Genomic DNA, 72,089 nt, shown 5'->3' with positions numbered 1-72,089 from the left:
CTCAATGTTGATCCATCCTTTAGACCCAGAAAGCAGAGGCTTAGGAAGATGTCTGATGACAAGGCCGAAGGTGCTCGGAATGAAGTGAAAAGACTCCTCAGTGCTGGAGTTATTAGAGAGGTAAAATACCCAGAATGGTTGGCTAACACTGTTATGGTGAAGAAGGCCAATGGTAAATGGAGAATGTGTATCGATTTTACTGATCTCAATAAGGCTTTTCCGAAAGACGAGTTTCCATTGCCAAGGATAGATTCCTTAGTCGATGCAACAGCTTCATCAGAGCTTATGAGTCTGTTGGATTGCTATTCAGGCTATCATCAAATCTGGATGAAGAAGGAGGATGAACCGAAAACCAGCTTCATAACCCCTAGTGGGACATATTGTTACCTTCGGATGCCTGAGGGGCTTAAGAATGCCGAAGGAAGTTTCAGCAGAATGACAGCGAAGGTCCTCCATTCTCAGATAGGCAGGAATGTGCTAACTTATGTTGATGATATCATTGTAAAAAGCACGAAGCAAGATAACCACATTGCTGATTTACAGGAGACCTTCGCTAATTTTAGAAAGGCTGGTTTAAAGCTGAATCCAGAAAAATGTGTCTTCGGAGTAAAGAAGGGGAAATTTCTTGGTTGCCTAGTTTCAACAAAGGGAATTGAGGCTAATCCAAGCAAAATCGAAGCTATACTTCGAATGGAACCACCAAGTACAAAAAAGGGGGCTCAAAGATTGACAGGAAGGCTGGCATCTCTCAACAGATTCATATCCAGATCAGCAGAGAGAAACTTACCATTCTTCGAAGTGCTGAAGTCAGCCGAAGTCTTTCAATGGGGACCAATCCAGCAGAAAGCCTTCGAAGAGCTGAAGCAATATTTGATAAATCTAACAACATTAAGTCCACCAACGCCAGGGGCTCCTTTGTTATTATATGTGGCAGCTTCGCACTCAGCGGTAAGTGCAGCACTTGTCCAGAAGAAGCTTGAAGGCCAAGTCAAGAAACATGCTCCAATATATTTCGTATCCGAAGTTCTTAGTTTATCAAAGAAAAATTATACAGAATTGGAGAAAGTACTGTATGCTATTTTGATGGCCTCCAGGAAGCTTCGGCACTATTTTCAAGCTTATAACATAATTGTTCCTTCTTCACAACCTTTGAAGGATATTATGAGAAATCGAGAAGCTACTGGAAGGATTGGAAAATGGGCTGCAGAGCTCAATGAATTTTGTATTGATTATGTTCATAGATCTTCGATCCAGTCTCAAGCGTTGGCAGACTTCATTGCTGACTGGACGCCAGGGGCTCAGGAGGAAGAAACGAATAAAGATCTTGAAACATGGACAGTGTTTTGCGATGGGTCTTGGGGAACCTTCGGAGCAGGAGCAGATGCTGTGTTGGTTTCACCTTCTAAAGTTAAAACCTGTTATGCGGCAAAACTCAATTTCAGTTGCACAAATAATATTGCTGAGTACGAAGCTCTCCTCTTGGGTCTTCAGAAGTTAAAAGCAATGGGAATCAGAAGGGCTATTCTTAAAACTGATTCCCAAGTTATTTCTGGTCATGATGACAAGAGCTATAAAGCAAGAGACCCGAAGCTTGAAAAATATCTAGATACAGTCCGAAGGATTGAGGCTTCCTTCGAAGGTTTCTCTGTCAAAAATATTCCTCGTGGAGAAAATGAATATGCTGATCTATTGGCCAAGTCAGCAGCCCAGAGGCTGCCTATACCTTCGGAAGTATTTTTCGAAACAATAAAAGCACCTTCGGTCGAGCTTCTTGAAAGAGCAATCCTTAACATATCCCCTGTTTATAGCGAAGATTGGAGAACTGAGATCATCTCTTTTCTTCAGGGTAATTTTCTTTCAGACAACGGAGCTTATAACAGGAGAATGGAAGCAAGAGCTCGACCATATGTCATAATAGAAGGGGAGTTTTACAAGCGTGGGGTCTGTTCCCCATTGCTCAAGTGTTTATCCAGATCCGAAGGTATAGAATTAATGAAGGAAATACATGCAGGCCTGTGTGGATCTCACATTGGATCTAGGCCCTTGCTTGGGAAAGTTTTTCGCCAAGGTTTTTATTGGCCAAAGGCAGCTTCGGATGCAGCGGATCTGGTCCAAAAGTGCGAAGGTTGTCAGAAATGTGCAAAAGATCAAAAACAACCTTCGTCTTTAACCCAATTAATACAACCCACTTGGTCGTTGCAAAGGTGGGGCCTCGATTTACTAGGCCCATTACCACCAGCACAGGGGAACCTAAGATATGTAGTAGTGGCAGTGGAATATTTTTCCAAGTGGATTGAGGCAAAGCCCTTAGCCACAATAACTTCATTTACTATTCAAAAGTTTTTCTGGCAAAACATTGTTTGTCGCTTCGGAGTGCCAAAGGCTATTACTGTGGACAATGGGACACAGTTTGATTCTGAAGCCTTCAGAGAATTTTGTGATCAAATTGGCACGAAGATCCATTTTGCATCAGTCCGACACCCAGAGTCAAATGGACTTGTCGAAAGAGCTAATGGGATCATAATGACAGGAATAATGAAGTCAATCTTCAATCAGCCCAGGGGAAAGTGGCCAGACGAGTTAATCAAAGTGGTGTGGAGCCATAACACAACCATGTCAAGGTCAACAAGCTTTACGCCCTTTAAACTATTGTTCGGTGACGAAGCAATAACCCCGGAGGAGGCCAAAGCAGGATCAATAAGAACAGTAGCTTCGGTAGAAGGCGAAGACGAAGCTGATTCCTCTATAGAGAAAGATGCTATAGAAGGGATCAGACTTCAAGCTGTGGAAAACATCAATAAATATCAAGCTGAAACAATAAAATGGCATGACAGAAAGGTCAAGCTGAAGAACATTGAACCAGGACACTTGGTACTTCGAAGAGTAGCTAACCCTGAGACAGTAGGCAAATTACAGCTAAAGTGGGAAGGCCCCTTTTTGGTAGTATCTTCGTCAAGACCCGGTTCCTACAGATTGAAGGATATGGACGGCAACGACATTCCTAGATCATGGAATGCGGATGAGCTTCGGCGATATTATGTTTAGCTTGATGTAATTTTTTCTATTCTTTTTTGTGGCACCCTTTTCCTTTCCAAAGGGGGAGAAAGGTTTTTAATGGGGCCACAACATGTAATTTTCCTTATTTCAATTCTATGAGAGTGATATCCCACAAAAAATGTAAATGTAAATGCAAAGGAAAAAAGAAAAGGAAACAGGGAGAAGCTCAAAAGTCGTTCCTAAGGGAATGCAGAGCTTACAGCGAAAAATAAGCGTTGATTCCGCCGAAAGTAAAAGGCGAAGAAGCTCCTAAGGGAGGCTTACAGCGAAAAATAAGCGCTGATTCCGCTGAAAGTAAAAGGCGAAGAAGCTCCTAAGGGAGGCTTACAGCGAAAAATAAGCGCTGATTCCGCTGAAAGTAAAAGGCGAAGAAGCTCCTAAGGGAGGCTTACAGCGAAAAGTCAACGCTGAAGGGCTATGATTATGGTTTTTTGAATATGTGTTTTGATATTCATTTGCACAATACATCTCATCATGTCATTTGCATTCATAAACATGCATTTAGACATACATAGAATCATCATTATACCGCACAAAAAACACAGATGCTTCGGCAATGAGGAAAAACTTCGAAGGAAAAAAATTTTATGCTTCGTTGTGTACGAAAAGAAGGGAAGGTGTTTTTTGCCTTCGGCTCAAAAGAGAAGTTTCGTCCACAGCAAAGGAGATTGTACACAGATAGCAGAAACAAAATATATTACAAGGTATGTACAAATTTACATGAGTTGTTCCATAACTATATTACAAGAGTTTCTCCAGAATTTTTGCAGGAAAGTATATTGTAAGCAACTATCAAGCTTCAGGCTAGGCTTCGTCAAACTTCAGCTTCGTCATTCTTCAGCTTCGTCATCCTGCGCATATCAAACAGCAGAATAAGAAAAGTGCAAATTTCAAGGAGAAGGTAAAAGTAACAAACATAAGTTTCTTACCGGCTTAAGATGACTTCGAGCTTCGTCACCTGCCATTTTTCGCCCGCCACTTACCCAGATCTGGGTCATGAATCTATTTCCAATGCTTCGGGCTAGGCTTGGGATATCTATCAGATCTGATGCTGACAAGCTGAAGTTTGGTCTGTTCACAATATTTCCATGCGTGCAGCCAGCCTTCAGAAAAGCAGTAGCTGTGCCCCGAGAAGCTACCAGGGCGCAGAAGTCGGCGTGCCCACCAATAACTTCGTCAAGGGCATCAACCTCGCCTTCAATATATTCTAATGTGCTAGGCAGATTTTCAGCTGAAGGTGTAAATTTTGCAGAGCTGGCTCCGACAGAATGAAACACATCCTTCAGCCGCTGCACGCATCGGCTGCTGAAGCTTAGGCATTTCTCTTGAAGTTCTTTAAAGGATTTCTGCAAATTTGAATTTTTATCCACCTCAGTTTTCAGGCTTGCTTCAAGATGTTTCTTTTCTTGCTCAAATTTTTCTGATTGTTGGAGCAATTCATTCTTTAAGCTGTTGTTCTCAGTTTGGACTTCAGCCAAAGAACCCTCCATAGTCTGAATAACAAAATCTTTCTTTTCTAATGCACCCTCGTGCTCTTTAACCATGATTTCAAGGTCCTGGATGGTGAAGTCTTTCTTTTTCAGATTAGCTTCATAATTTTCAACTTTTTCAGCCAAATCTTGAATGACGGCTTTGTTCTTCTCTTCTTCGAGATCTTGTTGCATTTTTAGAACCTTACTTAATAATATGCTCTGTCGAAACAATCTTCGTTAGAAAACAACCTAAAAGATAATAATAATAATAATAAAATAACAAAAATATTTGTTACCTTGAAGTTAGCATAAAGCAAGCTTCCGGCGAAATGGTGTCGTTGATAACAGCAGAGGTCCGCTTCTAGCTTCGGCAAGCCAATGTTTTTGCAGAGAGTTCTAACAATTTTAGCTTCGCTGCGGCTTCGAAGGCACCTCAGCTTTCCTTCGTTAACCCCACCGAACAGTGTAGCCCCTGGCTTATATCCGCAGGCTATGGCACATCTTTTAAGCTCTGCTTTCTCAGCGTCTGTCAGTTCTTGCCCAAGTAAATCTTGAAATTCAAAATCTTCTTCCTCCAAAATGTCTTCAGCTTGCTTTTTCCCCTTTTCAGTAGCTGTGCTCGCCGCGGCCACAACAGATTCTTCTTCAGTCATTTTTAGAAGTATGTTATCAATAACTTCAAGTGTGTCTTCCAGGTTCGGATCTTCTGTGGCCCAGGTTTCAGCCCCGGCAACTTCGGCTGCGCCAGTTTCAGCTTCGAAGGTTTCCGCTCTGGTGGCTTTGGCTGCGGCACCTTTAGCTTCGGCAGTTTCGGCAGTCTGGTCAATAGCAATTCTTGATGCCGGTGTAGGTGACGGTGTCCCATGAATTACATCTGCTATTTGAATAATCCTTCGTTTTTTCGACAGTGCAGGACCTTCTTCTGCCGAAGCTGCCTTGTCCTTCTGAAAAAACTTCGTCAGTTCCATCGCCAGCGGACTTAGCTTGACAGGCAAGGGTTCAGTCATTACCTTCATAATCTCTTCTACTTCAACAGCAGAAGGCGTTGCAGGAGTACCTTCTTCTCGAACCAACGTTTTTGGTTCTGGAGATGCAGTTTTCCTCTTTCTTGCAGTGGCCACCTTCGGCTCAGGGTTCAACTCTTTAGGGCTAAGTTTTTCAGAATCTTCTCTTTTCTTTTTGGCTACCTTGGCGACCTCTTCGTCAGCAGCGCTGGCAATTCTTTTTCGCTTCGGGCCTCCAGCATCTCCGCCCAGTCGACCATAATCAGCATATTCAAATCCTATAGCATCAAGCACCCTGTTCAGCCTTCGCTTCGGCCGAGTGCCGAAGGCTGCTGTCATCAGCTGGTCCTCTTTTTTGGAGTAATTTCCAAGAATTTCATTACTCATTACTTCGATTGTATCGAGCCATTCTTGGCAGGGTGCTTTAAAATATTTCTTAAACTTATAATAATAGGGTAGTCGGACAAGCTCCCCCTCTTTCTTTTCTCCTTTAAGCTTCGGCATAGTCCACTCCTTCATAGTCGAAAATACTCTGAAGGCCAGAAATTCCTGCACTAAATCTCTAGTGCCAATGTGTTCTGCGAGAATTTTGAATTCAGCCAGTGCGGTCCAAGTTGGACCTTCTGCTGCCATATTGCATCGGGGTCTGGTTTCTCCGAAGATCAGTTCAAGAGGGCTCTGTACCAGCTTCTCTTTGTCATCATCAACTTTGACATAAAACCATTCTGACTTCCAGCCTGCCAGCCATTTGCTTCGGTAGCTAATCACAGGAAATTTTGTGGTTTTTCGATAGGCAAAATTATAACAACCAAAATTTTCATGCAACCCATCCTTTCTGGCCTTAGTCTGGTAATGCAGCTCATGTACTCGATAGAAGCTGTCGGCAAACGGCTCCACCGCCTGGCTTCGGAGAGCCCAAATATAAAGCTAAGCCTGACAATGGCGTTAGGAGTCAGTTGGTGAAAATAGATCCCAAACTTTTGCAGCACATCAGAAATCATTCTATTTAAAGGAAATCTCAACCCAGCTTTTAGAAAACTCTTGAAAATAACTATTTCATCCTTTTCTGGCTTCGGGGTAGTTTCCTCTCCCCCGAAGCGAATCAGCTTCTTCTCATCTTCACTGAAATAGCCCGACTTCACCATCTTGGAAAAATCAGCCTTGGAGATAGTTGACTTTCCGAAGTCCAAATGGCTAGGCTTGCTCGGTACTGCGATATGGTAATCACCGTCAGAATCAGCTTCCTCAATATCTCCTTGTTCCGCTTCGGCAGCAGCTTGTTCTGTTTCGGCAGTGGGGATTCTTTCCGAGGTCACCAATCCGGATCGCTGCATTGCTTCGGAGATAGGAACAGTCTCCGCACCTTCAGCTTCGTCTCCCTCACGCTCAACTCTAGCAGTAGAGCGCACTCTGGCCATTTAATTTTGAATTTCTTGAAAGATTTCTTGGGAATTAAATAATCGTTTCTCCCGAAGCTTTTCTTCTGACGAAGTAGGCACCAAACTGAAGCTTCGTCTGAATGCGAGAGTCAAGCTTCGGCTATGGTTAAAATTTTTGGCAGCAAAACAGTGCAATAGCAATGAATGCTGTGGTAACTTCACACCTACCTGTCTGTTTATATAGTGCTGCAGGTAAGAAGGTGAATCGTCATGATTTTTACACCAGGCAAACAGCTGCTCGCACCCGCTGCGCGGTGGGCCGCAAAGACCAAAATAGTGAACCTGCATGGTGGGACCGCTACGCGCTCGGAAACTGTATCGTTTCTCGACAACGAGCTCAGGGAAGGTGTTTTTCGGACCTTCGGCTTCCTGAAGCCTAAGAGACTTTTTTCACGGATCAAGCTCGTTACGAAAAACGATCTAGCACCGCGAAGGGGCTACTGTTGGGACCATGCTTCGTCGCCGAAGGTCCTGCAGGAAGAAACAACTTCGGCTGAAGCTGTCTGTACGTGATGCCGAAGGGTGCCGTTCATGAAGCTTCGGAATTACAAACCGACTTAAAGATAGAATGACTTTTTAGTCCATAAGAGTCTGAGTCGTTGTTGTAAACTTTTATGAGGGGTATGGTTGTAATTGCTCGCAGGCTGTGTCCTGTCACTACAGGAATTCACTTAATTCCCGTCGGCCTGAAACCGACGGGAATAAGCCCTAAACCGACGGGAATAAGTAATTCCCGTCGGTTTAAGGCTTATTCCCGTCGGTTTCAGGCCGACGGGTGTCCCTTGTCGGGGATAAGGTTATCCCCGTCGGCGGCTGACGGGAATAATTAATTCCCGTCGGCTAGATAGTGGCCGACGGGAATTACGGCTAATGCCCGTCGGTTCTGCAGGCCGACGGGAGTTATTAATTAATTCCCGTCGGTTCTGCTGGCCGACGGGAATTATTAATTAATTCCCGTCGGCCCTGCGTGGCCGACGGGAATTAACTGGGCCGACGGGAGTTATTTATTAATTCCCGTCGGTTCGACCATAGCCGACGGGAATTAACTGGGCCGACGGGAATTACTCTATACTGCTACAAAACAGCACTAAATTATGTCACTATTTCTGCACACATAACATATATCAAACATAATCACATATAACAGCCACATTACAAACACATATTGAGATACGACATCCACAAACACATGCATTTAGACATAAACACTTGCATTTATAATTAAAACATCCACCAACGTGTACGACATAGTATTCAAACATAGCATCGACCAACATCAAACAACGAGTACGACATAGTATTGAAACATAACATCCACCAACGAGTACGACATTTCAAACATAAGTTTAAGTGTTTAGAGATAACCACCACTTGGGTGGTTAGAGCTTTGACCGCTGCCGCCTTCACCACCAGGAGGAGGGAACGCGAAGAGCGAGTCAACAAATCCAGTCCCTACTGCTGGATCAGATCCACTGCCACCCGCTTCAGGCGTAACCTATGCAAGTTAGCAAATATCAACACGTTAAATGCAAATATCAAAAAGTATACAAGTGTATAAATTAATGGAGAGTTATCAAACGTACCCTATCTCCAGGTGCAGGTATATGTGTCGGAGGGGTGGTGAACTGTGGTGGTGGAACTGATGTGTTTGCAAATTGGCTCCATTGTGGTGGCGGTGGAAAATTTGATGTCATGCCATGTTGCTGCATTAACTGTTAAACACATATGTGTTACTACTAAAGATGTTGTATTGAAATATAATAATTTAGAGTTCGGATTATGTGTACTCACTTGATACATCGCTTGATTATGAGCATTGCAAGCCTCCATAAATTCGCGTTATTGTCTCATCTCTTCACGCATCCTCATAATCTCCAACTCCTGCTCGTTCGGTCGACGAGAGCATGAGCTACGGGAAGATGAACCCGTCCTCTGAGATCTCACCGACGATGAGTCAATGAATCCGTCGAAGAGTGCGTATCTATAAGTGATTCAAAAAATGTTATTACTGCATAATCAATTTAGTGTCAACAATATAATTTCATAAGTTAGAGCTTACCGTCCATGCGCTTTGCCACCACCACTTGCGTACACCACCGAGGGATCCACCGGTTCATGGCGCCAGTCATAGTCAGGGCCATGGCGACGAACCATCTCCTCCCCATATGCCGCCTATACATCATTCACAACCTTACAAATGCAGGAATTTATATACTTTGAATGTTTGAACTTTTGAGCCAAAACTCACCAAGCGATCCGTGGCTGTCTGGCTGCAGAGCTGGTCAGGGTTGTTCGGGTCTGGTCCTTTGTGGCCCTCCTGGTACACCTCAATGTCACTAGGCTTTTGGCCACTCGTAGCTTCCTGTATAAACAAAAAACATTCATAAGCAATCGTATTATTTGTTGATCGACATAGAAAGATCAAACTTACCATTCTTTTAGCTTTTCGTATCATGTCGTCACCGCCAAACTTGTGGTTAGGATTGGTTCCTCGACATTGTCTGTGATGCGCTGATGCTTTCTGGAAGCCTTCGGAAGCCCAATATCGACACCAAGCATAGTACGCATCAGGCACGGGCGCCATCCATGGAACCATCACCTGCACACACACAATGTTACATATTATATCAATCACAACAATAAATATAAAGGGTAAAACAAATTTAATACTAACCTCACGATATTGATCCTCAGTCAAATATATCTTTGAGGACCCTTCCTTTTTATTCAAGGGGCCTGCTTCTTCCGGATGCTTTTGAAAATACAGGTTTGTAGCCTGAATTCTCGCATAGTATATGGCATCCTTCACCAGCTTCTTTGCATTGTTTTGCAAGACACGTTCAGCGTGCCCCATGTAATCCTCTCCGTCAGGCAACCGATATCGAAGCTACAACATAAAGAATACAAATACAATGGTATAAGTCATAGATTTACAATATTAAGAAACATAACAAAAATAATAAAGAATTCATACCCAAAAGTCATTACGCACAAGTCCCTGTCTGTCGGTGTGGTTTCGTTCCTTTTTAAACTTGTACTCATCCCAGGTACTGACGAGCACCTCATCCTCGGTATCACCGTTTGACACCTTCACTATACCAGGGTAGTGAAGGCGGCAAAGAGAACCCAACGTAAGGTTAACCTGAGTGTGGTGTCCCTTGCCGTCAAAGGACAGGTCCTCCCAATTCCTGCATTACACAAAAACATTAACAATACACATAATAGTTATATTAGATAAGTTAATATATTACACTCACCGATCTCCATGTGGCATGATTAAAGTCCTATCAGCCTCTCGCTCTATCGCGTGACGAGGCTTTACTGAGTGGCTTTTTCTTGAGCGACGTGTGCGTGTCGCTGAAGAGCCTCCCGAGCCATCATCCATCGGGTTGTCAGCCGGTTTGCCCTGTTGGCCCCACTGGTCCCACGCCTGTTGCTGCTCTCTCTGGTGGTCCCACTGGTCCCATGGCTGGTGATGCTGTGCGGCCTGGTCCCATGTCACGTGGTCCACCTCCTCATTGTGCTCCACCTCCTCATTGTGCTGCTCAGCCTCATTGTGCTCCTCCTCCTCAATGTGCTGCTCCTCAGTGTGCTGCTCATCCTGGTACATACAACTCAAGATTTATTTGTAAATATGTAAACAAATTTATTTGTACAAGATATGTTACCTCATCTCCATGTACCGCGCTCAACAGCTCTCGACGTCTGCTGCTGCTCGAAGAACTGCCCTGAAAAAGGCCCAGGCCCTTGAACAACCCCTTCACTGACTTCTTTGATTTTGGCGGCATCCTGCATAAAAAATAAGAAATTATTCATTAGTGCATCAAAAATGACATAATACTTAAAATATAAACAAATGAAATAACAAAACAACTTTACTTGTTAAATATCATCAAAATCAGGATCTATTTGTTCTCTTCTATGCAGAGGTCGCCATGTAACTTTTCTCCTAACAGGTTGTCTTCTCCTTTTCTCGGGAAAAGTTAAGTCGTTAACGTCTGCAACTAGTGAATCTAATGCCGGTGCAGGATCAATATGAAAACTAGTTGGCAACTCTTCTTCTTGAAACACCTCATCAACCTGCTCAAGGTGACCAATTTGATATTCGTCCTCACCAGGAGTGTATAGGCGTTCGCGGGGATTTACATTGTACACAACCCTCCATTTAGACAACTTTTTGCATGGATATGTCGAGAAATAAACTTGGTCTGCTTGATGGGCAAGGATATACGTGTCGTGTCCTTGAAGCAATTTTTCAGGTTGGATCTGTGTCATCCCAAATTCGGTCCTATAATACTTCGGGTCATACCATTTACACTCAAAGAAAACTAGCGCTAAAGGCTTATTTCCAGCAAATGTAATCTCGATTATATTTTTGATTTTCCCGTAATAGCAGGCTTCGTGTCCTTCCATGTCGGTTGCCCTAGTAACGACTCCACTATTTTGAGTGGCGGCCATAGGATGACTTGATTCGAAAATGCTTGAACGAAAGCGATATCCATTGACGTCGTAACGTCCATAGCTTTTGGCAGTTACACTTCCAATAGATAACTGACGTAAGTCATCATTCAAATTCATTTCCTCCCCAAACTGTCAATCATGCCACAAAGCATTAGCAAATTCTGTAATATTAGTTAAATTAAATTAGCTCTCGGAGCCACATAATTAAGACTTACACGGTCCCGAAGCCACATAATGAAATTAGGTCGCCCATGCATACCATCGCGTCGCAATTTGTCTATGTCTCTCGCTGTTGGCCTACCGAGACACCTCATGTTTTGTTCATCAAACTCGCTGTCAAATATTATTGTATGACATGAGATATTTGATAACATAAACTAATTCACATATGAACAGTTTAAGAAAACAAGTCTTACACAAAGTATTTCTCCACCTCAGGCATATTCGTGAACATGTACAGTAAAGCAGACTTCCGTTCTTCCATACTTAGGTGATATGCCTTGGGTGGACCAACGGCTTTGCCGTTTGTCTGAAAAATCGAAAGATCACTACACGGAGGCATCTCTCGTTCATCATCATGGTACCTTTTCTTTCGAGCAAATACATTATGTTCTTCTGCAAAGTAACAACTTGTGAAGTGTGCTACCTCCTTTAGTTTAAATTGTTCCGCAATACATCCTTCAACTCTTGCCTTATTGCCCACCATTGCTCTAAGCTTCTTTAATGCTCTTTCTATATGAAACATCCACCTATACTGAACAGGACCACCGACCTTAGCCTCATATGGAAGATGTATAAAGAGATGCTGCATAGGATTGAAGAAACCCGGTGGAAATATTTTTTCCAATTTGCACAAAAGCACCGGTGCCTCTTTCTCCAGCTGTTCCATCACATCTCTTCTGATTTCTTTAGCACACAACTGTCTGTAGAAATAGCTAACTTTAGCTAACGTTTTCCACACAGCTTCGGAAATGTACCCACGAAACATTACAGGCATGAGCCTCTCCATAATTATGTGGAAGTCATGGCTCTTCAGTCCATTCATCTTCATTGTCTTCAAGTTCACAGATCTTCTAAAACCAGCGGCATAACCATCGGGGAATTTAATATCCTTCATCCACTTCATCACTTCTCTCCGTTGCTTAGATTTCAGACAATAGTCAGCTTTTGGTTTGCCTCCGTTTTCTCTAAGCACTTGGGTTGGACGATCACATATCACTGCTAAGTCCATGCGTGCCTTGTCATTGTCTTTCGTTTTATCAGGGAAATCCATGCATGTATTTATGAGGGCTTGGCAAAAGTTACTCTCTTGATGCATGACGTCGATGTTGTGCATCAAAATCAATGACTTAGCATAAGGAAGCTCCCACAAGCCACATATGTGAGTCCAGTTATGCTCCTCACCAAAACCTTGATACCTTTTACCACTCTCGTCTAGGACAAGTTTCATATGCTCTTCTGTAATTTCTATCCCACTACGTCGCTTGGGCGGTCCCTTCGTGACAATGGTGCCCTTCCTAAATTCCTTTCTCTGCCTTCTGAAGGGGTGATTGAAGGGTAGAAAACATCTTTGGCAATCAAAGTAACATATCTTGCCACCAGCACTAAGACGAAAACAATCTGTATCTTTAGCACAATAAGGACACGTCAATCTACCATGCACGCTCCATCCAGAGAAAATACCATACGCCATAAAATCATGAACCGAGAACAGATATGCAACACGAAGATTGAATTTCTGCTTCTTGAAGCAGTCATAGGCTTCCACACCATGCCATAGCTTCTTCAACTCTTCAATCAGTGGTTGAAGCATCACATTGAGGCGTACGCCAGGATGCTCAGGCCCAGGTATAACAAGACATAGGAACATAAACTCATATTTCATGCAAAGAGCAGGTGGAAGGTTGTACGGTATGGCAATGACAGGCCAACATGAATACGACGCAGCGGTCATATTGAACGGCGTGAAACCATCAGTTGCCAAGCCGATACGAACGTTTCTTGCATCGCTGGCAAAATCTGGATCAAATTTGTCAAGAGCCTTCCATGCATCACCATCTGACGGGTGCACCATTAACCCATCTTGTCTGTCCATACAATCTTTATGCCACCTCATGTGCATAGCGGTCTTCCTCGAGAGAAACAAACGTTTCACTCTAGGAGTGAGAGGCATGTACCGAAGCTGTTTATGTGCAACCTTTGTCACCACCTTCTCCCCATCTTCATTTACAAGCTCCACGTACCTTGACTTCCCACATTTTAAGCATTTTTGTTCTCTGCCATGTTCCTTCCAAAAAAGCATACAGTTGTCTTGGCAAACATCAATCTTCTCATACTCCATACCAAGACCTTCAAGCAATTTTTTGGACTGGTACATGTCTTTGGGCATCTTGTGACCCGTAGGAAGAACCTCGCTAATCAAATCCACAAGCTCCTTGTAACAATTAATTGAAAATGCAAATTTTGACTTGATTGACATCAGTCGGGTCACGAATTCGAGGACGGTCACGTCAGTGTGCCCGTGAAGAGGCTCTTCTGATGCTTTGAGTAGGTCGAAGAACTTCTGAACCTCCGGTGTAGGTGAATCATGATGATCTGGTGCCAGTTCAGGCTGCAGATCCTCAAGCATCTGGTCCATCCTATCAACATCATCTTCACCGTCATCAACTTCTACTTCTGCTGCTCGTTCAGCATCTTCACCGTGGAGATACCAGACCTTATAGCCTGGCACGAAACCATGCGAGCACAGGTGTAGTGTGACCTGCCTCTTGGTGTGGCTCGTCATATTTCTACATTTATTGCATGGACACCTAATATTATCTATTTGTGACAAAGCAGCTGCATGGTCCAGAAATTTTTGCGTCTTGGCAAACCATTCACTAGTGTGACACCCACCCTTCTTGAAACCTTCATACATCCAATCACGTCTATCACCCATTATTGCGGCTGTGTACGAGTAAAGAGTGTGTGTGAGACAATCACGTTTCTACATGTCACACACATATATACATACATATATACATCTATAGGTAAGTAGTAAAACTATATATATACATAAATAATTATATATACACATAAATAACATCAAATTAATCAATATCGAAACATTCATACATCCTAATATTATAAGTTAAATCTAATCAATAAATAACATCAAATTTAACAATTCAATAGTATAAGTTAAATCTACTATAAGAATACAATAAATAATTACCTAACATGAAGCCACACATGTGATATTAAATTAACTATAGTCACACTCTAATCACAAGTGTTATTAAATTAATACTAATCACATGAAAGGTAACTCCCGTCGGCCATAAAAAACCGACGAAAATAAACATGTACACATATAATTAAAATTCACAATCCAATGCATTAACATGTACACACATAATTAACTCACGTGGCGGTCGGGGGCGGAGACGGCGCTTGGACACGGCGGCGGCGCTCGAGGAGGCAGCGACGACGCTCCGAGAGACCCGGCGGCGATGTGGGCGGTGTGGGGCACGGCGGAGACGAGCGAGGGCGGGCACGGCCGCGACGGACGGGCGCGCGCGCAGCGGGGACGGGCGGCCGGGCTCGCGGCGGCGCTGACGGGCGCGCGGCGGTGGGGCGGCTGGGCGCTCGGCGCCGCGAGAGGATGGGCGGTGGACGGGCGACACCGGGGCGCCCGGGTGCGCGGCGTCGGGCGAGGGGCGGCGACGGGCGGCGAGGACGGGCGGCGCTCCGAGAACGGCGCGCCGAGGACGGGCGGCGAGGACGGGTGCGCGGCGGTGGGGCGAGGGCGGCGCTCCGGCGGGGATGGGCGGCGGCACGGCGGCGGTTGGAGGCGGCGGCGAGGAGAGAAGGGCAGCAGCGGCGCTAAGACAGAGAGCGGAGAAATGAGCCCGCGCGGGCGAATCCCGCGCTCATAAAAGCCTAATCCCCGTCGGCCTGCGCTCTGGCCGACGGGAGTTAAGTTATCCCCGTCGGCCTATTTTCTGGCTGACGGGAGTTAAGTTAACTCCCGTCGGCCTACTCTCTGGCCGACGGGCGTTATGTTATTCTCGTCGGCTTCAGTGTAGCCGACGGGAGTTACGTTATCCACGTCGGCTTTTTCCCTGGCCGACGGGAATTATGCTGGCCGACGGGAATCATTAGGATTCCTGTAGTGTGTGCCTATAAATAGTGAACAATATTCCTTTACTGTTCACAGATTTCTGTAATTGCAATCACATCACTCGGAAATTATTCTTTGCCAAGGTAGAGGTATAAATGTACCAAAACATCATATTTGAATATCTTAAATTTATATGATATGTAAATCATGTTGTTTACTTCTAATTTACTTGTCTTTAATACTTTATGTCTCATGTTATTTTGTATTATCTTTGAGAATTCAATTACGAAGATATAACCTTCGTAATTGTGTCGTTATAACCTTCGTCCGAAGTTCATTAAATCCTTGGGGAAATAATGCTTCAGCGGACGAAGGACATTAATATTTAACATTTTATGTTGCCTTGTTCTTAATTCATAGCATTTGAGAACAAGTCCCCAACAGGCAGCTCGGTGCGCTGCTTAGAAAACCGTCGGATGTACTCTCGCAGGGATTCCCCTGGCTACTGGCGGCAGCTTCGGAGATCCCAGGAGTTCCCAGGGCGCACGTATGTGCCCTGGAAGTTTCCAGCGAAGGCCCTGACCAGGTCGTCCCAGTTGGAGATCTGCGCAGGAGGCAGATGCTCCAGCGAGGCTCGGGCGGCGTCGGAGAGGAACAGGGGGAGGTTGCGGATGATGAGGTTGTCATCGTCCGTTCCACCCAGCTGGCAGGCCAGCCGGTAGTCCGCAAGCCACAACTCCGGCCTTGTTTCCCCCGAGTACTTAGTGATGGTGGTCGGGGCTCGGAACCGGGTCGGGAACGACGCTCGTCGTATGGCCCGGCTGAAGGCTTGCGGACCTGGTGGTTCGGGCGAGGGGCTCCGATCCTCCTCACTGTCGTAGCGTCCCCCACGCCTGGGGTGGTAGCCTCGGTGCACCTTCTCGTCGAGGCGGGCTCGACGGTCGTGGGGATGGTGCTCGTTGCCGAGGCGACCCGGGGCTGCAGGCGTCGCGTCCCGCATGTGTCCGGTGTGGACCGAGGCCTCCCACATGAGTCGGGAAGTTGCTGCGCGATGCTCCGGGGGGTACCCTTGCCTTCGGGAGGCAGAGCTCTCGGCCCGTCGGACCGCGGCATCCTCCAGGAGATTCTTGATTTCTCCCTAGATACGCCGCCCCTCGGTGGTGGATGGCTCCGGCATTGCTCGGAGCAGCATTGCCGCTGCAGCCAGATTCTGGCCGACCCCGCTGGAGGTCGGGGGCAGTCTTGCCCTGGCATCGTCAACGATACGGCGCTGGTCGTCCCGGGCCTAATGACGCCCTTCTCCGGCGAGTGCTCGGCCTGCCCACTCCTGCTCGATGTTCTGCCAGAGCTGCACAAGTTGCCCTACTTCCTCGTCGAGCTTGGCCTGCATCTCGCGGATTTGCTCGAGCTGTGTGTCCTGACCCCCGCAGGGACTAGGACCACAGCTAGCTCCCGCAGGATGTCAATGCGAGGCGCAGGCCCAGGGGGATCGTCATCCTCCAACATACAGAGGTGGTTGCCTTCATCGTGACCCCCTAGATCGACGTGGAAACATTCGCGACTTGGGCCACAACCCTCATCGTCAAGGCTGTGGCCATCATTGGAGCAATCGGAGAGGCGTAGTCACATGCGGTCATGAAGTCTCGCATGGCACTGGGATTACCGAGCCTGGAGAAATCCCAACCAGAGTCGGGCTCGTCTTCTTCCTCGGAACCCGGGGGCCCGTAGGTTGAGACGGCCGTCAGTCGGTCCCAGGTTGACCACATATGGTACCCCGGAAGGTTAGGATACACCTTAACGAAAGCGCTCACCGAAACGGGGTCGCTTGGTGGATCAAAGCTGAATCTAAAAGGCACAGGGTGGAAAACGGCGGTACCTCTCGATCGATGGACGGTGACAAAGTCGCGTCAGGGACGGACTGCACCGTTATCTCAGGTACAAGGCTAACGCCCACCAAGTCCTCCGCGACAGTGCTGGCGTTATCTGTCCGCTTGGGGCTGGCATGTTGCGGGGAAACGACACTCGTCGTTGTCTCAGGCGCGAGGACAACGCCCGACATGTCCCCCGCTGGGGTGTCGACGGGGTGCCGCCTCCTGCCTGGCCATGATTGCCCCGTCTCCTCCTCCTGCGGCGAGGAAGGTGGCGGGACAAACCCGGATGCTGCTCTTCCGCCACGAGGGGAAGACGTCGTCGAGTTGGCCGCCACCGGGCGAGCTGTCGGCCGTCGTTGTCGCTATCGCGCTGCGGAGGATGGAGTACCATGTCGTAGCTGCCGTCGAGGGACATGAACTCGAGGCTCCCGAAGCGGAGCAGCGTCCTGGGCTTGAGAGGTTGCTGGAGGCTACCCATCTGGAACTCAACGGGAAGTTGTTCGTCAACACGCAGCAGGCCCCTACCTGGCGCGCCAACTGTCGGCGTTTCGACCCCGGGGGGTCCCTGGACCGACGAGTAAAATTGTCGCTGCGTGTCCCAGCCCAGATGGGTTGGCGCGAGATGGAACACAAGGGGGAACACGCGGCTCGTGTTATCCTACGCCAGGGGGATGCACTCGTAGTAGGGGTTACAAGCGTTCGCGAGGGAGAGAGAGCGAGCCTGTTCGTCAGCCCGTCCTCCTGCGCAACCCTCTCGCATGAAGGCCCTGTACCTTCTTTTATAGATGCAAGGAGAGCGTCCAGGTGTATAATGGGGGTGTAGCTATGTGCTAACATGTCCGGCAGAGAGGTGCATGAGTCCTGTGTACATGCCAACATGGCTGTCGGAGGGATGCTAGAGCCCTGTGTACGCGGTAACGTGGCCGTCGGAGGAGCGCCTGAGCCCTGTAGAAGCACAGCTGTCGGGGCTGCTGGGATCTTGCTGACGTCTCCTTGCTTCCGTAGGGGGATGAGAACCACCGTCGTCATGGACGCATGCGGGGAGCCATCATTACTTGTTACCGGGGCGAGCCTGGATGGGACGCCGGTCTTGTTCCCCCGTAGCCTGAGCTAGCTAGGGGTAGGGTAATGATGTATCCCCCGTGGCGCGGTCGGTCCGAGCCCAAGGTCGGGCGAGGCGGAGACTCCTCCTGAGGCCGAGGCCGAGGTCGGGCGAGGACGTGATTCCTCCCGAGGTCGAGGTTGAGGCCGAGCCCTGGGGTCGGGCGAGGCGGAGACCACCTTCCGAGGCCGAGGGTGAGGCCGAGCCCTGGGGTCGGGCGAGGCGGAGACCTCCTCCTGAGGCCGAGGCCCAAGGTCGGGCAAGGCGGAACTTCCTGTTGCGCGTGAGGCTGGACTTGGATGTTGTCAGCCTCACTCTGGTGGGTGGCACAGCAGTCGGAGCGGAGCGGGCGGCGCTGTTTTCCTGCCAGGCCGGTCAGTGGAAGGGCGAAGTGACCTTGCCGACTGAGGCACGTGTGTCAGGATAAGGCGTCAGGCGATCCTCGCATTGAATGCGCCTGCGATACGGTCGGTTGGTGAGGCGATTTGGCCAAGGTTGCTTCACAATGAAGCCTGCCCGAGCTGGGCTTCGGGCGAGTCGAGGTGCGCCCGTTGCTTGAGGAGGCCCTCGGGCGAGGCGTGAATTCACCTGGGACTACTATTCCCGCCTGAGGCTGGGTCAGGCGAGGCGAGATCGCGTCCCTTGAGTAGACGAAGCCTTGACCTGAATTGCGCCCATCAGTCTCTGCAGCTTGTGCTGATGGTGGTTACCAGCCGTGTTTAGGAGTGTTGGGGATACCCCTAATTACGCTACCCGACAGATGTGCAACCTCTATAGAGTGTAAAACTGATATATTAGTCGTGCTCACGATTACGAGCGGTTCGGATCCTCACATGATTAAATTATGGAATTAAATTAAATCGGATATACATTTTATTATTGGTATTACATTAGGTGATCATTTATTTAATTGGGATGATATATACTTATACTTAATAATTGCTAATAATACTTTGATCCACAAAATTAAAAGCCAAATGCCTAGCCTCAGCCATATTGTTGGTAAGCCTTACAGTACACTTTTTTCGTACACACTTGCTGAGTACCAGCCATAAGTGTACTCACGCTTACGAGTTTTGTTGCTCAGAGTCAGGTCTTCAAGAGGAAGACTACTATGAAGAGTTTGATGAGTTCTAGCCTATCGTCACTCTAGTTAACATGTGGCATGTGATCGAGATCGTTGCTGTCATCGTTATCATCGTTTAGTTTCTTTTATTCAGTTATTTTTGTAAAGACATTATACTTATGTAATATTTTTTTGTGATACTAGTTTCTATACACCGAGTCATCATATGTGTGAAATTTGATCCCAACACATATATGAGATGCATCTGGATTGTCCTCAAATCCGTGTGTGACATGTAAAGAAGGGTAATAGATGGGTAACTTGACCTAGGCATGTCTAGCATAGTATGGTGGTGTACACTTGTATAAAACTAGTGCTAGGTAACTTATGAGAGTGCACAAAAAGTTTAGAGAGAAAACCGAATAAAAATACACTTTGCTAAAACCTAGGGTTTCTGCGTGCATCGGATTGTCTATTGGCACCAGACCTGTCATCGGACTTGGCAGATAGAAACCTTGTTTATGTGCACAAATCGGCACAACATGCACCAGATCAGTCTAGTGTTCACTGGATCTAGCTTCGAACTCGGCACCTAGAGAAGGAGTTTTTGTGCATAATTGTCGTATTGGTCACTGAACTGGTCAGGTGTGCACCTATGGCACACCGAACCTTTATGAAGTAACGTCTAGTTGGTCAGAACTATCCGTTAGTGACATCACCAAGAGGTCGAGTGCACACATTTTCTAAGTGGAACAGTAACGACTATATTTGAGTTAGATATTTATACCCCCTCCCACTAGCCATATTCAATGTCTTGCCTTCTCCAATAGCCATAACATTCATTGAGAGAGTTTGGGGGACCCATTTCATGGTGAGGTGATTAGCGAAGCCATAATAGGAACCTCATTAGTGCAAAGAGAACCATCATGTGCATCCACCACCCATATTAGACTTGTCATGGTCAAGTGAGAGTCTATTGCCTATTACTCTTGGTGATCAACATCACCAAGATGGCTCGATGGCGATCAGAGCACAGTAATCACCCCTAGGAACGTGTTGGTGACCCAGCTTGGAGTTATACACGATTGTGAGCGGTTCACCATGTCAGAGTGGCAAAGAATCAACTCGTAATGAGCACTTAGTTCTTTCGAGGACTAAGGGAGGCTAACCCTTGTGCGGGTGCTCCAACGAGGACTAGTGAAGAGTGTTGAGGCTTCGATACCTCGAGAAAAAAAATAGATGATTCATTTTAACCATTGCTTTACATTCTGCATTTACTTTGAGCATTTATGTTTCAAACAATTGCCATGGTAGCTTGGGGTTTATTTTAGTGTTCTAGTGTGCTTAGTTTATCTGAATCATGCTAGAATGTGTATTTAGCTCAACCATGAATGTATCAAGGGAATAGAAGTTTTTCACAAGTAGAAAGAGAAAGCCCTTCTTTGAGATGGATTGCTACAATTGGTGTGAGCTTGACTATCTTAGTCATAAATGCACCAAGCCCAAGAAGAACAAGTTCAAGGGCAATAAAATGAAGGTAGTGGTGACAGAAGGTACATGATGATGATGTCTCTACCGATATTGATAGTGATGAAGAATATGTTTTAGCTTCATGTGATGAACTTACTGATTTGCTTAAAGAATATATTCAAGTCGTTAGAAAAACAAAAGCTAAAATGTGACAAGTTACAAAATGAGAACATGTCTTTGATTGATAAGTATGACATAGTTGTTAAAGCTAGTGATGAAATGAAAAAATAAAGTAAAACTATATCATTCACTAATAAAGAGTTCAAGATCTCTCTAAAAGAAATGAAAAAACATGATAAATTAAGTGAAAAAATATGGAGATCAATGATAGACTTGTCTCATTAAAAGGAGATTACACAAAAACTAAAATTGATCATGATAATCTTCTTGCTTCATGTGAGGTTTTATCTCTTGATACACATGAGGCTATTAACCATGTTGTTAATATTGATGTAGAATCTTCATGTGATGATTTGAGTATGATTCATGAACAATAAACTAGTCATATTTGCTATCAAGAGGATGAGAAGTTTGAGCTAATCACACTTGAGAATGAGAAGTTAAAGAAATATTTGAAAGACGGAACCACTAGGGAAAACATTCTCATATAGAGGGAATATATTGATAAAGAGATGGCTCATGACAATGAAAGTCCTAGGGAAGAAAATAGGAAACTCAAGTTAGAAAAGAATCAATTTGACACTGGCTTGCAAAAAATTAACAAATGCCAATACCTACAATATGATCTTCTAATGAACATGGTCATGAAAGTGGATAGAAGTGGAATTGGATATATGTATTTTGTTGCAAAGAAGGCACAAGTTCAAAATAAGCCAAAAACAAGTCCCTAAGCCTAAAAATGCTTTTAGTGTAGAAAAGAAGGACATTTTGCTCATAACTGCAAAGCCACACCACCAACCATTTGCCTAAGCACTCAAGACCTTTTGCATTCAATGCTCATTATTTGATTAGAAAAAATACAAGTGGAAAAGTCAAGGTCACGTTCTTAGGTCCACCTAACAAGAGTAGGCCTAGAAAGATTTAGGTTGCTAAGTCCTTCGTTGATAAATTGGTGGGCCCCCATCAAGTTTGGGTGGCAAAACATCAAGGTTGATCCTCCTTGCATGTAGGTGAACTACAGGATGATGGAAGTCATTCGGTAATAGATAGTGTTTGAACTCAAAATATGACTTGTGACTCATAGATGTTCACCTCACTAGATGAAGAAGTTGATAATCAAGACAAGGTAATATTTGGAGACAATTCCAAAGGCAACGTAAAAGGGTTGGTAAAAGTAACCATATCAAATGTCCTCTTAGTTGCATCTTTGAGCTTCAATTTCTTGTTAGTTGGTCAGTTGTGTGATCTTGGCTGTTAGTATTTGTTCACCGAGAAAGATGTTGTTGTGTCTAAAGTGTAGAGGTGTAATTAGATCGAATACAGACGGATATCAATGAAATCATATTTGTTTTTATATTTTTATTCGGATTCGAATTCGAATACGGATAGCTTCGAATATGAATACAAATACGGATGTTCTTGAATACAAATACTGATAGTCGTGGGTTGAATACGGAACTAGTCGGACATGGATATCGTCGATAACAAATATTTTTGTCGGATATCGTGTAAGACACCATTCCACACATATCATAGTTGTCATCATTTAGCCCCTCCTTTAGTCCAAACATTTTGAGGATTATATGTGGACATACGCTACGCCTCCATAGAATTCCATGAATTTCTAAGGCTATTTTGGGTAATGTTAATTTCTTTGTGTAGAAAATCGTTAAAATGCAATTAAATTCATAAAATATTCTAGCGTCGACCGAAAATTACAAATAAGTTATGAAGACTAATAAATATTCTACAAGAATATAACATCAAGTACCCACATGAAAATGATAAAAGTGAAGTATTGTTTATGTTGAAACTTAAATGTTTATGGTGGTTTCACATGTAATTCACACAAATAAGTGGAAATGAAATGAAATAATTGCTGACATATTGTGGAATTTATGGATCAAACATTTTTGAGGATGTTATATGGTCATATGTTGCCCCTACGCCAAATTTCATGATTTTCTGAGATTATTTGTGTGTTATTAATTTCTTTCTGCAAAAAATTATCAAAATGCATTTAAATCTATAAAATATTCTAGTAACAACCGAAAATTGCAAATAAGTTACCAAGACTAATAAACATTCCATAAGAAGATAACCTCAAGTCCCTACATGAAAACGATAAAGTGAACTAAAGATTATGTTGAAACTTAGATACATAAGCTCATTTCATATGTAACTCACGCAACAAGTGAAAGTGAAATGAAAAGAATCACCGACATCTTATGGACTTTATGGCCCAAACATTTTTTTAGAATTTTATGTGGACAAATGTTAACCCTCAGTCAAATTTTATGAATTTATGAGGCTATTTGTGTAGTATTAATTTCTTTCTACTGAAAATCATCAAAATGCAATTAAATTTATAAAATAATCTAGTGTCTAGTGAAAATTGCAAATAAGTTACCAGGACCAATAAACGTTCTATTAAAGATAATATTAAGTCTTAATGTGAAAATGATAGGTGAAGTATTGATTATATTGAAACTTGGATACTTATGGTGATTTCACTTTCACATGTAACTCACGTAATATGTGGAAGTGAAATAAAAGAATCCCCGGAACATTATGAAATTTATGGTCCAAACATTTTTTAGAATCATATGTGGACATATGTTACCCCTTCATCAAATTTCATGAATTTTTAGGCTATTTGTGTATTATTATTTTCTTTCTGTAGAAAATCATCAAAATGCAATTAAATCCATAAAATATTCTAATGTCAACCGAAAATGGCAAATAAGTTACCAAAACTAATAACACATCATGTGAGAAGATAACCTCAAGTCCCCATGTGAAATTGATAAAGTGAAGTATTGATTATGTTAAAATTTGGATACTTAAGGTGATTTTACCTGTAACTCACGCAACAAGTGAAAGTGAATTGAAAGAAACATTGGCAATCTTTAGATTTTATGGCCCAAACATTTTTGAGGATGCTATATGGGCATCTATTGCCCCTCCATAAAATTTCATGAATTTCCCAGACTATTTGTGTATTATTATTATTTTTTCTATAGAAAATTATCAAAATGCAATTAAATTCATAAAATATTCCACTGTCGATCGAAAATTGCAAATAGGTTAACAGGACCAATAAACATTATATAAGAACATAACCTCAAGTCCCCATATGAAAATGATAAATTGAAGTATTGATTGTGTTGAAACTTGGATATTTAAGGCGATTCCACATGTAACTATTCGAATATCCGAAATATGAAATCTGGTAAGATATCTAGGAAGATGTCCAGATATCCAAAATCTGAAATCTGGATAGGTATCCGAGAAGATATCTGGATATCCGAAATCCGATGGATATCACTCATCTCATATCCGTATTCGATATTCAAGTTGTACTATCCGAGTCCAAATCCGAAATTCAAAAATTATACGAATATCCGAAAAAACTATCCAGTCGAATAATTAGCCTCTTCGGATGGTCGAATGCTTGGATAATATACGTACCATTTACACCCCTACTAAAGTGGATGATCGACATGTCATATTCAAGGGTTTAGATACAATAATTATATTTAGTGGATTTCACTTCTAAGGATGCTAATCTAAGGACTTGCCTCTTCACAAAAACATTACTTGGATAGTTATGGCATAAGAGGTTAGCACATGTTGGAATGGGGACACTCAAAAAGCTTCTAAAGAAGGAAATGGTTAGAGGTTTGAAGGATGTTGTGTTTGAAAAGGATAAGCTTCGTAGTGCATGTCAAGCCGAAAAACAAGTTGTCAATACACATTCTACAGAAGCTTTTATGCCAACATGAAGACCCAGAGTTGCTTCATATGGAGTTATTTGGTCCTACATCTCATGCTAGTGTTGGTGGAAACCTCTATTGTTTGGTCATTGTGGACGATTTCTCTAGACACATTTGGGTGTTCTTTATTCAAGAAAGTTGCATTTATCTTCAAAAGATTTGCTAAGAAAGTTCAAAATAAATTTGACTGCAAGATCAAGAAACACTAGTAGAAAAGACCTCAAAGCATGCGGTGGAATTTAATTTTTACAAGCAGTTTTAGTTATCAACCGACAATGCTATTTCTAGTGGCAGTTTCTTAAGAAAACTGCCCGTAGAAATCATATTTCTACAGGCGGTTCCTTAAGAATACCGCCACTAGAAATCCATGATTTCTATAGGTGGTTTTCTTAAGGAACCACCAGTGCAAATGAGTTCATAACCGCCTGTATAAAGCTTCTCTATACTAGTGAATATAAGAAGTGATAACAACAAAGAATTTGACAACACACATATTCATGAGTATTGTGATGAAGTTGGGATCAAACATGAAGTTTAAGCAACTTACACACCTCATCAAAATGGAGTAGTTGAGAGGAAGAACAGAACCTTGATCGCTCTTGCAAGAACTATCATTGATGAGTATAACACATCGGAGAGGTTTTGGGACGAAGCTATCAACACAACCTGTTATGCATCAAATCGGTTATTTTCTCATCGGTTGCTTGAGAAGACTTCATGTGAATTGCTCAATAGGAAAAGCCAGATATCTCCGTCTTCCGAGTGTTTTGGTGCATATGCTACAATTACAATAGACGTCTACACCTAGAGAAGTTTCAAAGAAGATGCATGTGATATTGGTTTCTTACTTAGCTACTCATCAAAGTCCAAAGCATATCTAGTATTCAACCGTGCATGCCACGGTTTGGTAGAAGAAACATATCGAGTATTCAACTTGCACTTTGCAGTGATGGGATTATTAGCGGCAGCTTTTTTCAGGAAGTTTTGTTCTTCTTTTGACCGGTCCTACTACCAAACTGCTGTACATCGTCCATGATCATCGTTCTTAATTCTTATCTTCGTTGTTAATCCTTATCTCACTTGCATTGACCTAAATGCGTCTAGCTTGTTGCTGTGGGAGACATGTGCGATAATTACGCGTGCTGAAAGGTAAGAAGAACAAGCACCAATTCGCTGCGACGACTATATATACCGTCCCTAAACGGTAAGGAATAAGAGAGTTAAGTGAATGGTGTTCTTTGTCTCTCTTTCAGGCAATAGGTTTGCTCAATACAAGCCGTACACTCTAACGAGGTAGCCTAAGCTGCGAAGGAAAGTCGTGCAAATCTGTCTACACTTGTAAATACTAACCGCTTTACAGAAAAGGTCGATCGATAATATCACAAACAGTGAATAGTAGTGCGATCTCTCACCACAAGTAGTAGGTAGACCAAATCTTGATGAACGTATATTTACTAATTATTTTTACTCCGGTTTTTTATTTGTCACGTTTTAGTTTAAAATGAACTAGCGAGTGTGAGAAATATTCGAGAACGAAGGTAGTATAAAAAAATGCTGAAATGACCGCACGTATTAGTGACTCCGAGATGCCGGCTTATCGTCGCCACAAACTTTTATTTGCTATCTGAGCACTCGTCTAGCTATTCCTTATCTCAACTGCATGATGTCATAAAAGATTAACAAATGCTCTATGCAGTACCTTAAAACCAGTAGCTATAGCTAGCTAGCTAGCTTGGGTGATCGTGTGAATATATGGAAAGCCCATTTGCCTTCAATTATTACCATAATATATTCATGACAATTAAGCCATCTAGCACTCGGTTCAATGTTCGCAGAGCAAAACTACCTGTTGCAGCGGTTCATCCACGAAGATAGCTGCAGTGCAGGAGTCTGAAGAAAGAATCTGCAGTCAGCTCAGGTCACCGTGTGAAGACTGAAGAGTCTATTCGTCGTCTCGTCCCGACGTGCACAACGCGTGGCCCGCTCGATGAGCCGTCGGATGCCGCCGCAGAAATGATCTCCTGGCCCCGCTGCGCGCACCCTCCGCTATAAATTGGGGAGGACCCGGCGGCCCTCGGAACACAACTACTGAACTAGCTAGCAGCAGCAGCAGTTTCCTAGTGAGCTTAGTGCGTCCAGTGCCTGACAACTGTCGTCTGTGCTGTGCTCCGAGAGAAGCTTAGAGCGCCAGCAGGCAAGAAGAAGCTTCGGGGTCATCGGTCGCCGCCGGAATGGGAGCCAGCCTGTCTTGCTTCGGCGGGTCAGAAGGCGGGTACTACGCCGACGAGCCGGGGTACGAGCAGCCGCGGCGGTCGTCCAGGAAGGTGCGGCCGAGCGACGAGGACGGCCTGTGGTACGTAGGCGAGCGCGACGTCGACATGAAGGCGTCGGCGTTCATCGCCAGGTTCCATGCCACCGCCTCGAGCTAGGCCCTGCAGGAGTGTCCATGTGCACGGCGCCGATCATATACCACCATGTGAAATCTTTAGTCTATCTGTGTCTCTCGAGCCTGCTCATGCCTCTGCTCGAGATAATCTCTCTAGTCACTAGCGCTTCCTTCTTCCTTCTTCCCCGACTGATGGTTAGCTTAGTTCGCTTCATTTTCCGTTAATTACTACTGTACGTGCTTGACACTATACTTAAGCCCCATGCATGTCAATATATCCATCTACTTACTCTCTCAAATATCGTCTGTAACTATGTAAGGATGTGTACATCTGTTCCTCCGTCCTAAATAAAGGCAATGCTGGACGAGCTTTTAGGTGTATATATATATGCATGTGGACAAGAAGTTTGGTTTTCAAAACGAAATGCTTAGCTAGTTTTCTTTTTGGCGAATTCAGAAAGATTTGTTGAAAATTGAGGAACTATCGCAACGCTAAGAGGGTGTTTGATTTTTATGGACTAATTTTTAGTCACCTCATTTTATTCCATTTTTTGTCACTCCGCAAATCTAATCTGCTGTCTCCCAGCAGTTTTGCCGAAGCAAATGTTTACCCATTTTTGTGCTTTGTTTTTTTCCCCATTTTTTTCTCCTAAATGATGAGGGGATACTTATACAGTGATGGGCTGATCAAGAAACTGGCAATCTTATATGAAGAGATGGACTGTTGATTATACTCGTGTACCTACTTGTTTTGATCAACGAAAAACTACAGTCTCCTAGTCTTCAACAGTTTGACTTGTATATATGCTGGATAAATCAATCATATCCAGTTTAAATTTGCAGATAGTATCGTCTATAACTTGATCATTCAAGGCTTCATCGGTCACAACATGATGTTTGTTTTTAACTGAACTAATTTTTAATTTGCACTTCACCATTAAAACCTAGAATGATCACAACAGCATGATGTTTGTTTAACTGAAGTAATAAAAAAATCGATTACCACTAGTGTGAACAAAATAAAACGGTTTCTTGCTTGGCTATCCAATTACACTCAAGAATCCGAGAGATGGAAAATAAATAAGTTTGCAGGGAACTACAAATCAACTTGTGTGCAAACATATTTCTATATATGAGTTTGAATGCAGTGGTGTATCCATCTTCCAGCATTCCATAATATTTAGGATACAGTGGAAGAGGGCATAAATTGGAATTTAAACCGGAATCTTTTTATTTAACGTAAGTTGAGCAGTTTATTAACCTATTTAATAATTGCCATATGTATTCTTCCAAAGTGAGACTCACAAATAAAAATGTTCGGCTTCTCATCATTTCTTTAGATTTATTGTTTTTAATCATCAATTTCTTTTGCTACTATTAAATTTGGGGTTCAATTAACTTTGCAGAATATTTATGCAATTTTTCTGAAGAAAACGGGCTAGTGATCATTTCCCAAAGCTCAGATAATATATATATAGTTTATATATTAAGAGCCCTGTGCTTCCAATAACTAGAGGAACCCCAGGTCGGACGGTGCAATCCGGTCGAGCCAGATCAGATCCGGACGTCTATAAAACAGGACCCGGAGTGCTAGGTTTAGTTTTTTACGCTCCACCCCGATTCATTAGCGACGCCGCGTGCGACGACGGCGGTTGCCCCAGAGCGTGCGCGGCGGTGGACCCCCAGCCGGTGGCCGCAGCTCCATGACCTCGACGCGCGGTGGCGGAGGTTCCTCGATCCGGAGTAGTGGCGGCGGTCCCCAGGTCGGTGGCGGCGGGTTCCCGGTCGAGAGGGCGAGCGACAGCGGGGCCCTTGTGCGGGCAAGCGGCGGTGTCCCCGAGGCCTCGAGGAGGTGGCACTTCCAAGGCCGATGAGCAAGCGATGCCTGTCGACGTGCGAGTAGCGACGGCGATGCATGAGGCGCGATGTTCGAGCGAGCTGCGTCACGGAAGGCGCGAGATGCGCGCAGCGATGATCACGCGTGACATCCTTCGATCCGGCACAGTTTGGGCGGCCCGAGTGACGACCTACATTTATGCTTGTGTCATCGACGACGTCCTCCGGCCACTATCTCCTTTGATTCGTGTTTTCTTTTCGATTATTGTGTTTTATGCCTACCACATGTATTATTTATGCTAAAAACTATACGATTTTATGCTTTAACACGGAGTTCGTATATCAGTTTACTGCATGCACATTGGAAATGCAATTCCTTGATTTATGTTGTTCGTAATTTGCGCCAGTGCAATGAAAACTCCCACGATTTTACCATAATTTTTAGATCTGTATAAAAATAGAAACCGCATGCATGCGGCTGCCATATTTTTCGGATGTGTCATAAAAATAGGATCATAACAACAACCTACTAGAGCTATCAACCTCTCACATTGACTCGGTATTTACGCTTATAATTGAGGGATTTTATGCTCAAAACTTAAGGTTTTTACCCTCCACTCAGAGATGCGTCCACCAATGAACAATATGCCAGATTTTTTACACAGTGTAAGGAATTGCATAAATACCTACACCGTGTAGTATAATTTGTATAAGTATATATCATAAACTAGTTCTAATGCATTTAGCTGCATGACTGTTGGAGGGATCCTATATTTATGAAGGAAATAAAATATTAAATACGATTTTTTGTTTCTATACATGCAATTCATTTCCTTTCATTGCATATTATTTTCATCATAAATTCATGTGAATACAGCTGGTAACAGATTTTTACGCAGTATACCGAATTGCATAATTATCTACACAGTGTAGCATATTTTGCAGCGATCCTAAATTTATGGAGAAAATAAAGCATTTAAAAATAGAAACCGTCACACATATGTTTCCTAAATTTACGTGCATGCAAGGGAACGTGTTTAACTCATGCATGCATTCCTTTTTTGCGCGCATGGGGTAGGTGGCGCACCCAACAGCCTGATTGAGTCGACGCGTTGGGTTGAACCACGTTGCAGGGTGGTCGGCCTAGACTTTCTTTAACTATTGGAAACCCAGAATTCCCGTTATAACTGTCATATATATATATATATATATATATATATATATATATATATATATATATATATATATATATATATATATATATATTGACTTGAGATTGGCTTGCTGAGATTTCTGCAAAATTGAAAAAAAATGCATGTTCATTGACTGTTCTTTCCCTAGTAATCCCGAAACATCCGTGCTGCAAAACGGAAAGCAAATTTCACCCACAAATGGATCGGGTGGCATTCTGGTTGTCGACGGTATAGTGTTTTCGACCAAGTGAACATATTCTACAGCTACATACCCCCTCAGCTCTCGGCCGTTTAAAACTCTTAGCCGCACAATGGACCATTAATTGGAGAATTTATAAAAACTCGGAGAAGGCTATTATTTTCTCCGACAAAAGTTTGATCAGGAACACGTTTGTCCCGTGAACTTGTCCCCATTTCATGCATAGTGGTATCTCGTAGCCCAGAACCGTGTTCCAGCCTAGCAATGTAACCTAACCATGTCCCGATGTCCCTGGGCCTGGGTCTCCTCTCGACCGATCACGATGTCGCGTTAGATGACCAATCAATCTTGCATTAGTCACCTCTTGTGCACGCTGCAATGACATGTCCTCCATGCCTTCACAATGCAAGTTGGCAATCAGATTCTGGATTCTGATGGGCACGATTTTGTTTTGTTTTGTTTTTTGACGTGTAGTTTGATGTGTTGCCTGCAATTTATTTCATTCTGCGTGCATATGTTCGACTGCTATCTAAGTCCATCAAAATACAAATCAGACTTGACATATTTTAATTAATTTCGCTTAAACTGCAATTTAATTACACCTGAATCACCAGCTTCCAAGCTCTTAAGAACATGTGATGCAAGCTTTACCCGGCAAAAGGTTCGATCCAACTTAGATGGATCACAAGGATTTGTCTGTGAGCTCTCATCCTTTCTTTCCCTTAACGTTCGAATTCCCCCTCTAGCCATCATCACTTTAGGGGTATCAAGCTTCTCGACAGAAGAACTTTAGGGGTATCAAATCCTCTCAGGACAAATGTCCTCCAGTTAGATAAGAACGAGCCAATGATTTGTGACAATTCATTGGACCTCTTGTTGGAAAATGATCCCAAAAAGATCATCTCTTTAGACCAACGGTGCCGAATCAACTGTCCTCGGGGGCACTTTGTACCACTTACATTCTCCAGTGCGGTGCAATTACAAATTACCGTGTCTTTGACTGTCAATCCACTGATTTTTGTGAACAAGACAGGTGAACCTGAATATTCTCAAGAGATGGTGGAGATGTCGTTCTGAGAAAGTAAAAAAATTCCCAAGGCATATACTTCACTTTCAATTGTGCAAATTGTGGGAGATCTACAAGATTTCATGTATGCAACTGTACCAAGATACTAGAATTTATATATGCAGATACCATGTATAATTCATGATCAGATCAAGCCAATTTGTGGAGAACAGTTATGAATTATTGAATCCGTTTTTTAAGTAGTTCTGAAAAGCAAAAAAAATCATGCAGATGTGTATATCACACACACTTCAAGTGGAATATGGCAATATATGTCTCCATAGTCCATATTCAAATGGACACTTTGTGAAACTTCTAAGCTTCAAACGGCCTCTGCGACTTCTTTTGTGTTTTCTGTTGTTGGAGGATAAAAGGTGATAGAGAATTGAGTTGTCACTTTAGACAACATTGGATGGAGGAGAACCATCTTCAGACCGTGTGGTACAGCTAAGAGGAGTTGGCGCAAGGGACTTTTCTGTACTTGGGGTGTACCAGTTTTCTCTGAAAAAGCACACCAGGTTTCTCGAGGGTTAACCATTGTTAATGCTGTTTTACTGACCTAGTTGTTCTGGTAGTTATCAAGTACGATTTTTAACAAACCTTTTCACCTAATAAACGTTCCTGTTTTCTGCTTTTGAGTGATTATTTCAGCACCCTGAAGCTAATAATGTATCCTTCCAGATTTTGACATCATAGGAATTCTATTGTTCAGTGAACCTGACTTAAGAACCTAATTCTCACCTGGTTGAGGTAGCTCCTCGGTGGCACAATCTTTACTCCAATCTTCAATTTAATACTGCCATATGGCAAGTGACTGCAACTTGACTGTTGGTTCTAAACAACATTTATGCTGATCTCAACAAGGTGTAAACCAAAGAATCTGGAAAAAAAATAAAAGGAAAAGAAAAGGTGAGCTGTTCTGTGAGGTAACTATCAGAACTGGTAGGTTTTGTCAGACCTGAACAGTCGCGAGCTGTTCTGAAAAGAGTGTAATTCCATCACCTTAGTGAGAAATTTAGAGGACAAAGCTTGCATTGGGTCATGAAGAACCACTTCCGTATTGAAGCCATTTTGTTTTGAACCAGCAAAAAAACTGCGGGGAGCATCAATTCCCTGCTACAAAACAAGCACAAGTATCATGTGCTCTGATCCTCTGAACATCTGGGTTTTATTGTGCATTCTGCTTCTTAAACAGAATTGAGCATGTATGTACAACTGGTAAGTGACCAACTTAGAATTAGCAGGTGCGGAATGTGGACATGGCAAGAAATGAGATTAAAAATCTACCATTGTACACCAAGTAATCTGCCAACATTATAAATAAGTATATTGGTGCTTCAAACTTAGTAGCCCAGTATTCCTTAGACTAACAGATTTTCGAGTTATATATTCTTAGACTAACAGAGACTAACATCCACACGAAAATAACTAACCAAGAGCTGACCACCTGACCTGTCACAAACCACAAGTAGACTTGGCAAGAAAAATATTGTGACGGACTCCTAGCCTCACACTAGCTGGACACAACTGTGACAACCAAGACAATTGTTTTGATTACTCTGAAGGTGCAGCAGTCACCTTCTTTTACGTTGTTTTCCCTGCAAAACCTTTTCAAGCTTGGTCAACTTAAGTAGCCATAGTTGATGGCGTTTTTTAAGCATATGTTAGGGTATTCTCTGCAACAGAATGAGTCCAATACACAACAATAAAACGATATAGTTCCGACGGCTATGTTATGTCTGACGGCCTCAGGCAACCGTCGAACATAATATCCTACGTCCGACGGCTGTCAGACGGACCGCCGGACATAACGTTATGTGTGACGGTCCCCTAGGAGGTCGTCGAACATAAGGGATTTTAACCCCGTCAGACTCCGCCCGCGCCGTTTCATTCCATTCGTCTTCAACAAAACGCTTCAGTTGTATGATGTAAGTTACTTGTTTCATAGGATGCTGAAATCGAGCGACAGTGAAGAGAAGATGCTGCAATTGGGGCAGTGGTAGAGGACCATGCGAGAGATGATGATGAAGATGATGGTGGAGATGATGTGGGAGATGATGTTGGAGACGATGCTGGTGGATATTCTGCAGGCGTGGATTCTGGTGTTGGTGGAGATTCCACAGCTGGATCTGGAACTTCTCGAGTTACGAGAACGAGGAAGTTGCATTTTGTTGGACCACCTCCAAAGCTTCCACCCGAATCTCGAGTTTTAATAAAGCCAAGTGGAAAGTGAGTGACATATCTTTGCTTAATTGTTATCGAAAGTTATGTTTTTATTTCTACATTGTTTTCTGCTTGCAGGACTTAGATCAACGACTCGTTCACACGCACAGGACACTACATGCAGGTGAACATGGTCCTTGGTAATCTTGTTCGTCTCCACTGGCCTGGTCTTGTGACTTTGCCTAGTGGCAAGTCTGTCCCCTCCACCACTTGGGAGCATTATCGCTATGGTGTCTGTAGAATGTTTGGCAACACACATGCACTAGTTTGGGATGCATTATGGGTATGAATTATTTTTACTAATTCAGTTATCCCATATATGGTTGCTTGTATGATAACACTATTTTTTGCAGAAACGGTACAAGTTGCCGGAAGATGGGTCTTATGATATGAACGTTCATTACGTGTTTGAGTATAACGCGAACGATGTCGTTGCAGATGCAATGTACTATACACGAATTTAGGCTATAAAGGCATGGTACAGAGCAAGTGCTGATGATCGGCCGATGTCGAATGCCAAGACGGAGTGGTCATCAATTTACCTTACAGAGGAGCAATACCTTGAGGTAAATAATTTGTTGCATCTCATATTGTTTTTTGCTGATTCTTGTTTTGGGTACATGTTAATCCATCTATTTGCTTGATTGAAAAACATTTCATGTAGGTGTCTATGCCGTGGATGGCCACCCGATCAGAGGGTTATCGGGCCTTGTGCAGGTGGTGGGCTTCCCCTGAGTGTCGTGCCATTTCCGAAAGGAACTGAGGAAACCGTGGTACTGAGTCGTTCCACAACTACGGCGGCGATGGACATGTGCGCTTGGCTAAGAGAATGGTATGTCACAGTATGTTGTAACTTCGAATTACATAGAAATGTGTCACTCTAACTTGTATGTATAGGAAGTCAAATCTGGCCATACGCCCACAGATGTGGAGGTCTATATGCAAGGGCATAGGGGTTCTGATCCTCATAATCCTGATGTTTTATGCACTCAGACAACCACCGACCGTTTAGTGAATTTTTGGTACTCTATTATGTGTTTGTGCGTCAACTTGGTGATGCACTTATATTTGGTATGTTTGCCTCCAGGCTTCGTATGGGCAGGAGATGGTTCAGTGCCATGGACAGGACTACGATTGGAGGAGCCAGCCAATCGACCCTCAGGCGACATATGCTAGCGCAGGAGGACAAGCCGATGGACAGTGAGAGTATTTGATTTGGATTTCAAATTTATTATCATATGCTTGTGATTGAACTGAGTCCATGGTTTACTCTACTAAGTGCATGGTTCACTCTTATAGGTTGGGTATTTTTGATTCTACGATTGATTCTAGGGAGCTGAGACGCCGTGGACGACAGACCACATCCTCGTCTTCGCAGTCGTCCCGTTCTCGATCATCTGCCTAAGAGATAGAGATTGCAGTGTTGCGTCAGCAGACAGAGTATTATCAATCAGTTTTGAGGGAACAAATGGAGTACCAGAGGCAACAAGCTCAGTACCAGAAGAAGAAGAAGGGCGGATATTATTCAAACCTCCAGACCCATAATCAAGCTCTGCTCTCGGTAAGTTGAAGTAACATTTTGTTCGTAACAAATAAAAACACATGATGTGTACCTTATTTTCTCAACAATGGCTTGTATCTAATTTGTAGCAACTGGCACAACAAGCGGGCCTCCCGATGCCGACATATGGGATGCCGCCTCCGGACTTTGCACTGCCGATGCCAATGCTGTCGCCTCCACCTCCGCCTCAGCCACAATTTCCTGTGGTATGTACACATTTGCGTGTGTGACATGTTCATAGATGCCTTATATGTTAAAATGAAAAACTTAGTGGTTAATATTTCATGTGCGCGTGTTATAGGGATTTCAGACACCTCCCGCTTCAGCTGCCGCACTCGGAGATGTGTCTGGTCAAAACGACGTATCGCATTCTTAGGTGAACAACCTTTTCAACACCCAGAGTCCAGCCAGAGGAAGTGGCTATAACTCGAACCAACCAGGTGATGGATATGAGTGAGAGTTCATCAAACGTGTCTGATTTGGAACTATGTCACTGTTTATGTCAAAGACTATGTGTCGAACTATGTCATTTTTTAATTTGGAACTATATGTTGATGTAAAAGACTTGTTGCAACTATTTGGTACTATATGTTTGTGAATGTGAGGTGATGTTTGTGAATGTGAATACTTATGTGAATTGATGTTTGTGAATGTAATTGTGAATGTGAATATGTGGTTGTACATGAAATATGCGTATATGTATATGAAATCTGTGATTTTTTCTGTAAATGTCAGAAATTTACAAAAAACAGGATTTTTTTGCAATTGCTGAAATTCATTATGTCTGACGTCCTAAGTTAAGTCGTCGAACATAAGGATGTATTATGTCCGACGGCTTAACTTAGACCGCCGGACATAATACTTCCTTATGTCCGACAGACTAAGTTAAGCCATCGAACATAAGCGTTGTGGACCCCGCCGACGGCCGTTAAAACTGTTAACGAGGATAATCGATGACGGCCGCCGTCGGAAATAAGACTATTTCCGACGCTTTATGGCCGAGGGACGGGTACCGTTGGACATAAGCCTTCGGCCGTCGGATATAGCTTATTTCCGATGGCTTAGGGCTTATCTCCGACGACTTTAGCCGTCGGAAATGTCCTATTTTATTGTAGTAATAGGCACCAGTTTTCGCTAATGTGCACAGACTAACATGCCCTGGTCGGGGCCTCAATTCGTTCCATCCGTTGTAGCCCCAGTCACGGTGGGCACTATATAAACATGGACTAGATTAGCATGGACGCCAAGCCTTCCACGCCCGTAAACCCTAGCCATCACATTCCACTCAGGTGCTGATCACCTCGCTCGACTAGTGATCGGACTCGCCGCCGCCATGGCCTATGTCGTCCATGGATCTCCCATGGTCCGAGGAACGATGAGATCCCCATCAACGACACTAACCGTCACACCCAGGTTTAAAGGATAAAGTCGGGTGCGTCTCATATGTGCGCCAAGGAAGAATATCACATATAATGACAAAGTATATAGAGATAAATGTCATAAATATCATAAATGTCATTATTACATAGCGGAAGTCTTACAAAAATAAATGATAATAATAATGCGAACTAAATATTATTTCCCTGGCGCCACAGAGCTGACTGGGAGACGCCACCTAGATCAACTTGTATACTTCATTGTAGGGCGGCTCCTCTTGGACCACCTGCTCGTCACCTATGGGGGGTTATATATCGCAAGAGTAAGCTCACAAAAGATCATAGCTCAACAAGTTGTTGGAATAATGTGTATGAACTCACCAAAGGTGTGAGTTCATGTGAAGTGTAAGGCTGATCAACAAATAAGGGGTTAAAGCTGAGCATTGCTTTTAATAAGTTGGTCAAAATTTTATTAGCAGTTACTAAATGTAAGTAAATACCAAACCAGAGTAATAGTAGATCAAAATAATAATAAATCTCAATGCGATGCAAATGATAAATTAAATTTAATTCCATAAATTAATCATGTGAGTGTCCGAGCCGCTCATGACCGTGAGCACGGCTAGTATACCAGTTTTACATTCTGCAAAGGTTGCACATCTTTACCCACAAGTCATATTACACATCTTCCAAGGGATCGTGAATCTCATACACCTCTACCAAGGAAGCGAGGCAGGGTAACACTACGAGGCCTTTACAAAGTTCCACTAGCTTCAGAAAACCCGCTACAACTTCTAGGAAGCTCCAATGCTGGGATCCCTCGCCTGACCGCCATCGCGGCAAAATCAACCCAAGGACCTCCCTCACTAACCACTCCCCTAATGCCCTTGCCCTATCAGGTAAGGTAGTCCTCCACTAACTTTCCTAGTTAGTCATCCAAGAGCGTCCCATACCACCCTTGTGGTAGCACTGTTTTCCCGGGTGGTTCTCCATGTTCCAATTAACATAACGATCTTATCATGAACAGTAAATAACAAACTGATAATAAAAGTATGATCATGAATAATGTGTATCTCCATACCCAAAAACCACATAAAGCAATAGCAGGTACTACCCAAAAATTCAATGGTAAAACAAGGTATAAAGATAGCCAAACTAGGGTAACCTATTGGGTCCCATCAAAATTAACCTATGCAAATCATTATGATTAATAAGAACATGATTGGGTAAAAAGAAGTGACCAAGAGCACAACTTGCCTTCAACGAGCTCCTACTCAGCAGTCTCCACCTGCTGAACTCCCGGATCCTTAGTGGCTGGCTCGCCTACTCGCAACAATACAAAAAAATAGTACAACAGAAATTAACATCACACCAAACAATAGAACATATTGCATGATAATATTCTACGCGTCGTAACGAGATTGTAGGAACAAGAATCACTAAATTCGGAGATACAATTATTAAGTTATAAATTTCTGAAGTTATTTAGTAACTAGAATAGAATAATTCAAGTGAATAATTTTAATTCAAGTTTCATAGCTAAACAGAGGTATTAGGTGATGAACAATATTACAACAAAATTAATGCCACTGGAATGGATCAATTTGTAATTAAAATGAATTAAATATGAATTATACTAGTTTCTGGAATTATTTTTTGTACAAAAATCAATTTTATATAATTAATTATCTGTTTTCTTTGCCTCTGGACTACGCGCCAAATACTAAAGAAGTGCAGGGCTAACTCGCAAAATTCCAGCAGACTCATACTACAGCTAGATGTACTGCGGGCTGATTTGTTGTTTTTCCGCGGTCTCTTTTATAAAATGCCCCTAGTGAAGAGGTATCCAGGCACACAACACGTTGGATCTGAATTCTACGGTGCCGATTAGATTTCTACAACCCTGAACCGGTACTCTTTCATGACCCTTGGATCCAAAATCAACGGAGCGGCTGATAATCAACCGAAAACCTATCGGCACCACTTGATCCCGATCCAAGGGCTAAGGTTGATCGCAGTGAAGCGTTACATAGCCGATAGATCACATTCGTTTGATTACGCTCCTACGGACCAGATCACCCCTGCGAGTGGTTATTCACAGACCAATCTGGACCGTCCTTCTAACAGGTGACGGCGGCCACGGCGTCACCCACCTCCAGACCACGGCCGGCGGGGAAAACAGGCCACCGCGGCGGAGCGCCACCGGAGCTAAGCCCGTTGTGGAGATTCCTCGCAAACGGGAGAAAGTATAAGAAAGGAAAACACCGTGGTATTCAAGCTGATCATTGGATCACTTGAAAGGGGTTGAGTGCAACCCTCGTCCATTGGGACGCCACAACGTGGAGTAGGCAAGTGTTATACTTGGCTGAACCACGGGATAAATCACCGTGTCTTTTGTGTTGTTTTTCTTTGTGATCATTGCGGTTCACAAAAGCTCAGTCCTTAGCCACTTGGTCCTATTGCACTAACCATTAATCAAGTTTTGTGGCTACAAGTATTTGATTTTTACAGGATCACCAATTCACCCCCCCTCTAGGTGCTCTCAATTGGTATCGGAGTCGTTCTCTTCACGTAAGGGACTAATCGCCCAAAGAGATGGATCCTAAGGGAAAGGGGATGGTGGTCAACAATAAGGAGAAGGAGTCCATCTTCAACGAGCCAAGAGATGACAAGCCCGCTGACTCTAGCTCGAGTTACAAGAAGCAGGACGAGAAGAAGAAGAGGCGCATCAAGAAGATTGTCTACTGCGACAGTGACGAGTTTTCTTCTTCACCAAGAGATGATGACTACGACGAGAAAAAGAAACCGGTTAACTCAAACTTTTCATTTGATTATTCTCGTATTCCATATAATTCCAATGTCCATTTGCTTTCTATTCCTCTTGGTAAACCTCCACACTTTGATGGAGAGGACTATGCTTTTTGGAGTCACAAAATGCGTAGTCACCTTTTCTCTCTTCATCCTAGTATTTGGGAGGTAGTTGAGAACGGGATGCATTTTGATAGTACTTGTCGGTGTTTCGACCCCGGGGGGTCCCTGGACCGACGAGTAAATTGTCGCTGCGTGTCCCAGCCCAGATGGGTCGGCGCGAGACGGGACACAAAGGGGGGAGAACAGTAAGGGGAACCCGCGGCCTTCGTGTTGTCCTGCGCCCAGAGCAGATGGATGCGCTTGCAGTAGGGGGTTACAAGCCTTCGTGTGGGAGAGAGAGAGAGCGAGAGCCTTATGTGTCGGCCCGTTCTCCCGCGCGGCCAACCCTCTCATACGAGAGCCCTGGACCTTCCTTTTATAGGCGTAAGTAGAGGGTCCAGGTGTACAATGGGGGGTGTAGCAGTGTGCTAACGTGTCTAGCAGAGAGGAGCTAGAGCCCTAAGTACATGCCGTCGTGGCAGTTGGAGAGGTTTTGGCACCCTGTTCATGTGATGTCGTGGCCGTCGGAGGAGCGCTTGGGCCCTGTGGAAGGACAGCTGTCGGGGCTATCGAGTCCTTGCTGACGTCTCCTTGCTTCCGTAAGGGGCTCAGAGTCGCCGTCGTCATGGAGCACGCGGGGCGCCATCATTATTTGTTTACCGGGGCGAGCCAGATGGGACGCCGGTCTTGTTCCCCGTAGCCTGAGCTAGCTAGGGGTAGGGTAATGATGGCCCCACTGTGACATGGTCGGTCCGAGCCCTAGGTCGGACGAGGCGGAGGCTCCTCCGAGGTCGAGGTCAAGTCCGTCTTCCGAGGTCGAGGTTGAGTCCGAGCCCTGGGGTCGGGCGAGGCGGAGTCCGTCTTCCGAGGTCGAGGTTGAGTCCGAGCCCTGGGTCGGGCGAGGCGGAGACCGTCCTCCAAGGCCGAGGCTGTGTCCGAGCCCTGGGGTCGGGCGAGGCGGAGTCCGTCTTTCGAGGTCGAGGTTGAGTCCGAGCCCTGGGTCGGGCGAGGCGGAGTCCGTCGTCCGGTGTCGAGGTTGAGCCCGAGCCCTAGGGTCAGGCGAGGCGGAGCTTCCTATGGCGCCCGAGGCTGGACTTAGCTGCTGTCAGCCTCACTCTGTCGAGTGGCACAGCAGTCGAAGCGACGCAGACGACGCTGTTTTCTTGTCAGGTCGGTCAGTGGAGCGGCGAAGTGACTGCGGTCACTTCGGCTCTGTCGACTGAAGAGCGCACGTCAGGATAAGGTGTCAGGCGATCCTTGCATTAAATGCTCCTGCGATACGGTCGGTTGGCATGGCGATCTGGCCAAGGTTGCTTCTCTGCGAAGACTAGGCCTCGGGCGAGCCGAAGGTGTGTCCGTTGCTTGAGGGGGCCCTCAGGCGAGACGTGAATCCTCCAGGGTCGGCTGCCTTTGCCCGAGGCTGGGCTCGGGCGAGGCGAGATCGTGTCCCTTGAGTGGACTGAGCCTTGACCTTAATCGTGCCCATCAGGCCTTTGCAGCTTTGTGCTGATGGGGGTTACCGACTGAGATTAGGAGTCTTGGGGGTACCCCTAATTATGGTCCCCGACAGTAGCCCTCGAGCCTCGAAGGGAGTGTTGATACTTGCTTGGAGGCTTTTGTCGCAGTTTTTTGCAAGGGGACCAGCCTTTCTCGGTTGCGTTTCGTTCCGGTGGGTGCGCGCGAGCGCACCCGACGGGTGTAGCCCCCGAGGCCTCGGAGGAGTGGTTTGATTCCTTCGAGGTCTTAGCGCATTTCGTGATGCTTTGGCCGGTCTGGTTGTTCCCTCATGCGAACTGGCCGTAGCCCGGGTGCATAGTCGAGTCCCAAGTTCTCGGGCTGGTATGTTGACGCTGTCAACGGTTTGGCCGGAGCCGAGTTTGCGAGAGCAGCCCCCGAGCCTCCGCATAGAGCGAGAGGACGGTCAAGGACAGACTCGGCTTTTTTCATACGCCCCTGCGTCGCCTTTCCGCAAGGAGGAGGGGGGAAGCGCCATGTTGCCCTCGGAGGGCGCCGAACATGGTGTCTCCAGTGAGTTGCTAACGGGTAATCCGAGTGGACGCCCGTGTCCCATTCGTTAGGGGTCGCCTAGTGGCCCAGAGGCGCGCTCCAAAAGTACCTGCGGGTGATTCGCCGGACCCGGTCCCCTTTTGACGGGGTCCGAGGGATCGATGCCTCCCTCTGGTGGGATTCCATTACAAAATCGTTCCCGTCGGTCTCGGAAATGTCCTGGGGTACCTCGGGAGCGTAGCCCGAGCCTTGGTTATGTATCGAACGTACCCAGGGTCATCCCTCGCTCTGCGTGCTCTGAGGCGGCTGCCGAACCCTTCGGGGGCCAGCCTACGAACCCTTGATCAGTAGTGGGCGCGGAGCCTGAGTGGCCTGAGGCGGCCGTTGAACCCTTCCGAGGGGCCAGCCTTCGAACCTCTGACCAGTAGTGGGCGCGGAGCACGAGTGCTCTGAGGCGGCTGTTGAACCCTTCTGAGGGGCCAGCCTTCGAACCTCTGATTAGTAGGGGGGCTCGGGGCCCGCTTCCTTCGCGGAGAAGGATCCCTTTCGGAGTGTCCCCTTTCCCGGTCCCTGTGGCAAGAGAGAGAGAGAGAGGAAGAGGAAAAGGATACGAAATCGAACAACGTGGCGCACCTTTTTTGACGCGGCCATTATTGTGGAGGTGAAGCGTCGCCTGCTTCGCCTGCCAAAGTTGCCGCCTGTCCTGCCGCAGAGTTAATGCGACGGGACGAGTGGTTCGCGGGGCAGCCGTTGTGCGTGCGCAAGCCGTTCGAGGAACGGAACACGGGCGCGTCGTCTTCACGCCGTGGGAGAGGGTTCTCTCGCTGTCCCAGGAGGGGACGTGAGTTTGCTGACGACTTGACTGCTGCTTCCGCCCGCCTGCCACCGCTATTACTGTCGGCCCATTTCTGGCCGTATCGACCGTCGCGCCTTCTCCCGTGGCTGACCGACCCATGACCGATGTGCTCGGTTGGCACTGTCGGGTCATGCGCAGGGTCGCCTCGAGTCACGGCACCGGTTCCGCAGTCAAGGAGGCACGGTACTGACGCGAGTGGCGGTGCAGTTTCTCGCACGTAGTAACCGGCGCGCCGGTTACATGACGTGTGGGCCTGGGCCTCCATGCTGGACGCATCGAAGTCGAAAGGTTGCGCCCCCTTGGTGCGGTTGCATGCTGCCTACATGGCGGTCCGCCCTTTTACCCGCTGGTCCGGGCGATAGTGGAGGAATGCTTGTAACCGCTGGGCTGTTGTGCGCTCCGCGCGCGGCGGTTTGGCTTCTTCTATCTTGGGCCAGCTTGCATGACGCGTGGGACCCAGCCCCCGTGTCGTAGGGGAGGACCTTGGAGCGTGTTGGTGAAGACTCAGTCTGCGACGGCTGAGGACGCAAGTGGGGAGAGTCGCCTTCAAAAGGAGGGTGACCCCCTTGGATGGCAACCATGTCTTCGCACTCCCTTCATGCATAGCGCCCTTCCACCTTCCGAGCCCCCGGATGGGGAGCGCCCGCGGTTCTTCCGTCTTGTCGTCGTTGGAGGAACGCAACTTCGCGGAAGTTGGTACCTTTCAGCCATCGCTCGGCTTCAAGGATTTTCGTCATGCAGCCCAGCTGCATCCCCTCGCCGGTGGTCACCCAAGACAGTGACCACCAGTTTGATGGTGGGGAGAAGCAAGCCGGGCTGCGACCTCTGCCCCGCCCTCAGCTTCAAGGATCTTCATCATCCTGGCTGGGGCGGGGAGTGCGCCGAGTTGGGGCCTGTCTCCGCGCGGGCAGCGGCTCGGTCCTTCCCTTAGTGATGGGGGGGGGGGAAGGGTGTTCGCCGTTCGTGGCGCTGGCAGCTGCCGCGTGTCTGGCTCTCCGGCCTGAGCGGCTTCGGCGCTGCTTCCGGTGCCACCTCCCACCGAGGCAGCCAGAAGAGGTTTCTTCGCCGACGAGATAGTCGGTGCCACCCGCGGACTAACCTCCAGCTCTACGGCCTTGGTAGCTTGTCCTCGCCCCTCGAGTGGGGACGTGGGCGAGGGCCTTGTCGCAGCAGCGTCTGCCCTGAGGTCATCGCTGCTGCTGTTCGGTCTCCCGGAGCGGAGGTCGTTGTCGCTGCTGCCGGAGCGGGCGTCGGCGAGCCATCTGGGGTTTTGTCGCCCCGCAGGCCCTCCAATGTGGGGGGTTGTTCGTACCTGCAGGGGTGGAACCGGAGTTCCGTTTGTAATGGCACCTTGAGTGCCGGTGTTTGTTCATTGTGGCTGTCGGGGCCTAAACATGTAGGTATTTTTGGGTGTAATACCATGTTTTTTCCTCATTTTCGAGCACTGGAACTCGCCTGTTGGCTAGCCGAACCGCTTAACCAAATGTGAGTTGCTCTGTGTGGAAGGTGACGAGTGAGGTATCCGTATCCCGGAGGCGTAGGAATCTCTCGGCTCGGTCGGCCTTGCCGCCCGAGGCTTCTCTTGCTTAGTTACAGGAACCCTCGACCGCTCTGCGATGAGCCGGAGCCGGAGGCAGCGGTGTCAGCATGGACAGAGGCAGAGTTGGCTCGAAAAGAAGACTTCGTCGGTCGGAGCCTGGCCGGGCCGTCCACTGGCGGGACCAGCGCCAGAGTCGGGTTGCCGAGGCCATGAGCCGGGCTGGTGTCCTCGGGGGACAGCTGGCTGAGGCTTCGGGGCGGCCGGCCGAGCCGTCTGCTCGGGCCGGGTTCCTGGAGGAGACCCTGGCGGCGATGGCCCAGGCGTGGTGCTGACGTCGTCCTTCGGAGCGGAGATCCTTCGCCCGTGTTGCCGTCCGAGGCTCGGTCGGACTTCGCCGAAGGTGGAGTTGACGCCGAGGGTGCTGCTGCTCCCCTGCTGATGTCTGATCCTGCAGGAACAGTTTTGTCGGGGACCATAATTAGGGGTACCCCCAAGACTCCTAATCTCAGCTGGTAACCCCCATCAGCACAAAGCTGCAAAGGCCTTATGGGCGCGATTAAGGTCAAGGCTCAGTCCACTCAAGGGACATGATCTCGCCTCGCCCGAGCCCAGCCTCGGGCAAAGGCAGCCGACCCCGGAGGATTCACGTCTCGCCCGAGGGCCCCCTCAACCAACGGACACACCTTCGGCTCGCCCAAGGCCCAGTCTTCGCAGAGAAGCAACCTTGGCCAGATCGCCACGCCAACCGACCGTATCGCAGGAGCATTTAATGCAAGGATTGCCTGACACCTTATCCTGACGCGCGCTCTTCAGTCGACAGAGCCGAAGTGACCGCAGTCACTTCGCCGCTCCACTGACCGACCTGACAAGAAAACAGTGCCGCCAGCGTCGCTCCGACTGCTGTGCCACTCGACAGAGTGAGGCTAACAACAGCTAAGTCTAGCCTTGGGCGCCATAGGAAGCTCCGCCTCGCCTGACCCCAAGGCTCGGACACAGCCTCGGCCTCAGAAGACGGTCTCCGCCTCGCCCGACCCCAGGGCTCGGGCTCAACCTCGACGCTGGACGACGGACTCTGCCTCGCCCGACCCCAGGGCTCGGACACAGCCTCGGCCTCAGAAGACGGTCTCCGCCTCACCCAACCCAGGGCTCGGACTCAACCTCGACCTCGGAAGATGAACTCCGCCTCGCCTGACCCCAGGGCTCAGACTCAGCCTCGACCTCGGAGGAGCCTCCGCCTCGCCCGACCTCGGGCTCGGATCCGCCACGTCACAAGGAAGGCCATATTACCCTACCCCTAGCTAGCTCAGGCTACGGGGAACAAGACTGGCGTCCCATCCGGCTCGCCCCAGTAAATAAATAATGATGGCGCCCCGCGTGCTCCATGACGACGGCGGCTCTCAGCCCCTTACGGAAGCAAGGAGACGTCAGCAAGGATTCGACAGCCCCGACAGCTGTCCTTCCGCAGGGCTCCAGCTCTCCTCCGACGGCCACGACATCACATGAACAGGGTGCCAAAACCTCTCCGACTGCCACGACGGCATGTACTTAAGGCTCTAGCTCCTCTCTGCTAGACACGTTAGCACACTGCTACACCCCCCATTGTACACCTGGACGCTCTCCTTACGCCTATAAAAGGAAGGTCCAGGGCTCTCGTATGAGAAGGTTGGCCGCGCGGGGGAACGGGCCGACGCATAAGGCTCTCACTCTCTCTCTCTCTCCCACGCAGACGCTTGTAACCCCCTACTGCAAGCGCATCCATCCACCCTAGGCGCAAGACAACACGAAGGCCGCGGTTTCCCCTTACTGTTCTCCCCCCTTTGTGTCCCGTCTCACGCCGACCCATCAGGGCTGGGACACGCAGCGACAATTTACTCGTCGGTCCAGGGACCCCCCGGGGTCGAAACGCCGACAGTTGGCGCTCTAGGTAGGGGCCTGCTGCGTGTTGACGAACAGCTTCCCGTCAAGCTCCATATGGGTAGTCTCCAGCAACCTTTCCAACCCGGGATGATGCTCCGTTTCGGGAGTCTTGAGTTCATGTCCCTCGACGGCAGCTACTGTGACGGAACCTCCCAAGTAATTAGGCCCACCTACAGTTGTCCTTGTCCAACAGACATCAGACAACCCTGTAGATGTTCCTAAATCACTTGACAAGTTCGGTATCTTCTTTCTTGCCTTTCCAGGAACGTTTCACCCGTCTTGCAGACATTACAGAACATCGGAGATATAGAAATGCGGAAGCTATTACATAAACTTACATTTATTTAGAAAGTAAGATCAAGTTACTTATTACAGACCAGAAATATAAAACGAGTGCTGAGTAGTATTATTACACATATCAAGGGAGGCACCAACTCCTCCCGATAAGTTTTCATAAAAGTTCTATATGGAGGACCACGTCCTCCCGCATCTTCACTTTTGTTTTTCTTCATTTGACACCACCTTGGAGCAAAAGCAACAAAAATTTGTCGCTTCCTCACCTAAAAACAACGGAGGGATAAACCCTGAGTTTGGAATTACTCAGCAAGTCTTACCCGACTAAGGAAAAGACTCTCAAGGGTATGCTGGATAAATAGGAATCAAGGAGAGGCTTTAGCAAGAATCAACTTAGATACTTTTGCAGAAATAGCTTACTAAAGTGAGTCCTTACTTTCAATATTTTAAAGCCAGATTGAATATTAATAGACACTGTTTGCATCTAGTCTAATTTCATCATCTCATCAATACAACATCCTTTCTATTCATAATGTTCACATCCTGACTTAGGTTGTAGGGAAGTGACCAAGTCTTCATAACCGCGAAGGTACGACGATCCGAATCGATTATTCTCAACTGAGGATCTCCAATCACACGACATATGTAGCACTTAACCCTTGCATATGTCAACCCGCCACCGGGGTTCTTAAGACCAGATCAGGTTCACGCAAACCGAGAGCACAGATACACCACCGTCCAGCCTCTTGCCACGGAGGGTACACGCTACTCTCGCCACCGCTCCACGCCCATTTCGTGTTATCTTATTCTGGCCTTAGTCTGCCTGAGGCAAGGTTTACCCATGACGAGGCATGTGACCAGTTAAAGGGTCCTCGGTCAGCACGCCTACATACACGTTCAATCCTTAATCAACCTGGGTAGAACATCACCTGTTCCTAACCCAAGTCTCAATTTACGTATTCCCATCCTTAGGATTGTTTCTGTTCCTTAGGATGAAAGAGCATCACAGGGAACTTTGCAGTAAGATCCCACCATTGCTCCAAATGAAAATATTCTTGCAGGTAGAAGCCATCCTTTCTCGAGCTAGGCTAAGGACAACCTCTATCCACAAGATCTAAGCAAGGCTAAGCATTTTTGTAAATCATATTTTGATACTTCACAGAAGTATCTATAAAGGTATGGATATCAAGGAAAGCAATGCATCAAAGGGTTTCAAGCAATTCCTATAAATCTAATGCACATTTCACTAGACTTAAAGTGTGCGAAAGTTATTTAATAACACAAGGAGAGGGTTGCATGCACCGGGGCTTGCCTTCGTTCGTAGGTGAGTCTGGGTCGGATCCACAAATATCAAAGTAGAAGCAGTTTCCTGCCTGAGAATCCGAGGGTGGTGATGTCTTCTCTTCAGTGACTTCCACTTCTTCTTCGCGTTCTAATATAACCATATATAGACATATATAAGAATGAATGCCATGTAATGCTCATGAGAGTGCGAAGATAATAAAGATTTATTATCTAAGTCTTGAATACAACTTTCCTTCACGGAACTTCGAGAACTTAGGGTTTCCGGAGTTAGTAAAGGAGTTCAAAGGGCAGGGGGTGGGGGTTTTGGGGTTTAGTGATCAAACAGGGTCCAAATCAATTCATACTCTACCCAAGGCTTCTAAATAATATGGGGAGTTCATATAAAAATTTTGAACATTTTTGGCATTACTATTAATTCTCTAAAATTCCAGAACTATTTCTTTAAGCTATTTTAAATGCCTTAAAATTCCCTGTTTAAACTAAAAATCATGAAACTATTTTTATTAAATTCTAGGGAAAATAATAAGTCTAGGAAAATTGATTTCTCAATTTTAGGATTTTTCTACCATTTTCTATAATTGTTTTGGCTCTCGAATAAAAAGAAAAGGAAAAACCGGAGAATAGTACTGGGCTGATTTCAGCTCAGTCGGCCCAACTACAGCAGAAATGCGCCCCCGCGCGCGCCCGTGGTGACTTTGCATGGAGGCCCCCGCGGTTTTGAATATCTTGAACCAAGTTCATCGCACTGTTGTAATAGGTCATTCACAGATTACAAAGAAACCCCTGAGGTTCTATTCCTTTACACCGCCCGATCCTCGACGGCGAGCAGCATGACAGAGCTCCGGTGAGCCCGCGTACCGGCCGATTCACGCGAGGAACGGCGTCCTTCTTCGGCCTAAACCAGATTCAGGACCTAGTGAATGTTTCCCCTAAGTTAATTTCAGGAACGGCTAACCAAATGTTTCTGGCCACGGTGACAGCGAGCTGCGAGGACATTTTCTCGCGTTTCCGGTGATTCATGGCGGTCCAGTTCAATTAAAGAGGTCGAGGAGCTTGAGGAGAGCTTAGGGACGCTAGAACAAGCGACGGAGAGACTTGAACTGACCTGAATCGCGCTGGCCGCGGGGAGGCTAAACTGCGCAGTGTTCATGAGCAGATTGGGGGAAATCCAAAATTCGAGTTCTCTGGTGGGGGGTTTGGGATGCAGGCGGGTGCAGTAGCTGTGTGAATACTTGACGGAGTTGAGGACGCGCTCAATTTATAGATCAAGTGAGCGGTGGCCGGGAATTTGGGGTTGAATGCGGTGGCGGTCAGAGAAGAAGCGAGTCACCGGCGGGATGATTCGTGGCAGTTCACGGGATGAGAAGCCACGACAGTCACTGGGTAATGATCATAGTTCACGGCGACGTGGTCACTGACCGGAAGCGTGGCACAATCACGATGGAGGATGCAAACTACGGCGACGGCCGCACGGCCACGTTGTCGATGCACGTGGTCGGGATACCGCGAGGCCACGACAACCCGAAAATATCCACGACGCGATCCTATCCCTTCCTCGCCATGAGATCTTTTCTTTGCCGTAGCTATCCAACCGCCAGTGAACACGAATCACGGCGGCGGCGTGAACCTTCGCGCAGGGAGGTCGCCGTCGACGAGCAAGCCGCGCTGGCAACCTGATCCACTTTGGTCTACTGTACCAAGGCGAGACCTCATCAGAGCACCTAACAGATCATGTTTAGGTCACATTTTCTCTAAAATTTGCATGTGAACTTCATCAAACCTCTGTACCAAAGTTGTAGAGCTATAGTTAATCTTCAACTTTGCCACAATGCTTACCATCAAATAGTCACTGAATCCCATTCAAAATCGAGCTCAAAGTTCATCCCATCACACTGTTACTGAAAATTCAGTCCAGGGATTGACTGACAGCCCGACTTTGAGCTTAATTATCTCTAAATTCTTCTTAACAACTAGGCTTACATTCTTAAGCAAAGTTGTTCTCCTATGATTGGGCTATAATTTTGATGTGGTGACCTAATGTGAATTTTCACTATTTTGAAAGCTACACAGCTCTAAAGTTGAGCCTATAACCCTGATTTCAGACTTAGCATAGGAATCACAATTGGGGTCCTTTTTGCAAACGAGTCCAAAACTTAGGGTTTGGCTTCCAAATTCACACCTTAGTGAACCAAGTGACTTAAGATACTTTATTAACTTGGTTTTTGCACTTTAGTCCAAATGTGCATCAATTTTGCACATAAGCCCCTAGGTTTTAGTTTTAGGGTTTTCCAGGGTTCCAATTAGGGTTTGTGGTACCTTAGGGGTATAAAGGTGATTCAAGTTCATTTTTGGGAACATTTTATACTATTTCCCCTAAAGCTTTTAGGTTTTCTCAACTTGGGTTATGTTTTACCCCCTTTAATCCCTATTTAGGGTTAAGTTCTCTGTCCGGGGTTCTATTTGCAAAACACTAAAACAATACAACTTGTTTGAAATTTTTGCCTAGTGAATGCACTCTAGGTGTGTAAAACATATGCAATGCCAATGCTTATGATGCCATGCTCAAGTTTTAGTTGCAGTAACACCAGAGGTGTTACAGCTACGACATGATACTCCTTCCTCCGCCGCGCGACAGCGACAATGGCGGCCATCAGCCCGCCCGCCGGCGGCGGAATCAACGACGTCTTCCCCACATGGCAGACGAACAACATACGAGTTTGTCCCGTCACCTCCCCCACCGACGGAGGAGGAGGCGGGGCAACCATGGCCAAGCAGGAGGTGGCACCTCGTCGGATGTCGAGCAAGTCGACGATGCCGGCGCCCCAGCGGGGGACACGTCGGGCTTCGACCTTGCGTCTGAGACGAAGACGAGCGCCGTTTCCCCGCAACACGCCAACCCCAAGCAGACGAACGACGCCAGCACGCTCGCGTAGGACTTGCTGGGCGTCGCCCTCGTACCTGAGACAACGGTTAAGTCCGCCCCTGACGCGACTTCGTCACCGCCCGTCGACCAAGAGGTACCGACCAATTCCCATCTCGTGCCTTTTGGATTCAGCTTCGACCCACCAAGCGACCTCGCTTCGGTGGAAGCCTTCATAGAGGCATGTACCAACCCTCCGGGGTACCATATGCGGTCGCCCTAGGACAGACTGACGGCCGTCTCGACCTACGGACCCTCGGGTTCCGAGGAAGATGACGATCCCAACTTTTGTTGGGATTTCTCCGGGCTCGGTAACCCCAGTGCCATGCGGGACTTCATGATCGCATGCGACTACTGCCTCTCCGATTGTTCCGATGGTAGCCGCAGCTTCGGCGACGAGGACTGCGGCCTAAGTCGTGAATGTTTCCACGTCGATCTAGGGGGTCCCGGCGAAGGCAACCATCTTGGTATACCAGAAAACGGCGATCCCCCTAGGCCCGCCCCTCGCGTTGACATCCTTCGGGAGCTAGCTGTGGTCCCAGTCCCTGCGGGGGGTCAGGACGCATAGCTCGAGGAAATCCGCGAGATGCATGCCAGGCTCGACGAGGGAGCAGGAACACTTGAGCAGTTCCGGCGGAGCATCAGGTAGGAATGGGCAGACCAAGCTCCGGACGGAGAAGCGCGTCATCTACCCCAGGGCATCCAGCACCGCATTGCCGACAATGTCAGGGCAAGGCCGCCACCGGCTTCCAGTGGGGTCGGCCAGAACCTGGCTGCAGCAGCAATACTACTCCGCGCGATGTCGGAACCATCGACCACCGAAGGGCGGCGTATCCAGAGAGAGCTCAAGAATCTCCTGGAGGATGCCGCGGTCCGATGGGCCGAAAGCTCTGCCTCCCGAAGGCAGGGGTACCCCTCGGAGCATTGCGCCGCGACTTCCTGATTCGTGCGGGAAGCCTCGGTCCACACCGGGCGCATGCGCAACACGGCGCCTGCGGCCCCGGGTCGCCTCGGCAACGAGCACCACCACCGTACCTGTCAAGCCCACCTCGACGAGAGGGTGCGCCGAGGCTACCACCCCAGGCGTGGGGGACACTACGACAGCGGGGAGGATCGGAGCCCCTCGCCCGAACCACCCGGTCCGCAGGCTTTCAGCCGGGCCATACGACGGGCGCCATTCCCGACCCGGTTCCGAACCCCGACTACCATCACAAAGTACTCAGGGGAGACGAGGCCGGGACTGTGGCTCGCGGACTACCGACTGGCCTACCAGCTGGGTGGAACGGACGATGACAACCTCATCATCCGCAACCTCCCCCTGTTCCTCTCCGACACCGCTCGAGCCTGGCTGGAGCATCTGCCTCCGGGGCAGATCTCCAACTGGGACGACCTGGTCCAAGCCTTCGCCGGCAACTTCCAGGGCACGTACGTGCGCCCTGGGAACTCCTGGGATCTCCAAAGCTACCGCCAGCAGCCGGGAGAGTCTCTCCGGGACTACATCCGGCGATTCTCGAAGCAGCGCACCGAGCTGCCCAACGTCACTTACTCGGACGTCATCGGCGCGTTCCTCGCCGGCACCACCTGCCGCGACCTGGTGAGCAAGCTGGGTCGCAAGACCCCCACCAGGGCGAGCGAGCTGATGGACATCGCCACCAAGTTCTCCTCTGGCCAGGACGCGTTGAGGCCATCTTTCGGAAGGACAAGCAGCCCCAGGGTCGCCAGCCGGAAGACGTCCCCGAGGCGTCCACTCAGCGCGGCACCAAGAAGAAGAACAAGAAGAAGTCGCAAGCGAAACACGACGCCATCGACGCGGACCTTGTCGCCGCCGCTGAGTACAAGAACCATCGGAAGCCTCCCGGAGGCGCCAACCTATTCGACAAGATGCTCAAGGAGCCATGCCCCTATCATTAGGGGCCCGTCAAGCACACCCTTGAGGAGTGCGTCATGCTTCGGCGCCACTTTCACAAGGCCGGGCCACCGGCAGAAGGTGGCAAGAAGCCCTCGGGAACCTGAAGGCGCTCCTTACGAACGCACCCATCCTGGTGCCTCCCGCTGCCGGAGAAGCCCTCTTGATCTACGTCGCCGCTACCACTCAGGTGGTCAGCGCCGCGATCGTGGTTGAGAGACAAGAAGAAGGGCATGCATTGCCCATCCAGAGGCCGGTCTACTTCATCAGTGAGGTACTGTCCGAGACCAAGATCCGCTACCCACAAATTCAGAAGCTGCTGTACGCGGTGATTCTGATGCGGCGGAAGTTACGACACTACTTCGAGTCTCATCCGGTGACTGTGGTGTCATCCTTCCCCCTGGGGGAGATCATCCAGTGCCGAGAGGCCTCGGGTAGGATTGCAAAGTGGGCGGTGGAAATCATGGGCGAGACAATCTCGTTCGCCCCTCGGAAGGCCATCAAGTCCCAAGTATTGGCGAACTTTGTGGCTGAATGGGTCGACACCCAGCTCCCGGCAGCTCCGATTCAACCGGAACTCTGGACCATGTTTTTCGACGGGTCGCTGATGAAAACAAGGGCAGGCGCGGGCCTGCTCTTCATCTCGCCCCTCGGGAAGCACCTCCGCTACATGCTACGCCTCCATTTCCCAGCGTCCAACAACGTGGCTGAGTACGAGGCTCTGGTCAACGGGTTGCACATCGACGCTCGCAGTGACTCGCAGCTTGTCATCGACCAAGTCATGAAGAACTCCCACTGCTGCGACCCGAAGATGGAAGCCTACTGCGACGAGGTTTGGCGCCTGGAGGACAAGTTCTACGGGCTCAAGGTCGACCACATCGCCCGGCGGTACAACGAGACTGCGGACGAGCTGGTGAAGATAGCTTCGGCGCGAGCAATGGTTCCCCCGAACGTCTTCTCCCAGGACCTACATCAACCCTCAGTCAAGACAAAGGACACGCCCGAGCCCGAGAAGGCCTCGGTCCAGCCCGAGGCACCCTCGGCCCCCGAGGGTGAGGCTCTGCGCATCGAGGAAGAGCGGAATGGGGTCACGCCTAATCGAAACTGGCAGACCCCATACCTGCAATATCTCCACCGAGGAGAGCTACCCCTCGACAGAGCCGAAGCTCGGCGACTGGCGCGGCGCGCCAAGTCATTCGTCTTGCTAGGTGACGGGAAGGAGCTCTACCACCGCAGCCCCTCCGGCATCCTCCAGCGATGCATATCCATCGCCGAAGGCCAGGAGCTCTTACAAGAAATACACTCGGGGGCTTGCGGTCATCACGCAGTGCCTCGAGCCCTTGTTGGAAACGCTTTCCGACAAGGTTTCTACTGGCCGACCGCGGTGGCCGACGCCACTAGAATTGTCCGCACCTGCCAAGGGTGTCAATTCTACGCAAGGCAGACGCACCTACCCGCTCAGGCTCTGCAAACAATACCCATCACCTGGTCGTTTGCTGTGTGGGGTCTAGACCTCGTCGGTCCCTTGCAGAAGGCACCCGGGGGCTTCACGCACCTGCTGGTCGCCATCGACAAATTCTCCAAGTGGATCGAGGTCCGACCCCTAAACAGCATCAGGTCCGAACAGACGGTGGCGTTCTTCACCAACATCATCCATCGCTTTGGGGTCCCGAACTCCATCATCACCGACAACGACACCCAGTTCACCGGCAGAAAGTTCCTGGACTTCTGCGAGGATCACCACATCCGGGTGGACTGGGCCGCCGTGGCTCACCCCATGACGAATGGGCAGGTAGAACGTGCCAACGGCATGATTCTGCAAGGACTCAAGCCGAGGATCTACAACGACCTCCACAAGTTCGGCAGGCAATGGATGAAGGAACTCCCCTTGGTGGTCTGGAGCCTGAGGATGACGCCAAGTCGAGCCACGGGTTTCAGGCCGTTCTTTCTAGTCTATGGAGCCGATGCCATCTTGCCCACAGACTTAGAATACGGTTCCCCAAGGACGAGGGCCTACGACGACCGACGCAACTAGACCAACTGAGAAGACTCACTGGACCAGCTGGAAGAGGCTCGGGACATGGCCTTACTACACTCGGCGCGGTATCAGCAGTCCCTGCGACGCTACCACGCCCGAGGGGTTCGGTCCGGAGACCTCCAGGTGGGCGACTTGGTGCTTCGGCTGCGACAAGACGCCCGAGGGCTACACAAGCTCACGCCTCCCTGGGAAGGGCCATTCGTCATCGCCAAGGTTTTGAAGCCCGGGACGTACAAGCTGGCCAACAGTCAAGGCGAGGTCTACAGCAACGCTTGGAACATCCGACAGCTACGTCGCTTCTACCCTTAAGATGTTTTCAAGCCGTTCATATACCTCGTTTACATATAAAGTCTAACCATCAAGGAAGGGTCAGCCTTGCCTCGGCAAAGCCCAACCCTCCCTCGGGGGCTAGAAGGGGGGAACCCCCTCCGCGTCAAAATTTTCCTCGGAAAAAGTCTTTCTGCCAGAATATCTTTCGTGCTTTTCGACTACTTCGGTAGTGGGATCATGAAAACTACAGAGTACACGTAAGCAGGCAAGGCCGACCGAGCCGAGGGACTCCTACGCCTCTGGGATACGGATACCTCACTCATCGCCTTCTGCGAGAAGTAACTCGTGTTCGGATGAGTGATCCTGCTGACCGAACAGGCCTTAACGCTCAAAAGACTTTCTGCCGAAATGGTTTTTCAGGTTTTCTCGGCTACGTCGATAATAGAATCCCACAGACGAGCGAGAGTACACGTAAGTGGCAAGGCCGACCGAGCCGAGGGATTCCTACGCCTCCGGGATACGGATACCTCACTCATCACCTTCCGTGAGAAGTAACTCTAGCTCGGATAAACGATTCTGCTACCGACGAGCAAGCCCTGATACTCGAAACAAGAGGAAAAGAAACGCAGCTTTACAATGCGACGACAATATGTTTGGGCCTCGGCGGGCGCAAAAAACATATGCATACTACGGGCGAACCGATCCTGCAGGCTCAGACGTCGATGAAGGGGGAGCAGCAGCACCCTCGGCGTCAACTCCACCTTCGGCGAAGTCCGACCGAGCCTCGGACGGCAACACGGTCGGAGGATCTCCGCTCCGAAGGACGACGTCAGCACCATGCCCGGGCCATCGCTGCCAGGGTCTCCTCCAGGAACCCGGCCCGAGCAGACGGCTCGACCGGCCGCCCCGAAGCCTCAGCCAGCTGTCCCCCGAGGACACCAGCCCGGCTCATGGCCTCGGCAACCCGACACCGGCGCTGGTCCCGCCAGTGGACGGCCCGGCCAGGCTCCGGCCGACGAAGTCTTCTTTTCGAGCCAACTCTGCCTCTGTCCATGCTGACACCGCTACCTCCGGCTCTGGCTCATCACAGAGCGGCCGAGGGTTCCTTTGACTAAGCAAGTGAAGCCTCGGGCGGCAAGGCCGATTGAGCCGAGGGATTCCTACGCCTCCGGGATACGGATACCTCACTCATCACCTTCCGCACAGAGCAACTCACACTTGGTTAAGCGGTTCAGCTAGCCGACAGGCGAGTCCTAGTGCTCGAAATGAGGAAAAAAACACGGCTTCACGCCAAAAATACATACATGTTCAGGCCCCGACAGCCACAATGAACAGACTCCGGCACTCAAGGTGCCATTACAAACGGAACAACGGTTCCGCCCCCGTGGGTACGAACAACCTCCACATCGGAGAGCCTGCGGGGCGACAAACTCCTGGTGACTCGCCAGCGACCTCTGCAGCAGCAGCGACGGTCCCAGGACGAACGCTGCCACCGGAAGGCTCTCGTTCGCGTCCCAACTCAAGGGACGAGAACCAGACATTAAAGCCAAAGAGCCGGAGGTCGGTCCGCAGGTGGCACTGACGGGCTTGTCGGCGGAGAAGCTTTCTCCAGCTGCCACCACGTCAGCACCGACGGCGGCGTCCACCAACAACGCACCAGCGAGCGCCGGCCGCCCCAAAGCGCACCGACAGGTCCTCACTCCCGTCCTCGCCACGAAAGCGAGAACAGAGGACGAAATGTTGCATCCTAGCTGGGCAGCAACAGTTCGCCTTCCCCGGCATGGCTGGAGGGCACCTCCTCCGCCGAGCTGGGGGATGGTTTCCACCCCCAGAAGCTGGAAGAAGAGGTGGTCCACCGACCCGTGCGGGAGGTAGAGCTCCGACTCGCCTCGCCCTCCGCCCCAGCCAGGATGATGAAGATCCTTGAAGCTGAGGGCGGGGCAGAGGTCGCAGCCCGGCTTGCTTCTCCCCACCATAAAACTGGTGGTCACCGTCTTGGGTGACCACCGGCGAGGGAATGCAGCCGGGCTGCCTGATGAAAATCCTTGAAGCCGAACGATGGCTGAAAGGTACCAACTTCCTTGAAGTTGCGTTCCTCCAACGACAGCAAGACGAAAGCGACGCGAGTGCTCCCCATCCGAGGGCTCGGAAGGTGGAAGGACGCGATGCATGAAGGGAGTGTGAAGACATGGTTGCCATCCAAGGGGGTCACCCTCCTTTTAAAGGCGGCTCTCCCCACTTGCGTCCTCAGCCGTCGCGGACTGAGTCTTCTCCAACACGCTCCAAGGTCCTCCCCCTACGACACGGGGGCTGGGTCCCACGCGTCATGCAAGCTGGCCCAGGACAGAAGGAGCCAAAACCACCGCGCGCGATGCACGCAACTGCCCAGCGGTTACAAGCTTTCCTCCACTATCGCCCAGACCAGCGGGTGAAAGGGCGGACCGCCATGCAGGCGGCATGCAATCGCACCAAGGGGGCGCACCCTTTCGACTTCGACGCGTCCAGCATGGAGGCCCAGGCCCACACGTCATGTAACCGGCATGCCGGTTACTACGTGCGAGAAACTGCACCGCCACTCGCGCCAGTACCGCGCCTCCTCGACTGTGGAACCGGTGCCGCGACTCGAGGCGACCCTGCGCATGACCCGATAGTGCCAACCGAGCAGATTGGTCATGGGTCAGTCAGCCGCGGGATAAGGCGCGACGGTCGATATGGCCAGAAATGGGCCGTCAGTAATGGCGGTGGCAGGCAGGCGGAAGTAGCAGTCAAGTCGTCAGCAAGCTCACGCCCCCTCCTGGGACAGCGAGAGAACCCTCTCCCACGGCGTGAAGACGACGTGCCTGTGTTCCGTTCCTCGAATGGCTCGCGCACGCACAACGGCTGCCCCGTGAACCACTCGTCTCGTCGCATTAACTCTGCGGCAGGACAGGCGGCACCTTTGGCAGGCGAAGCAGGCGACGCTTCACCTCCGCCATAATGACCGCGTCAAAAAAGGTGCGCCACATCGTTCGATTTTGTATCCTTTTCCACTTCCTCTTTCTCTCTCTTGCTACAGGGACTGGGAAAGGGGATACTCCGAAAGGGATCCTTCTCCACGAAGGAAGCGGGCCCCGAGCCCCCCTACTGATCAGAGGTTCGAAGGTTGGCCCCTCGGAAGGGTTCAACAGCCGCCTCAGAGCACTCGGGCTCCGCGCCCACTACTGGTCAGAGGTTCGAAGGCTGGCCCCTCGAAAGGGTTCAACGGCCGCCTCAGGCCACTCGGGCTCCGCGCCCACTACTGATCAGGGGTTCGTAGGCTGGCCCCAGAAGGGTTCGACAGCCGCCTCAGAGCACGTAGAGCGAGGGATGACCCTGGGTACGTTCGATACATAACCAAGGCTCGGGCTACGCTCCCGAGGTACCCTAGGACATTTCCAAGACCGACGGGAACGATTTTGTAACGGAATCCCACCAGAGGGAGGCATCGAGCCCTCAGACCCCATCAAAAGGGGACCGGGTCCGCCGAATCACCCGCAGGTACTTTTGGAGCGCGCCTCCGGGCCACTAGCCGACCCCTAACGAATGGGGCACGGGCATCCACTTGGATTACCCGTTAGCAACTCACTGAAGACACCATGTTCGGCGCCCTCCGAGGGCAACATGGCGCTTTTCCCCCCTCCTCCTTGCGGAAAGGCGACGCAGGGGCGTATGAAAAAAGCCGAGTCTGTCCTTGACCGTCCTCTCGCTCTGTGCGGAGGCTCGGGGGCTGCTCTCGCAAACCCGGCTTCGGCCAAACCGTTGACAGCGTCAACATACCAGCCCGAGAACTTGGGACTCGACTATGCACCCGGGCTACGGTCAGTTCGCAAGAGGGAACAACCAGACCGGCCGAAGCATCACGAAACGCGCTAAGACCTCGAAGGAGTCAAAGCACTCCTCCGAGGCCTCGGGGGGCTAGACCTGGCGGGTGCGCTCGCGTGCACCCACCCACCGGAACGAAACGCAACCGAGAAAGGTCGGTTCCCTTGCAAAAAAGTGCGACAAAAGCCTCCAAGCGAGTATCAACACTCCCTTCGAGGCTCGGGGGCTACTGTCGGGGACCATAATTAGGGGTACCCCCAAGACTCCTAATCTGAGCTAGTAACCCCCATCAGCACAAAGCTGCAAAGGCCTGATGGGCGCGATTAAGGTCAAGGCTCAGTCCACTCAAGGGACACGATCTCGCCTCGCCCGAGCCCAGCCTCGGGCAAAGGCAGCCGACTCCGGAGGATTCACGTCTCGCCCGAGGGCCCCCTCAAGCAACGGACACACCTTCGGCTCGCCCGAGGTCCAGTCTTCGCAGAGAAGCAACCTTGGTCAGATCGCCACGCCATCCGACCGTATCGCAGGAGCATTTAATGCAAGGATCGCCTGACACCTTATCCTGACACGCGCTCTTCAGTCGACAGAGCCGAAGTGACCGCAGTCACTTCGCCGCTCCACTGACCGACCTGACAAGAAAACAGCGTCGCCTGTGTCGCTCCGACTGCTGTACCACTCGACATAGTGAGGCTGACAGCAGCAAAGTCCAGCCTCGGGCGCCATAGGAAGCTCTGCCTCGCCCGACCCTAGGACTCGGACACAGCCTCGGCCTCGGAAGATGGTCTCCGCCTCGCCCGACCCCAGGGCTCGGGCTCAACCTCGACGCTGGACGACGGACTCCGCCTCGCCCGACCCCAGGGCTCGGACACAGCCTTGGCCTCGGAAGACGGTCTCCGCCTCGCCTGACCCAGGGCTCGGACTCAACCTCGACCTCGGAAGACGAACTCCGCATCGCCCGACCCCAGGGCTCGGACTCAGCCTCGACCTCGGAGGAGCATCCGCCTCGCCCGACCTCGGGCTCGGACCCGCCATGTCACAAGGAAGGCCATCATTACCCTACCCCTAGCTAGCTCAGGCTACGGGGAACAAGACCGGCGTCCCATCTGGCTCGCCCCAGTAAACAAATAATGATGGCGCCCCGCGTGCTCCATGATGACGGCGTCTCTCAGCCCCTTACGGAAGCAAGGAGACGTCAGCAAGGATTCGACAGCCCCGACAGCCGTCCTTCCGCAGGGCTCCAGCTCTACTCCGACGGCCACAACATCACATGAACAGGGTGCCAAAACCTCTCCGACTGTCACGATGGCATGTACTTAGGGCTCTAGCTCCTCTCTGCTAGACACGTTAGCACACTGCTACACCCCCCATTGTACACCTGGACCCTCTCCTTACACCTATAAAAGGAAGGTCCAGGGCTCTCGTACGAGAAGGTTGGCCGCGCGGAGAACGGGCCGACGCATAAGGCTCTCGCTCTCTCTCTCTCTCCCACGCGGGCGCTTGTAACCCCCTACTGCAAGCGCATCCATCCGCCCTGGGCGCAAGACAACATGAAGGTCGCGGTTTCCCCTTACTGTTCTCCCCCCTTTGTGTCCCGTCTCACGCCGACCCATTTGGGCTGGGACACGCAACGACAATTTACTCGTCGGTCCAGGGACCCCCCGGGGTCGAAACGCCAACAAGTTTATCTGTAGTGTGCGTATGTTTTTTGCAGCCACCGAGGCCCAAACATATTGTCGTCGCGTTGTAAAGTTGTGTTTATTTTCCTCTTGTTTCGAGTATCAGGGCTTGCTCGTCGGTAGCAGAATCGTTTATCCGAGCTAGAGTTACTTCTCACGGAAGGCGATGAGTGAGGTATCCGTATCCCGGAGGCGTAGGAATCCCTCGGCTCGGTTGGCCTTGACGCTTACGTGTACTCTTGCTCGTCCGCGGGATTCTATTATTGACGTAGCCAAGAAAACCCGAAAAACCGTTTCGGCAGAAAGTCTTTTGAGCGTTAAGGCTTGTTCGGTCAGCAGGATCGCTCATCCGAACGCGAGTTACTTCTCGCACAAGGCGATGAGTGAGGTATTGTTATCCCAGAGGCATAGGAGTCCCTCGGCTCAGTCGGCCTTGCCTGCTTACGTGTACTCCGTCGTTTTCATGATCCCACTACCGAAGTAGTCGAAAAGCACAAAAGATATTCTGGCAGAAAGACTTTTTCCGAGGAAAATTTTGACGCGGAGGGGGTTCCCCCCTTCTAGCCCCCAAGGGAGGGTCGGGCTTTGCCAAGGCAAGGCTGACCCTTCCTTGATGGTTAGACTTCATATGTAAACGAGGTATATGAACAGCTTGAAAACATCTTAAGGGTAGAAGCGACGTAGTTGTCGGATGTTCCAAGCGTTGCTGTAGACCACGCCTTGACTGTTGGCCAGCTTGTACGTCCCGGGCTTCAAAACCTTGGCGATGACGAACGACCCTTCCCAGGGAGGCGTGAGCTTGTGCCGCCCTCGGGCGTCTTGTCGTAGTCGAAGCACCAAGTCGCCCACCTGGAGGTCTCGGGACCGAACCCCTCGGGCGTGGTAGCGTCGCAGGGACTGCTGATACCGCGCCGAGTGTAGCAAGGCCACGTCCCGAGCCTCTTCCAGCTGGTCCAGTGAGTCTTCTCAGTTGGTCTGGTTGCGTCGGTCGTCGTAGGCCCTCGTCCTTGGGGAACCGTATTCTAAGTCTATGGGCAAGATGGCCTTGGCTCCATAGACTAGAAAGAACGGCATGAAACCCGTGGCCTGACTTGGCGTCGTCCTCAGGCTCCAGACCACCAAGGGGAGTTCCTTCATCCATCTCCTGCCGAACTTGTGGAGGTCGTTGTAGATCCTCGGCTTGAGTCCTTGCAGAATCATGTCATTGGCACGTTCTACCTGAACATTCGTCATGGGGTGAGCCACGGTGGCCCAGTCCACTCGGATGTGGTGATCCTCGCAGAAGTCCAGGAACTTTCTGCCGGTGAACTGGGTACCGTTGTCGGTGATGATGGAGTTCGGGACCCCAAAGCGATGGATGATGTTGGTGAAGAACGCCACCGCCTGTTCGGACCTGATGTTGTTTAGGGGTCGGACCTCGATCCACTTGGAGAATTTGTCGATGACGACCAGCAGGTGCGTGTAGCCCCCGGGTGCCTTCTGCAAGGGACCGACGAGGTCCAGACCCCACACAGCAAACGACCAGGTGATGGGTATTGTTTGCAGAGCCTGAGCGGGTAGGTGCGTCTGCCTTGCGTAGAATTGACACCCTTGGCAGGTGCGGCCAATTCTAGTGGCGTCGGCCACCGCGGTCGGCCAGTAGAAACCTTGTCGGAAAGCGTTTCCAATAAGGGCTCGAGGCGCTGCGTGATGACCGCAAGCCCCCGAGTGTATTTCTTGTAAGAGCTCCTGGCCTTCGGCGATGGATATGCATCGCTGGAGGATGCCGGAGGGGCTGCGGTGGTAGAGCTCCTTCCCGTCACCCAGCAAGACGAATGACTTGGCGCGTTGCGCCAGTCGCCGAGCTTCGGCTCTGTCGAGGGGTAGCTCTCCTCGGTAGAGATATTGCAGGTATGGGGTCTGCCAGTTTCGATTAGGCGTGACCCTATTCCACTCTTCCTCGATGCGCAGAGCCTCACCCTCCGTAGCCGAGGGTGCCTCGGGCGGGGCCGAGGGTGCCTCGGGCCGGGCCGAGGCCTTCTCGGGCTCGGGCGTGTCGTTTGTCTTGAAAGAGGGTTGATGTAGGTCTCGGGAGAAGACGTTCGGGGGAACCATTGTTCGCGCTGAAGCTATCTTCGCCAACTCGTCCGCAGTCTCGTTGTACCGCCGGGCGACGTGGTTGACCTCGAGCCCGTAGAACTTTTCCTCTAGGCGCCGAACCTCGTCGCAGTAGGCTTCCATCTTTGGGTCGCGGCAGTGGGAGTTCTTCATGACTTGGTCGATGACAAGCTGCGAGTCACCGCGAGCGTCAAGACGTCAGACCCCTAGCTCGATGGCGATGCGCAACCCGTAGACCAGAGCCTCGTACTCAGCCACGTTGTTGGACGCCGGGAAATGGAGGCGCAGCACGTAGCGGAGGTGCTTCCCGAGGGGCAAGATGAAGAGCAGGCCCGTGCCTGCCCCTATTTTCATCAGCGACCCGTCGAAAAACATGGTCCAGAGTTCCGGTTGGATCGGAGCTGCTGGAAGCTGGGTGTCGACCCATTCAGCCACAAAGCCCGCCAAGACTTGGGACTTGATGGCCTTCCGAGGGGCGAACGAGATTGTCTCGCCCATGATCTCCACCGCCCATTTTGCAATCGTACCTGAGGCCTCTCGGCATTGGATGATCTCCCCCAGGGGGAAGGATGACACCATAGTCACCGGATGAGACTCGAAGTAGTGTCGCAACTTCCACCGCGTTAGAATCACCGCGTACAGCAGCTTCTGAATTTGTGGGTAGCAAATCTTGGTCTCGGACAGTACCTCACTGATGAAGTAGACCGGCCTCTGGACGGGCAATGCATGCCCCTCTTCTCGTCTCTCAACCACGATCGCGGCGCTGACCACCTGAGTGGTAGCGGCGACGTAGATCAAGAGGGCTTCTCCGACAGCGGGGGCACCAAGATGGGCGCGCTGGTAAGGAGCGCTTTTAGGTTCACGAGGGCTTCCTCGGCCTCGGGGGTCCAAGTGAAGCACTCGGTCTTTCTTAAGAGGCGGTACAGAGGTAGGCCTCTTTCGCCGAGGCACGAGATGAAGCGGCTCAGAGCCGCAAGGCATCCCATGACCCTCTGTACGCCTTTCAAATCCTTGATGGGCCCCATGTTGGTGATGACCGTGATTTTCTCCGGGTTGGCCTCGATGCCCCGCTCGGAGACAATGAACCCCAAGAGCATGCCTCAGGGGACTCCGAAGATGCACTTCTCGGGATTGAGTTTTACGCCCTTCGCCTTGAGACACCGGAATGTCGTTTCAAGGTCGGAGGGGTGGTCGGAGGCTTTCCTCGTCTTGACTACGATGTCATCGACGTAAGCCTCGACGGTCCGACCAATGTGTTCGCCAAACACGTGGTTCATGCACCTTTGGTATGTCGCACCCGCATTCCTCAAACCAAATGGCATAGTAACGTAGCAGTACATGCCAAAAGGTGTGATGAAAGAAGTCGCGAGCTGGTCGGACTCTTTCATCCTGATTTGGTGATACCCTGAGTAGGCATCGAGGAAAGACTGGGTTTCGCACCCAGCAGTGGAATCCACGATTTGATCGATGCGAGGCAGAGGGTAGGGAACCTTCGGACATGCTTTGTTTAGACCAGTGTAGTCTACACACATCCGCCATTTCCCTCCTTTCTTTCTCACAAGCACAGGGTTGGCAAGCCATTCGGGATGGAATACCTCTTTGATGAACCCTGCGGCCATCAGCTTATGGATCTCCTCGCATATGGCTCTGCGCTTTTCTTCGTCGAATCGGCGCAGAGGCTGCTTCACGGGTCGGGCTCCAGCTCGGATATCCAGCGAGTGCTCGACGACATCCCTCGGTATGCCAGGCATGTCCGAGGGGCTCCACGCAAAGACTTTGGCGTTCGCGCGGAGAAAGTCGACGAGCACTGCTTCCTATTTGGGGTCGAGCTCAGAGCCGATCCGTATCTGCTTGGAGGCGTCGTTGCTGGGGTCGAGAGGGACGGATTTGGCCGTCTTAGCTAGCTCAAAGTTGCCGGCGTGGCGGTTCGCATCTGGCGCCTCCTTGGAGAGGCTCTCCAGGTTGGCGATGAGGGCCTCGGATTCGGCGAGGGCCTCGGCGTACTCCACGCACTCCACGTCGCATTCGTACGCGTGTCGGTACGTGGGGCCGACGGTGATGACCCCGTTGGGGCCCGGCATTTTGAGCTTGAGGTAGGTGTAGTTGGGGACGGCCATGAACTTGGCGTAGCATGGCCTCCCCAGTACTGCGTGGTAGGTTCCTCGGAACCCGACCACCTCAAACGTGAGGGTTTCCCTTCGAAAGTTGGAGGGAGTCCCGAAGCAGACAGGCAGATCGAGTTGTCCGAGCGGTTGGACGCGTTTCCCAGGGATGATCCCATGAAAAGGCGCCGCGCTGGCCCAGATCGAGGACAGATCGACCTGCAGGAGCCCGAGGGTCTCGGCGTAGATGATGTTGAGGCTGTTGCCTCCGTCCATGAGGACCTTGGTGAGCCAGACGTTGCTGATGACGGGGTCGACAATGAGCGGATATTTCCCCGGGCTCGGCACGCGGTCGAAGTGGTCGCCTTGGTTGAAGGTGATGGGCTTGTCGGACCAGTCTAGGTAGACTGGCGCCGCCACCTTTACCGAGCAGACCTCCCGACGCTCTTGCTTGCGGTGTCGAGCCGAGGTGTTGGCCACTTGCCCACCGTAGATCATGAAGCAGTCGTGGACCTCGGGGAACTCCTCTGCCTTGTGATCCTCCTTCTTGTCGTTGTTGTGGGCCCTGCCACCTTCCGCCGGTGGCCCGGCCTTGTGAAAGTGGCGCCGAAGCATGACGCACTCCTCAAGGGTGTGCTTGACGGGCCCCTGATGATAGGGGCACGGCTCCTTGAGCATCTTATCGAAGAGATTGGCACCTCCAGGAGGTTTTCGAGGGTTCTTGTACTCAGCGGCGGCGACAAGGTCCGCGTCGGTGGCGTCACGTTTCGCTTGCGACTTCTTCTTGTTCTTCTTCTTGGTGCCGCGCTGAGTGGACGCCTCGGGGACGTCTTCCAGCTGGCGGCCCTGGGGCTGCTTGTCCTTCAGGAAGATGGCCTCAACCGCCTCCTAGCGAGAGGCAAACTTGGTGGCGATGTCCATCAGCTCGCTCGCCCTGGTGGGGGTCTTGCGACCCAGCTTGCTCACCAGGTCGCGGCAGGTGGTGCCAGCAAGGAACGCGCCGATGACGTCCGAGTCGGTGATGTTGGGCAGCTCGGTGCGCTGCTTCGAGAATCGCCGGATGTAGTCCCGGAGAGACTCTCCCGGCTGCTGGCGACAGCTTCGGATATCCCAGGAGTTCCCAGGGTGCACGTACGTGCCCTAGAAGTTGCCGGCGAAGGCTTGGACCAGGTCGTCCCAGTTGGAGATCTGCCCCGGAGGCAGATGCTCCAGCCAGGCTCGAGCGGTGTCGGAGAGAAACAGGGGGAGGTTGCGGATGATGAGGTTGTCATCGTCCGTTCCACCCAGCTGGCAGGCCAGTCGGTAGTCCGCGAGCCACAGTTCCGGCCTCGTCTCCCCCGAGTACTTTGTGATGGTAGTCGGGGTTCGGAACCGGGTCGGGAACAGCGCCCGTCGTATGGCCCGGCTGAAAGCCTGCGGACCGGGTGGTTCGGGCGAGGGACTCCAATCCTCCCCGCTGTCGCAGCGTCCCCCACGCCTGGGGTGGTAGCCTCGGTGCACCCTCTCGTCGAGGTGGGCTCTACGGTTGCGGTGGTGGTGCTCGTTGCCGAGGCGACCCGGGGCCGCAGGCGTCGTGTTGCGCGTGCGCCCGGTGTGGACCGAGGCTTCCCACACGAATCGAGAAGTCGCGGCGCGATGCTCCGAGGGGTACCCCTGCCTTCGGGAGGCAGAGCTTTCGGCCCGTCGGACCGTGGCATCCTCCAGGAGATTCTTGAGCTCTCCCTGGATACGCCGCCCTTCGGTGGTCGATGGTTCCGGCATCGCGCGGAGTAGTATTGCTGCTGCAGCCAGGTTCTGGCCGACCCCACTGGAAGCCGGTGGCGGCCTTGCCCTGACGTCGTCGGCAATGCGGTGCTGGATGCCCTGGGGCAGATGACGCGCTTCTTCGGCCGGAGCTTGGCCTTCCCATTCCTGCCCGAGGTTCCACCGGAACTGCTCAAGTGTTCCTGCTCCCTCGTCGAGCCTGGCCTGCATCTCGCGGATTTGCTCGAGCTGTGCGTCCTGACCCCCCGCAGGGACTGGGACCACAGCTAGCTCCCGAAGGATGTCAACGCGAGGCGCAGGCCTAGGGGGATCGCCGTTTTCCGGCATACCAAGATGGTTGCCTTCGCCGGGAACCCCTAGATCGACGTGGAAACATTCACGACTGGGGCCGTAGTCCTCATCGCCGAAGCTGCGGCTACCATCGGAACAATCGGAGAGGCAGTAGTCGCATGTGGTCATGAAGTCCCACATGGCACTGGGGTTACCGAGCCCGGAGAAATCCCAACAAAAGTTGGGCTTGTCATCTTCCTCGAAACCCAAGGGTCCGTAGGTCGAGACGGCCGTCAGTCTATCCTAGGGCGACCGCATATGGTACCCCGGAGGGTTGGTACATGCCTCTATGAAGGCTTCCACCGAAGCGAGGTCGCTTGGTGGGTCGAAGCTGAATCCAAAAGGCACGAGATGGGAATCGGTCGGTACCTCTTGGTCGACGGGCGGTGACGAAGTCGCGTCAGGGGCGGACTGCACCGTCGTCTCAGGTACGAGGGCGATGCCCAGTAAGTCCTTCGCGAGCGTGCTGGCGTCGTTCGTCTGCTTGGGGTTGGCGTGTTGCGGGGAAACGACGCTCGTCTTCGTCTCAGACGCAATGTCGAAGCCTGACGTGTCCCCCACTGGGGCGCCAGCGTCGTCGACTTGCTCGACAGCCGACGAGGTGCCGCCTCATGCTTGGCCATGGTTGCCCCGCCTCCTCCTCCATCGGTGGGGGAGGTGACGGGACAAACCCGGATGTTGTTCTTCCGCCATGTGGGGAAGACGTCGTTGATTCTGTCGTCGGCGGGCGGGCTGACGGCCGCCATTGTCGCTGTCGCACGGCGGAGGAAGGAGTATCATGTCGTAGCTGCCGTCGAGGGACATGAACTCAAGACTCCCGAAACGGAGCATCGTCCCGGGTTGGAAAGGTTGCTGGAGACTACCCATCTAGAGCTTGACGGGAAGCTGTTCGTCAACATGCAGCAGGCCCCTACCTGGCGCGCCAACTGTCGGCGTTTCGACCTCGGGGGGTCCCTGGACCGATGAGTAAATTGTCGCTGCGTGTCCCAGCCCAGATGGGTCGGCGCGAGACGGGACACAAAGGGGGGAGAACAGTAAGGAGAACCCGCAACCTTCGTGTTGTCCTGCGCCCAGGGCGGATGGATGCGCTTGCAGTAGGGGGTTACAAGCGTTCGCGTGGGAGAGAGAGAGAGAGCGAGAGCCTTATGCGTCGGCCCGTTCTCCCGCGTGGCCAACCCTCTCGTATGAGAGCCCTGGACCTTCCTTTTATAGGCGTAAGGAGAGGGTCCAGGTGTACAATGGGGGGTGTAGCAGTGTGCTAACGTGTCTAGCAGAGAGGAGCTAGAGCCCTAAGTACATGCCGTCGTGGCAGTCGGAGAGGTTTTGGCACCCTGTTCATGTGATGTCGTGGCCATCGGAGGAGCGCTTGGGCCCTGTGGAAGGACAGCTGTCGGGGCTGTCGAGTCCTTGCTGACGTCTCCTTGCTTCCGTAAGGGGCTGAGAGCCGTCATCGTCATGGAGCACGCGGGGCGCCATCATTATTTGTTTACCGGGGCGAGCCAGATGGGACGCTGGTCTTGTTCCCCGTAGCCTAAGCTAGCTAGGGGTAGGGTAATGATGGCCCCCTGTGACATGGTTGGTCCGAGCCCTAGGTCGGGCGAGGCGGAGGCTCATCCGAGGTCGAGGTCGAGTCCGTCTTCCGAGGTCGAGGCTGAGTCCGAGCCCTGGGGTCGGGCGAGGCGGAGTCCGTCTTCCGAGGTCGAGGTTGAGTCCGAGCCCTGGGTCGGGCGAGGCGGAGACCGTCCTCCGAGGCCGAGGCTGTGTCCGAGCCCTGGGGTCGGGCGAGGCGGAGTCCGTCTTCCGAAGTCGAGGTTGAGTCCGTCGTCCGACGTCGAGGTTGAGCCCGAGCCCTGGGGTCGGGCGAGGCGGAGCTTCCTATGGCGCCCGAGGCTGGACTTAGCTGATGTCAGCCTCACTCTATCGAGTGGCACAGCAGTCGGAGTGACGCAGGCGGCGCTGTTTTCTTGTTAGGTCGGTCAGTGGAGCGGCGAAGTGACTGCGGTCACTTCGGCTCTGTCGACTGAAGAGCGCGCGTCAGGATAAGGTGTCAGGCGATCCTTGCATTAAATGCTCCTGCGATACGGTCGGTTGGTGTGGCGATCTGGCCAAGGTTGCTTCTCTGCGAAGACTGGGCCTCGGGCGAGCCGAAGGTGTGTCCGTTGCTTGACGGGGGCCCTCGGGCGAGACGTGAATCCTCTGGGGTCGGATGCCTTTGCCCGAGGCTGGGCTCGGGCAAGGCGAGATCGTGTCCCTTGAGTGGACTGAGCCTTGACCTTAATCGCGCCCATCAGGCCTTTGCAGCTTTGTGCTGATGGGGGTTACCGGCTGAGATTAGGAGTCTTGGGGGTACCCCTAATTATGGTCCCCGACAGTACTGACAACCCCGTTTTCATTAATGAGCAAATCCATAAAAATGCACAAGCTACCACTGTTTTGCTAGCATCCTTGTGCAGGGACGAGTACAATAAGGTGAGCGGCTTGGACAACGCCAAGCAAATCTGGGACACCCTCAAGATTTCTCATGCGGGGAACGACGCCACCATGATCACCAAGATGGAGTTGGTGGAAGGCAAGCTGGGAAGGTTCGCAATGATCAGGGGAGAAGAGCCAACACAAACGTACAACAGGCTCAAGACCCTAGTCAACAAAATCAGGAGCTATGGAAGCACGAGATGGATGGACCACGACATCGTCCGACTTATGCTTAGGTCCTTCACTGTTATTGATCCTCATCTTGTGAACCTCATCCGTGAAAATCCCAGGTACACAAAAATGACTCCCGAGGAGATTCTTGGGAAATTTGTGAGCGAGCGGATGATGGTGAAGGAAGCGCGATACGTTGATGATGCTCTCAATGGCCCTCTACCCGTCTACGAGCCTCAACTGGTTGCTCTCAAAGCAACAAGCAGCAGGGAGGCGCTACCTAGCAAGGTGGCACAAGTTGAGGTGGCCGAGCTAAACGAGGATGAGATGGCCCTAATCATAAAGCGCTTCAAGACCGCATTGAAAGGACGCAAGGAGTACCCTAACAAGAACAAAGCAAAGGGAAAGCGCTCCTGCTTCAAGTGCGGTAAGACTGGTCATTTTATAGCAAATTGTCCCGATAACTCTAGTGACCAGGAACAAGGAAAGGGCGGGAAGAAAGAGAATAAAGAGCTATAGGAAGGCAAAGGGCGAGGCACACATCGGAAAGGAGTGGGACTCGAACTGCTCGTCTTCCGATTCCGACGACGAAGGACTCGCTGCCTCAGCCTTCAACAAGTCCTCTCTCTTCCCCAACGAACGCCACACCTGTCTCATGGCAAAGGAGAGAAAGGTAAGCATTCATGAAACCCCTAAGTATACTACTTCAAGCGATGATGAATCTAGTGATGATGAAGTAGACTATACTAAATTATTTAAGGGTTTAGATAGATCAAAGGTAGATAAAATTAATGAATTAATTGATGCATTAAATGAAAAGGATAGACTTTTAGAGAAGCAACAAGACATATTGTATGAAGAGCATGACAAATTTGTTAGTGTACAAAAATCTCTTGCTTTAGAAACTAGAAGAAATGAAATTCTATCTTCTGAAATATCTGCCTGCAATGAGTCTATTTCTAGCTTAAAGAGTGTTAATGATGAATTAAATGCTAAGCTAGAGGTAACTAATAAATCTAGTTCATGAGTAGAACATGTTGTAATTTGCAATAGATGCAAGGATTTTAATGTTGATGCATGTGATGAACATTTAGTTTCCATTTCTAAATTAAATGATGAAGTAGCTAGTCTTAATGCTCAACTTAAGACTTGTAAAAGTGACTTTGATAAATTAAAATTTGCTAGGGATGCCTACACGGTTGGTAGACACCCCTCAATTAAGGATGGGCTTGGCTTTCGAAAGGAAGCCAAGAACTTAACAAGCCAAAGGGATCCCATTCCCGTCAAGGAGAAAGGGAAGGCCCCTATGGCTAATAGTGCTCAAAGGAATCATGCTTTCATCTATAGTGATAGAAAATTTTCTAGAAATGCTCATAGGAGTTATGCTTATGATTCATGCTATGATTGCTTCAAGTTCTTCTTTTGTGCATGGTAGAAATATGCCTAGAAAAAATGTTGTTCATCATATGCCTAGGAAAGTATGTAATGAACCCTCTACAATCTACCATGCGTGCAATACTTCTTTTGCAATTTGTTGTAAGAATAAGAAAGTGGTTGCTAGGAAGTTGGGGGCCAAGTGCAAGGGAGACAAGACTTGCATTTGGGTCCCAAATACTATTGTGACTAACCTTGTAGGACCCAACAAGAGTTGGGTACCTAAAACCCAAGCGTAAATTATCTTGCAGGTTTATGCATCCGGGGGCTCAAGCTGGATTATCGACTGCAGATGCACAAACCACATGACGGGGGAGAAGAAGATGTTCACCTCCTACGTCAAGAACAAGGATTCCCAGGATACGATTATCTTTGGAGATGGGAACCAAGGCAAGGTCAAAGGCTTGGGCAAGATAGCCATCACAAATGAGCACTCTATCTCTAATGTATTTTTAGTAGAGTCGCTAGGCTATAATCTCCTGTCTGTTAGTCAATTGTGCCACATGGGCTACAATTGTTTGTTTACAAATGTTGATGTATCTGTCTTTAGAAGGAGTGATGGTTCATTAGCATTTAAGGGTGTACTAGATGGCAAACTCTACTTAGTTGATTTTTCGAAAGAGGAGGCTGATCTAGATGCATGCTTAATTGCTAAGACTAGTATGGGCTGGTTGTGGCATCGCCGTGTAGCACATGTTGGGATGAAGAACCTTCACAAACTTCTAAAGGGAGAGCATGTGTTCGGACTAACCAATGTATGCTTCAAAAAGGATAGACCTTGTGCAGCTTGTCAGGCAGAAAAACAGGTGGGAAGCACTCATCACAACAAGAATGTGATGACTACATCAAGACCACTGGAGTTACTACATATGGACCTCTTCGGACCCATCGCCTACCTTAGCATCGGGGGAAGTAAGTATGGTCTTGTTATTGTTGATGATTTTTCCCGCTTCACTTGGGTATTCTTTTTGCAGGATAAATCAGAAACCCAAGGGACCCTCAAGCGCTTTCTAAGGCGAGCTCAAAACGAATTTGAGCTCAAGGTGAAAAAGATTAGAAGCGACGACGGGTCCGAGTTCAAGAATCTTCAAGTGGAGGAATACCTTGAGGAGGAAGGGATCAAGCACGAGTTCTCCGCTCCCTACACACCACAGCAAAATGGTGTGGTAGAGAGGAAGAACAGGACGCTTATTGACATGGCGAGGACAATGCTTGGAGAATTCAAGACGCCCGAGCGGTTTTGGTCGGAAGCTGTGAACACAGCTTGCCATGCCATAAACCGGCTCTATCTCCATCGCCTCCTCAAGAAGACCTCGTACGAACTACTGACTGGTAACAAACCCAACGTTTCATACTTTCGTGTATTTGGGAGTAAATGTTACATTCTAGTGAAGAAAGGT

General features: G+C 49.7%; 1 protein-coding gene across 1 annotated transcript; it reads left to right on the top strand.

Moving 5' to 3' along the window:
• The first annotated feature begins 27,087 nt into the window (after positions 1-27,087).
• On the top strand, positions 27,088-27,681 carry LOC100278947 (uncharacterized). Its single transcript, NM_001364508.1, has one exon. It carries the CDS (start codon positions 27,232-27,234, stop codon positions 27,427-27,429), a length of 198 nt encoding a protein of 65 aa, NP_001351437.1. The 5' UTR covers positions 27,088-27,231; the 3' UTR covers positions 27,430-27,681.
• The last annotated feature ends 44,408 nt before the right edge of the window (positions 27,682-72,089 follow it).

Source organism: Zea mays, chromosome 9, assembly GCF_902167145.1.
Source record: "Zea mays cultivar B73 chromosome 9, Zm-B73-REFERENCE-NAM-5.0, whole genome shotgun sequence".
In the NCBI taxonomy this organism is placed as follows: Eukaryota; Viridiplantae; Streptophyta; class Magnoliopsida; order Poales; family Poaceae; genus Zea; species Zea mays.
This window is presented reverse-complemented; position numbering and strand designations above follow the sequence as displayed.

What these genes read in the sequence shown, in the direction of transcription:
- LOC100278947 (NM_001364508.1), top strand. Translation starts at nt 27,232, where the DNA reads ATGGGAGCCAGCCTGTCTTGCTTCGGCGGGTCAGAAGGCGGGTACTAC.